The 61176-nt window shown below is 37.4% G+C and overlaps 7 protein-coding genes across 15 annotated transcripts; 3 read left to right on the plus strand and 4 right to left on the minus strand.

Moving 5' to 3' along the window:
* The first annotated feature begins 4279 nt into the window (after positions 1–4279).
* rpz4 (rapunzel 4) lies at positions 4280–16256 on the plus strand. Of its 3 annotated transcripts, none has more exons than XM_042424724.1 (3): positions 4280–4365; positions 13336–13399; positions 13558–16256. In XM_042424724.1, exon 3 carries the CDS (start codon positions 13584–13586, stop codon positions 14760–14762), a length of 1179 nt encoding a protein of 392 aa, XP_042280658.1. In that variant the 5' UTR covers positions 4280–4365; positions 13336–13399; positions 13558–13583; the 3' UTR covers positions 14763–16256. The 3 variants fall into 3 exon arrangements, with proteins under 3 accessions (XP_042280658.1, XP_042280656.1, XP_042280659.1); XM_042424722.1 differs by lacking the exon at positions 4280–4365 and adding an exon at positions 8933–9062; XM_042424725.1 differs by lacking the exon at positions 4280–4365 and adding an exon at positions 11346–12653.
* Positions 4484–8599, plus strand: rpz5 (rapunzel 5). Of its 2 annotated transcripts, none has more exons than XM_042424720.1 (2): positions 4484–4933; positions 5959–8599. In XM_042424720.1, the coding sequence occupies exon 2, from the start codon at positions 6028–6030 to the stop codon at positions 7207–7209; it is 1182 nt and encodes a 393-aa protein (XP_042280654.1). In that variant the 5' UTR covers positions 4484–4933; positions 5959–6027; the 3' UTR covers positions 7210–8599. The 2 variants fall into 2 exon arrangements, with proteins under 2 accessions (XP_042280654.1, XP_042280655.1); XM_042424721.1 differs by lacking the exon at positions 4484–4933 and adding an exon at positions 4984–5188.
* A 9040-nt stretch (positions 16257–25296) lies between the features above and the next one.
* LOC121906178 lies at positions 25297–30785 on the minus strand. 3 transcript variants are annotated; one of them, XM_042424892.1, is made up of 7 exons: positions 30588–30785; positions 29116–29322; positions 28900–29010; positions 27767–27823; positions 27455–27598; positions 26500–26616; positions 25297–25889 (listed from the first exon to the last, which is right to left on the minus strand). In XM_042424892.1, the coding sequence occupies exons 2-7, from the start codon at positions 29284–29286 to the stop codon at positions 25833–25835; spliced, it is 657 nt and encodes a 218-aa protein (XP_042280826.1). In that variant the 5' UTR covers positions 29287–29322; positions 30588–30785; the 3' UTR covers positions 25297–25832. The 3 variants fall into 3 exon arrangements, with proteins under 3 accessions (XP_042280826.1, XP_042280824.1, XP_042280825.1); XM_042424890.1 differs by having other exon boundaries at positions 25297–25892; positions 30588–30784; XM_042424891.1 differs by lacking the exon at positions 30588–30785 and adding an exon at positions 30243–30273 and having other exon boundaries at positions 25297–25892.
* A 248-nt stretch (positions 30786–31033) lies between these two features.
* LOC121906193 lies at positions 31034–35180 on the minus strand. 2 transcript variants are annotated; one of them, XM_042424909.1, is made up of 7 exons: positions 35116–35180; positions 33995–34188; positions 33144–33254; positions 32828–32884; positions 32508–32678; positions 31744–31860; positions 31034–31424 (listed from the first exon to the last, which is right to left on the minus strand). In XM_042424909.1, the coding sequence occupies exons 2-7, from the start codon at positions 34163–34165 to the stop codon at positions 31356–31358; spliced, it is 696 nt and encodes a 231-aa protein (XP_042280843.1). In that variant the 5' UTR covers positions 34166–34188; positions 35116–35180; the 3' UTR covers positions 31034–31355. The 2 variants fall into 2 exon arrangements, with proteins under 2 accessions (XP_042280843.1, XP_042280842.1); XM_042424908.1 differs by having other exon boundaries at positions 31034–31427.
* A 6275-nt stretch (positions 35181–41455) lies between these two features.
* LOC121905781 lies at positions 41456–48119 on the minus strand. Its single transcript, XM_042424292.1, has 7 exons — positions 47982–48119; positions 45361–45555; positions 44836–44952; positions 43696–43752; positions 43194–43409; positions 42677–42799; positions 41456–42184 (listed from the first exon to the last, which is right to left on the minus strand). The coding sequence occupies exons 2-7, from the start codon at positions 45535–45537 to the stop codon at positions 42122–42124; spliced, it is 753 nt and encodes a 250-aa protein (XP_042280226.1). The 5' UTR covers positions 45538–45555; positions 47982–48119; the 3' UTR covers positions 41456–42121.
* Positions 48120–48745: 626 nt separating this feature from the next.
* On the minus strand, positions 48746–55720 carry LOC121905780 (1-phosphatidylinositol phosphodiesterase-like). 3 transcript variants are annotated; one of them, XM_042424289.1, is made up of 5 exons: positions 55681–55720; positions 54485–54599; positions 50270–50371; positions 50040–50113; positions 48746–49926 (listed from the first exon to the last, which is right to left on the minus strand). In XM_042424289.1, the coding sequence occupies exons 4-5, from the start codon at positions 50090–50092 to the stop codon at positions 49080–49082; spliced, it is 900 nt and encodes a 299-aa protein (XP_042280223.1). In that variant the 5' UTR covers positions 50093–50113; positions 50270–50371; positions 54485–54599; positions 55681–55720; the 3' UTR covers positions 48746–49079. The 3 variants fall into 3 exon arrangements, with proteins under 3 accessions (XP_042280223.1, XP_042280225.1, XP_042280224.1); XM_042424291.1 differs by lacking the exon at positions 55681–55720 and adding an exon at positions 54671–54812; XM_042424290.1 differs by lacking the exons at positions 54485–54599; positions 55681–55720 and having other exon boundaries at positions 50270–53337.
* On the plus strand, positions 54939–60314 carry lamtor2 (late endosomal/lysosomal adaptor, MAPK and MTOR activator 2). Its single transcript, XM_042424293.1, has 4 exons — positions 54939–55140; positions 56986–57148; positions 57245–57334; positions 59738–60314. Exons 1-4 carry the CDS (start codon positions 55073–55075, stop codon positions 59792–59794), a joined length of 378 nt encoding a protein of 125 aa, XP_042280227.1. The 5' UTR covers positions 54939–55072; the 3' UTR covers positions 59795–60314.
* Positions 60315–61176: the final 862 nt, after the last annotated feature.

A 61176-nucleotide genomic window follows, 5' to 3' on the forward strand; every position in this document is an offset into this window, starting at 1 on the left:
CTTACGCAGATGACACACAACTCTGCATAACAGTGTCACCACATGATTACAGTCCCCTACTTTTACTGAATAAGTACATTGAACAAATCTATGAGAGGATGTGCCAGAATTTTCTACAACTAAACTCAGAAAATCTGAAATAATTGTTTTTGAAAGATTAAAAGAAGAAAGATTAAAAGCCAGTGCTCACCTTGACTCCATGACACTAAAACCTACAAATCAAGCCAGAAATCCTGTTGTAGTTATGGACTTGGACCTACATTTCAACAGCCATGTAAAGACAATTACAAAATCTGCCTACTACCACCTTAAAAACATAACAAGAATTAAAGGATTTTTATCTAAACAAGATACAGAAAAAAATAGTTCATGTGTTTATTTTCAGCAGGCTAGACTATTGTAATGGTGTCTTTACAGGTCTTAGCAAAAAAATCAATCAGACCGCTGCAGCTTATTCAGAATGATGCTACCAGAGTCCTCACTGACACCAAGAAAGTGGAGCACATTACAGCGGTCCTTAAATCACTGCACTGGCTAACTTGTCTTCTTTTTCTCTTTTACTAGCAGAGATGGGCTTCTATAAATTACTCGTGTAATACTGTATCTGTCTATAATTGTCAACTGTTTGAAAACAATGACTCTGGCAAGAAAATATACACTTCAGTTCACTTCACTTTTAAAAGAATAGTAATGTGAGTAAATTCATGGGGGAAATTGTGAGTTTTTGTGAGTTTTGTCTTTTTCTTTTCCCTCAGAAGTGCCCTCTTATTCATACCCAAGTCAGGTTGAGGTAAAAACAAAATGGTTTTTTTTCAGTTCACAGAGCTGAAATATGTTTCCGTTTACAATGAACAAAGACTTGTTCAATGTTGCACACGATAAGCAATGAATTATCAGCAAAAAGGAACTAATAGCGGTTCCTTCACTTTATTTTCCATGAGACCACCCGTGAAATGAACTAAGGAAGTACTTTCCCTCTGTCCCCGCTGTCCCTTGACTGCTACAAACCAAGTAATGCTTAAGTCTGTCACCGTGTACTTCCTGTTCTCTGTGACCTGGAAACATCTGGAGAGGGGTGGGGGAAAGCCAATGTTACTCAGAAAGAAAACACCACCTTCAAACCAAAACCAGAGAGCTTCCTGTTAAACCGTAACAGGAAATTGTTGGTGGCAATGGTAACTGCTGGTTGTAACATTACCACAATGTGAGCATTTGACATGGCTGATATGTTCATCTTCAAGAAGAGTAAGAGCAACAAGACCAAAAATAAAATCATAAAATATTCACAACTGCAGTCTTCTTCTTGCTGTAAAAACATTTTTATGTGGACATGTACATTTTGGAGTAACATTAATCTTGCCTATGAGATTACAAAAAATATACCTACACACAGCACTGATGTTATCTCAGTAGTTTACTAAACAATGTTTACACCTCAGCAGGTCTTCATATCTGTTTCAATTACATCAAACACTTGTGAACACATCCCTTCCTGCCATTCAAACCAATGCAGTTTTGAGAGAAATGTTAATGAGTGATAATCTGGGCACAAACCAACTTTCTGTTTGTTGTCTGGGGCCTCCGGCAATATCCAACAATCAATCATGCATTAAACCATGGAAACACATTCATTTTGACAGTTCAGCTGTATTCAAAGGACCTTTAAGTACTGCCCACATTTATTTTCCCATGGGAGTTGGCCAAATCCAGCATGACTGGTTATGAAATCCTACCTTTTCCACTTACAACTTTCTATTTATGAAGCAATCCTTGGATACACTGATGTAATTCTGAGGCGTGGATGAATAGAACATGAAAGCAAATGTCTGTTAGCAGCTCGTTATTGCCAAACATCTCATCTTTTTCTTTTTTGTGTGACTGCAGCATCTTGATCATTGACTACTTTGGATAGTGTGCTTACAATTGAGATGGTTTACAAAACTTATTACCGTATGTACAAAGCACAATAAATTGGCAGTGAATGTAACTTTCCTGGTCTCAGAAGGTCCTAAACATTTTCAACTCTTCAAAGCTTTGTCACAATTAAGTCTAGTGTGTCAGGCTTAGCATCTTTATCTTCTATTGTGTTGTTCTCTATCTGCATCTCTTTGCATATGTTCTCTCTTTTCTTAGTATATGATATACAATTTTACAAATCTCCTCTTATGTATAAGTGCATTCTCTTGTCTCACAGTTTCTGCAATTGACATTTTCAAACACCCACCCTTTCCAGAAAATGCTGCATACATTCAGCCATGAGATGAGCAACTGGGGTCTTTTCCTGTGAGCTGAAGAGACATCTTGTGGTGAGGAGGAAACACTAGCCACTAGCCAAGGTCAAAAAGATAAAAGGTGGTCAATAGCCTCCTTGGACAAGGAAGTAATTTATCATTTCAGCTTCCAGACACAAACAACAAAGACAGCACAACTCTGTGAGTGGATTACTTGATTAGTCTTACAACATCAATGAAAAAGTAATTAAACGCCTCTTTTCATCATTTGTAATAGAAGTAAGACTTGTGATGCAGCTACAACACTATCAATAACTTGATTGATCAGATAAATTACTTTTCTCCTTCCTGTTTTGTTCATTTAAATATAAATCAGCAGCAATATATAAAAGTCACACTTACTTTATATCCATCTTATCATTCAAAAATTGGCACAATTTTTCTATGAGGGCTCGAAATATTGGTAATGTTTGTGTAGTTCACTAATAGTGCATCAAAACATGGACATGAAAAAACAAAATCGTGCTGAGTAAAGACAGACAAAATAGCAGGTAGATGCACTCAAAGCTTTCTGCTCTTCTTTCCACAGCTGGCTATCATTACCTCACATATTTTACCTATGTTTCCACCTGGTGAGCCTGAAACCACAAAACAACAAAGGCATTGCTTTTCTACAGATTCAACACTTTCCACTGATATCAGAGCCAGAGCATTTTTTTAAGTAGGCTGTGTGCTGTTTGTTCACTTTCAAACTTCAAAGGTTGGTGCCCTATGTGTGTATGGGTTTTGCAGATAATTTTCTGCCAGTGTAAAAGAGCTTCAGTTCTATAGAAAGATCTGTTTGGAAAACAAACACACAGCTCAACAGCCATAGAAAGCAAGCAAGGTCTTCCAGCTGGGTGACATCATGCTCAGGCCTCGACAGTTTGTGTTTACCAGCATCATCTTGTACCACCCATCAGGCCACATACTGTTGAGTCCCTGCGAAAGCTAGTCTCCGCTTTCTGATGGTTGCAAGCAAGTAAAGTGTGAGATCTGACAGTGGGATGACACAGGAAAAAGGCGGTGGCGGACATGCTCTGCCCAGCTGACCAGCATCAATTTGCTGCGGACGTCCCTCCCTGCTCTTCCTGTTCCAGCCTCTTTATGATCCATAAACAGCATAGTCGACAGTGACATCGGTCTGTGTGTGTTACGCTCTGCTTTATAAAGCACAAAGGCCATGAGTGAGCTCTGACTTTCATGGTGTGCACTCAGAAACACAGACTGTCTTTCACTGGACGGCACTGTGACAGACTGATTCTGAAAGTGCTGCCCCTGCAGGGCAAATGTCATCTCACTTTGCAATGCTTGAATACAGTGACCAATAGCTTTCCATCACTAATTATCAGATTCAGAGTGAAGTAGGTCAGCATCTACCAAATCCTCTCAAAAGGCTTGTTCTCTTTGGAAAACTAACCTGTATGACTAACCAACAATTTGGAGACTAACTGTGCTGTGAATCTGAACTTGTTGCAAACAGAATGAGCTGAATTCGGCTTTCAAGTGTGCACAGTCTCACACAAGTTGGAGGAACCAGTGTAGTAGCCATGGCAACCTTGTTCGAGCCACAACAAGAAGGGTTTTGTCCTGATGGGCTGCTTTGCTGAACCCTACTGTGACTGGTCTCTTTTTTATTCTCTTTCTCACTGTTTATACTCTCTGTGTGCACTCCTCTTTCACTTTCTATTATCTGTCTCACACGTATAAACACATGCAAACATACACACACACACAAACAGGCACACACCAGTCCTCTTTTATTTAAATTTTTCCCAGGGTGCATGGTGTACAGGATGTTATCTATGTCAGTGCCGGCCCCTCATCCGTCTGAGTGGGTTTCTGAGGAATGCTGGAACGGGATGGAGGAGTTCCAAAGGGGGAGTGACGAGATAGAGAGAGAGAGAGAGAGAGAGAGAGACAGAAACTAGGAGAGAGAGAGAGAGAGAGAGAGAGAGAGAGACAGAGAGAGAGAGAGAGAGAGAGAGAGAGAGAGAGAGAGAGTATATATACATCCCAAGGAGCCTGGTGCTCACAGGCACAGCTGGACTACTGGATAACTGGACTGTAGCCCACTGGATATTTACCTAGAACGGTAAGTTCTTCTTATTTTCTGCTCTAATTCTTCTTTTCTGCATCTCCATCATTAACTTCACTACTTTACCATCATTTTTTAAGTTTTTTTTAAAAAAAATAAAATATAACAGAAGAAAGAAAGAAAGAAAGAAGGAAAGAAAGTAAGAAAGAAAGAAAGAAAGAAAGAAAAACACAATATTTCATTTTATTTGCTCAGTTTTTCTGACCATTATTGGAGCTGACCTGTATTAAGACCTTTGGGGAACTGTTTTTTTTTGAAGTCCTCGATCTTTTAGAGGTAAAATGTTTTTTTCAGCAGAAAAATGGCCTGCCAGAGGTAGAGATGAGTCGTTTGGCGGATGTGGTCTTGTTGAGGATTTGCGTATGTGGTCTCTATTAAAGCTCTTGAGCTCTGTAGCAAAGCATATCACATTGAAAGAGGAGAGCAGTGTTTGAGGTACTGTGTGGGACTCGCCTTTTTTCCCTTTCACAAAAATTTATTTCACCTTAAAAGAAGACCAACTTTTTTTAAATTGTTGTTTTACAAGGGAAGATATTTCCAAGCACAAAACCAACATAATAACCCAGTAAGTATTTTCCTTTCTTTTATTTTTTTTTCTACTGTAGATAAGAATGGAATTTAATTCTGTTATGTAATTACAAATTCAAATTTTGAATTGTGCACTTTTTTTGTTATTTTCATCACCTGGTTCACATAGAAATGTGGAAAAAATTGTAAAAGACACTGATGGCATGTGACTGAATAAAGTAAATCTAATTAGTGCAGTGATAGGAAAGGCTGTAAAATGACACCACTGATCTCATCACTGCAGCAATTATTGGTGAGCCCTTGTTCTGTACTTACATATAAACCCATATTTATCTCTTTTTCATGCCAAACCTTCAAAAAACATGATATTTGTGTGTGTTTGGTTTTAATTACATTATAGGCAGTAATGAGGAGGGAACTGTGATTGCATTATTAAACAAGTGGATTGGTGGGGATTTTTTTCTCTCAGACCTGGGTGTGCCTTTTTTTCTGAACTGGATATGGGCTCCAGGGGAGCTTGGTCATGTCTCTTGAGTATTTTACATAGAAAACTGTGCTGTCATTAGGAAAGTAAATCCCCCTTTTTTCACATATTGTGAACATCTGTGTTTGCTTTGGGTCTTGGCTATTGTTAGAGCGGTAAAAAACTAACATCCCAGTGGGCCAGTACTGCAATGTTGCACAATACGACATGTCATAATTCATGAGTACACATTCTATGTTTGATATTTATTCTGAATTGCCATCATGTGTGCGTCGTTTGTGTACTTTCTTGAGCTTTTTGGATATGTGTCAATGCCACCAAGGCTTAAAACAAGTCCCTGTCATTTACTGAGGCACTGAGGGTGTGGCATGAAACTGGATGCCTACATGTTCTGACATGACCTGCCATTTCCTTTATTGTAATAGGGTTTTGTTTGTCAGGGAAATTTCCTGTGAGAAAAAATGACTTTATGTCAGCTGATTCAAAATGTGACTGAAAAAAGAAATGAAATTTCTGAAATGTCATAAAATCACATGGTAATGAACTTTACAAGGGTTTCATTTTTCTTCTTCTTTCAGGTACCAGCAAAGTCTCTGACTGTGGAAAAAACACATTTGATTAGTTAGTGTGAATTAGATAAAATAAAGATGAACAAAGTGGCAGATTGGCTCGTGCAGAACAGGGACAAGATTGAGAAAGGTGTGGAGATCATGGGGCAAGCTTCTGAAGTGCTTGCCTCCACTGTGGGCCAACTTCACCCTGTCTTGGAGGCTGTGTTCGTGGCTTCAGCCGAGATACTCAGCAACCCAGAGAGCAAAGAGGCTCGCTACATGCAGCAGCAGTTTGAAATGGTCAACCAGAAACTTGAGGGGATCCAAGATGAGATTGATAAAATTGCTCTGGAGCTGCAGAGGACGACGATGAACAAGCAGAACTTTGATCGAGAGGCGCAGATGCTCAGCCAGTATGAAAAGTTTCAGGACTTTGTCAACGCCAAGCCAAAGTTCAAGGAGAAGAAGATGGAGAAGTTCCTCAGCCATTACGAGAACACTGATGGCGACTTGAACTTGGATGCCCTCTACAATGCTGTCACTGGGGAGAATACCTCAGGAGACCCAATGCTGGAAACAGTAGTCACCACAGAGGAGAGAAGCAGAAGGAAAGTTGAGGATTTCTGCGCCCGGCTGAAGAAGCTCTTTGTGGTGGGCATTATCGCTGTCATGGGCCATGCTGCCCTCAAGGAAGGAGTTGTCGGGGAGGAGATGGTCAAGAAGTGGCAAGACCGAATGGAGGATGTGGAGAAACGAATGAAAGCAGCTGTGGATGACTGTGCAGAGAATTTTGCAGATCAAGCCAAGCTGGACATGGAGCACCTGCTTCAGGAGAATCCCGGCACAGTCAGCACTGACTTCGCCAAATCCCTTCTGGATTCACTCGTTAAGAAATACGACTGGGTGAACTGGTCCGTAAGGGCTTTCAGCGAAAAGGAGCGCATTTTCTTTTTCAACTGGTTGGCAGGAAAGAAGTACCATGGAAGTGGTGGAGCCAACTGGTTTGACATTTTGACCAAGAACAAGATCAAAGTGGTGATCTCTTTCTGCATTGACCCCAAGCCCATTAACAAGAGTCAGATCCAGGAGCAGATTGAGCAGCAGAAGCTGAAGGGGGACATGATGGAAGTGGCTCTGTCTTTGAACAAGAGCTTCCCCAACTGCCTGGTCCATGCTGTCAGCCATTACAAGGAGGTGGTGGAGACCAACAACTTTCACGCGGATTGTTATTACTATGGGAAACACAAAAGAGCCTACCTCTGTATTCACCCCGAGTAGGCTCAAAGAATAATACAAAGTGTAGCTGCATATGGGAAGATACGATCTTCAGATAAGTCAATGAATGTCTTCACCAAATCCTGGAAATGCTTTTATAGAAATATAGAAAATTATTCATAAATATTGTCTGTGTTGATGCATAATCTGCTCTGTCTGGGTTCTGATTTGTGAATTATTGTCTAACTTGTACTGATTTTTATTCTTTTATTGTATCTTTCCTCTGTTGATATCATGCAGCAGCTTGAGGATGAGCCATACATACATCTCTCCATGCCAGCTTCAACTTACTGTTATGAAACATATAATGATTTTGTCCCCAATTGGACATTACTAGAGTTGGGCGATATGACGATCAAGAGATGATATCAATGTGTCGGTCACCAGAGATTTTGCCCTGCAGAGGTACCCTTTCCCTATCTCTTAAATATCTCTGGGTGTATCGGACGAATGTATGCAATGTTGTTAATCTAAAAGCATGACTGATTTATCAAATTGATTTTAATGTGATCTTTGCATTAATGTGAGGATGTACCTTGATTTGTCCATTTGGACTGGAAACATTTTTTGGTTATTTTGAGTTTCACAGCTCATTGTGGACTATTGAAAGCTCTAGAACAAGCGAGTAAGTGGACCTTGAGTTGATGCTACGCATTTAAATGAATACTTTTTGGGACATACGCTTATTTGCTTTCTTGGCAAGATTGATACCACTCTCATGTCTTGTACGGTAAATATGAAGCTACAGCCTGGAGATGGTTAGCGTAGCTTAGTACAAAGACTGGAAACAGGGGGGAACAGCTAGCCTAGCTCTGTCTGTCTCATAGCACCCCCAAAACTCAGTGTAAAAGTGTAAAAACAACAATTTTACAGTATTTCACACTCTGGGTTTGAAGGGACTAAACAAACTAGATTTAAGGTGTTAATAAGTGAGTTTCAGAGGTGCTGGTTGACCAATTTTGTTTACCGTTGGACAGTACCAGGCTAGCTGTTTCTCCATTGCATTCAGTTTTTATGCTAAGCTAAGCTAACCATCTGCTGCCTCTAACTCCATATTTAAAGGAGATATGAGAGTGGTATCAATCGTCTCATCTAACTCTCTGCAAGAAAGTGAATAAGCTTAATTCCCAAAAGTTATTCCTTTAAGTCAACATGGATCAGAAGACCTGAGGTACTTAGAATAATGGAAAGCTGCTGATGAGGACTGTGTGATATGATCAAAAGCTCCAGAACAAGTGATTAATTGGACTTTGAGTTGAAATTGTTTTGTCACTTTGTTATTTTTTCCATTGATAGTTTCTAAATTGTTTTTCCAGCACATGTACTTTCTATATACAACATATTGTATATATATTAAAATAAATTACATACTATAGAAGATTTTTTTCTTATCTCTCCTTCATAAAAATGTGTATAAAAAAATCTTCACTCAGATACTTATGCATATTTTACTTTAATTTGTAATAAACAACAAAATATGAATGTTTTTGTCATCATTGGTCATCATTAGGCTTATTCAAAAGCATTTTTTGAGTCAAAAACTTTTACAGTCAATGAGAATTATGACTAAGCGAAGAGGCATAATCGTCTGCTGACTGTATTTTTACTCAGAACAAATTCAAATAATCCTCTGCAACAGGTATAATGCTTTAATAACATGGCATTGTTTATCAAATGGGTGGAGGTTGATCTGTAACAACCTATTATGTTCATAACTTTTCTTCCACCACCCAAGTTTTTTTTTTTTTCTTTCTGTCTGACTGGGTGTGCCCCTGATCTGTAACATGAGAGCCACAAGACCAATAGGAAGTCAAACAGTCTGCAAGTTAGTATATTTCTTCCGCAAACTCTTTAAGGTGAGTTCATTTCTGTTCAAATTATGTTTCATACAGGACAGGCACATTTAGATTAACTGCGTGGTAATGATAGCACACTGTAGAAGGAAATGATCGATTCAACCTCAACGACTTGACTCAAGTCTCTCGTTACATAATCGAGCATTTTTCCTCCTTGACGCAGCGTAATAGTGTTTAATATTAAGTGCGCTTTCATATTTTGTTAACGCAGCTTCATTTAATAAAGTGAAGTGGGCGATTAGACGAATCTGCACATTTTAATGCAGACAAAACAAAAACTCTACTTTTATGGGCGTTGGTTGCCAACTCTGGTGCCACCGCTTCACTTTTTCCAGGAAGTGTACAACTTTTTAAAGGCGCGTTACCCACTTGTTTTGCGTTGAAACAAAAACCTAATCTGTGGTGTTAACCTGCGATGTTTGTTTGGCTCTCTGTCCTTCGGCTGTAAAATGATACAATTAGAGCCCTTGTACACGGACTGATCAATACATTTTCCATTAAGAGGGCACATTAACAGATCGCTTGTTTTTCTCTCAGTGGCTAGACTGAGTGGTCAGCTGTGAGAGGGAGGGTTTTGGTTATCTCTCCAGTCAGAGGAAGCTCTGGCATTAACATAAATGAAACCAGCTTTTCAGAGCCATTCTCTCTTTTCGGTTTGAAAAGAGTGTGTTTTCAGTGTGTAGATGCTGTTTTGCAATCACTAGCCAACACTTCATGAAACTGTATATCAGCAGTGATGGAAGATGTATTCAGATCCTTTACTTAAGTAAAAATACCAATACCATAATGTCAAAATACTCCATTACTGTACAAGTAAAGGTCCTGCATTTAAAATGTTACATAACTAATATTACAAAAGTATTATCAACAAAATGCAAAAAGTGCACACTTTGACTGGCATAGTATTATTATATATTGCATTATTAGATTGTTACTGATGCATCTAAAGTATGCGTAAACAGCATTTTACTGTTGTAGCTGGTTGAGATGGACCAAGTTTTTAGGTGGTTTAGTCCAGTGGTTCCCAATTTAGGGGTAAGGCCCCCTCCAAAGGGTCACGACATATATCTGAGGGGCTGTGAGATGACTATAGGGGTAGGAAAGAAGACAAATCAAAGTTGATCTACTTAAATCTGTTTGTTTTGTTTTGGGTTTTTTTTTTTAACTTTTCTTAAATGTTAACATTAAAATCTTGACTGTGAAACATTGGATTATGGTCCTCAAACTGTTATTTAAATGAACCATCTGAGAAGTTTAGAGGGAAATCTGTCTTTGGTGCAACTGTGAACAACTCATAAACATCTGAAATGTGACATGGAGCCCCAACTAGACAGGCTGGGCTTTTTGTAAGGGGTCATAATCCAAAACGGCTGGAAACCACTGGTTTAATCTGTAACAGTGTATTGTGTTAAATCATTATAGGATTTTTTAATGTATAATCTTAATCTGCAAAGTAATAGCTGTCAAATAAATGGAGTAAACAGTACAATGTATCCCTCTGAAATGTATAATATTAACAGTGTAAAGTAGCATGACATGGAAATACTCAAGAGAAGTACAAGTAGCCTACCTCAATATTGTGTTTAGTTACTTTCCACCACTGTATGTTAATATGAGTCGAGTACTGAATATTAGTTGAAGTGAAAACCTGACTTTTTATGCCTGTGGGCATTCATATCACTGTTATGTGAACTGCAGATGCACCTTCAGCTCTTTGTCTTTGGAAATGTGATTTCTACAAGCACTATTATGTTCGAATTGTCTGTGTGAAGGTGCTTCACATGCACTCAGACTGCAGTTACACAACCCATGGGACCCTGAGAAAGAGAGAGAACAACAGAGGAAAAGAGGAATCACAGTTTTAACATGGTCAAATCAAATAAGATACAGCGACTGTAAAAGCTCATCCGGCTGGAATTTCTTGTACTTTGTTGTTTTTGTTCTCAAGTCATAGAAGGAAATTATTCAAATATCACAATTATAGCAGTTTTAGAGATATGTAGTTGATATTCAAAGGCTCATTTAACGGAATTGTGTGATATTTTGGGAAATACGCTGATTGACTTTCTTGCAGAAAGATGAGAAGATTGATACCACTCTCAGAAATGCGAATATGAAGCTACAGCAGAGCCAGCAGATAGTTAGCTTAGCTTAGCACAAAGACTGGCTACAGGGGGAAACAGCTAGCCTGGCTCTGTCAAAACCTGCCAACCAGCACCTGTAAACCTCTCTAATTAACATGTTACATCTCATTAGCTTAATCCATGTAAAAATAACAAGTTGGGGTTTAAAGGGGTGTAGGGGAGTCACTGCCTCCGGCCAAGAAATAGACTGGCGCATAAACCCCCAAGAAACCACAAGATGTAATTTTTACACTTTCTGGATTTTGTAAACAAACAAGATGTGTGGTTTCAGTCTTTATGCTAAGATAAGCTAGCTGTCTCCTGGTTGTAGATTCATATTTACTGTATTGACATGAAAGCGGTTTCAATCTCCTCATCTACCTCTCGCCAAGAAAATGAATATGCACATTCCCTAAAATGTTTAACTATTCCTTTAGTTGTGGACATATAAAACAGAACATATTTGGTCTAATCTGTATATAAATATTGGAAATCAGTCAGTCTAGAGATCCATTTTGTTTATAGATGTGTGCAGATGTGTCTGACAGCTGCAGAAGTGTGTGATGCATCAAGCTGAGAAATGGGTGCTGTCTTCTCACTGCAATCTTCTGCAGTCTAGCAAGATAAACCCCCTTGGGACAAACCTCAGCAGAGAAACAAATGAGCTGACAGACTATTTTCCATTGTCTTGTTGCTGTGGTAACTTGCTGAGTTTCACTGGAAAATGCACCCTTGCCCAGCAAGTTTAACCTCTTCTACTTAATCACTTCCCATGCTTGCTGCTCCAATATTGACTGGGCTGCTTCTCCTTCAGCCAAAACACTACACAATTTAAAAAAAACTGGAGTAAACAACACTGTGAAGGCCAGAAACCTCTATTAAAACATGTGAAGACATGTCCTTTATCCACAGCTGCTCCATCCACAGTGAATGTGAGACTGACTTTGTGAGGCCAGTGGATGATTGTACAGTGATTATGTACCAAAAATGTGATTACCTACATTTTCCAATTTTCTTAAAGGACATGTCTGAACATGCCCGGGAAATCAGGCCATGGTGCTCATACAGGCAGCTACGTTTCAGTTTGATTTCTCTGGCTTCTAGCTTTTGGGAGGAGTTATGTGTGTTCACAAATATCAGATGTTATTAAGGCTAGATAACATTCTTCAAGTACACTGAATGTCAGACAGGAAGAAAGGAGTTACAGACAGAGTAACAACACTTGGGCAAAACAATCTAAACTCAAATACCACTTAGAGAATAATAGCTCTTCCCAGAGCTTTCACACAGTCCTCATTCTGCGGACAGAGTTTTCTCAGTTGTCATGGAAATGGACCTGTTGTCATGCATGCTCAGTAGCTGTTATGACTTCATCACTAGTGCTTTTATGACCCCTCATCCCTTTGGCTTAAATTTAAAGGACTAGTTTGACATTTTGGGAAATACTTTTCCGGTTTCTTTCAGCAAGGTAACTGAGATCAGTACCACTCTCATATTTGTCTGTTCAGATGAAGTTGGAGCCAGCAGCCTGTTAGCTTATCATAGCATAAAGACTGGAATCAGGGGGAAACAGCTAGCCTGGCTCTGTCCAAAGGAAACAAAATCCATGTCTATTAGCACGTCTAAATATCACTATTAACACAAACATTTTTACACTTAAGGTTTGGTACAGATTAAAAAAGCAAGATATAATGGGTTGATTAGTGACCTTCAAAGGTGTTTAGCGGATTTTGTTTGAACAGAGCCCCTTGTTTCCAGTTTTTATGCAATTTCCCAAAATATCTGTCAATCTATAACCATTCCTTTATGTTGATTTTAATCTGTACTGTTGTAATTTTTGTAATTCTTGTTAGAAGCCAGACTGTGTTGTTCCATGTTGTCTTACATAACAAGTCATACTCTAATAGTGCATCGCTTGTTTAACATCTTTTCCCCTTTTTGGCTATCCTCACTATTTCCACAATGTGTTTTTTTAAAATAAAGCTGTTGATTTCCCCACAGTAAACATACACTTAACATACAAACAGTTCAACCCGTAAAGGACATCCATTACTGCTGAATTCCCTTTGCGTTGTTGACTCATTGCTAACTGGGTGTGGCCAGCAGCCAGCACTGAAGCTCACTTGGCTGTTTCTCTCTTTCCTTATCAGTTTCTGCTGTGTTGTAAGAGGAGCAAGAGAGCAGGCCGCAGTCCAACGACACTGGAACAGAGCTGTAAGTAAATCAAGAAAACACTGCGTTTTTTTCTGTCACTAAACTAAAATGGCTGATACTTCCTCCTCTTTTTTAAACCTCAGTTTGTATTGTGCTTCATTCTTAATAGTGTAGCTTAAATATCAACTCAGGAATCATTTTGTCTTTTCTCTTGTTAGAATCAGTCTGAGCAACATCAGCAAACATGGCAAACCAACTACAACAGCTTATAGCAGAGAAGAAGAATATGGTGGAGACCGTGATGGAAGTGTTTGAACAGGGAGCTGAAGTGGTGGCCAGTATCGCCGGTGACCTCTTCCCCGTTTTCTCTATCGCTGCCCCCATTGTTAAACTGGCTCTGGACAATGTGGAGAGCAAAGAGGCCGCATTCATGAAGGAGCAATTCCAGAAGGTCCGTGAGCGTCTGGAGGTGGTCTCAGAGGAGATTCAGCGGATCAACGATGAGATCAAGAAAAGCGGGGTGGATGCTGCGTATTTCTCAGTGGAGGAAAACATCACAAATCAGTTCAGGAAGTACATGGACATCCTCAACGCCAAACCTAAATTCCGGGATGTCAAGAAGAAGCTTTTCTTGGAACATTTTGCCAAGACCGGTGGTGACAAAAACCTGAACACACTCTACAACGCTGTGACGGGAGATAACTTCTCTGGGGAGTCTGTGCTCGAGATCACCCTGAACTACGAGGAGAAAAGTCGCCGGGCGATGGAGGACTTCTGCGCCAGGCTGAAGAAGCTGTTCTGCATCGGGCTCATCGCTCTGTTGGGCCACTCTGCTCTAAAGGAATATGATGGGGAGGAGGAGGAACTCCTGAAAGACTGGGGTGAGAAGATGAAGGCGGTCCAGGCTAAAATGAACGCTGTGATCGAAGACTGCATCCTCAGCTTCCCCAAACAAGCTGAGCTGGATTCCCGTCGACTGGTGAGAGACCAGTCGGAACTAAGCAACCAGCAGCTAGCTGATGCTATCATAGAGAATCTAAAGAAGAAGTATGATTGGGTGGGCTGGTCTGTGCGTATTTACAGGATCCCTTCAGGCCTGTTTGCCAACAAGAAGGATTACCACTGCGCCACAGGGAAGAGTCGCTTCCAGGTCCCTTCATCGGATGAGAAACTTAACATTGTGGTGTCCTACAGCTCCTCCCCTGAGCCTGTGGATAAGAATCACATCCAGCAGCTGATCCAGAGTCAGAAGAAAATCACAGTGGTGGGTGTTGCAGAGCTTTTGTTTGAGAAGTTGCCTGGCTCCTGTGTGGTCCACACAGTCAAAACCAGCAAAGACCTAGCCTGCTCCTGGAGCTTCACCGATGAGCTTCACTACTGGGAGGAGCACAAAAACTTCTACGTCTGCGTTCACTCTGCTTGAAGAGTCAGATGCTCAAAAAGTCTATATGTATAGGCAACTTCATATTTGCACAAATAATATCACCACTGCTGCCTATCTGCTTCCCTCAAGCAGTGAAATATTTCACAATATGTGCCTTAACTGAGTTGGCCTCTTTTTCTCATGCTTGCTGCAGGTTTCCTGCAGACATGAAGGGCATCCACAAGAAACCAACACAAATTATATTATTTTACTAACAGTAATGTCTTTTCTGATCTCCTGCAGCTGTGATTTCCTTAGTTCTCAGTACAGACAAAAGTGCTCACCTCTTGGTTTAGGCTGCATTATATTCTCTTTTTGTTACGAAATTGGTTGATTTTGAAATGTAATGATCTCCAAGCTGACTGTTAGCAAGAAATTCTAGCATAACATCTTCAACTTTATTTTCTTCTGACTTTATAAATTTCAGGAGGAAGCGGTTGATTTGTTACAAGGTGGACGTGTCGGGAAATTTGTTGATTTATAGAATCCAGCTGTCTAGCAGAGATTATGCTTCTCTGGTAGTGATAAGCAGTGACCTCACCCTGTTGAGGACGTGTACACCAAAGTCATGACAGAAAAGGTCTCCAGACATTTACAGAGACTGAAACAGAAGCTTTAAAGCCTTCATTTTGACTTATTTTCTTGTATTCATCTGATACAAAATAGTAAACCCTGTTACTGGCTGTTGTACAGTATGAACAGCATGTAGCTCATACATGGTGCAAGCTTCAGTGCAGCTCACAGGGCTGAAAGTGAAGAATGGCACCGATAAAACTTTATACACACCCTGCCATGAATATGCAGAGGTGTGGTGACGGCAACACTTTGTTTACATACAGATAGATGCCTAGCATAGCTGTTCTTGTGTCACAGCTGTGCCTGTGCTGTTGTGCAACACAAACTGGAATCTTACATCCACTCAAAACCCTGAACTTCATTTATTTTGTTTTTTTCATGTATTTGTATGTATTTTTGTTTTGTTTTGTTTTGGTCATGTATTTGGGATCTTTTTACGATGAGATTTTGATCAAAATTTGCATAATCTGACCGTGACGTAGTACAAGGTGTTTGGAGGTAGATTGACACTATGTTGTGAGAACAAAAATATATCATGGAGGCACTGCAGAACAATTCCTTACTCTTGTATGTCACTGACATGTTTTGATGGGGTTTTTTTAAAAATATTTTGTGTGATATTGTAAAGCACTGTAGTCTGTAATGTGTGTTTCTTCTTTGTGTCTTGTTTATATGTTATTGCCTGGGTTTTGACTTACTAATAAAAAAAATTGAACATTTTATCATATGACCAAAGTATTCCCCATATTTACTGTACAATTATTGATGGAAATGTTTATGTTGCACAACTGTTATATGTTATTTGCATATCCACACAACATATTTGATGGGTTATCGGTGTCTCTGATTCAAAATACTCTTGGTACACCAAAGAAATGAATGTAGAGAAACTTTTAAATAAACTCAACCATGTATCATCTTTTGTTTGTTTTTTGGATTATTTATTATGGTTTTGTGGTGCGCTGTTAAAGTAAAATGAGACTAAAACTGCAGGAATTTAAATCCATATAAGCTGCTATTAACTAACATAAAACATCTGATTACTAATTCCAGCACATATGACAGATATTGTTGCTAATATTTGTGGTTACTCTTTGAAAACATTTATATATCTACAGTAAATGTTTGCCATGCATGCATCATACAAACACATTTTTATCTTTTTCTTTAGTATTTTATTGACTCTTGAAGGAAAAACATACACATTTGTTTGTCAGCATCAGCAACAGAGCTGAGTTGGAGTTGCTCAAAGACACTTCAGAGACTTCGGGACCTGCTGGTTGTAGGACGCCTTTTTCCAGGTTAGCTCACCATGTTCCCAGTAAGCAGTATTGTACTGTATTCACACACATCACACCACACCAGCTGAAATCAAATGTCATATGTACTGTGCAGATAAACAGCTCAGACTTGAATGAGTACTGTATCACATTCCTCTCCAGTTATGTGCCATTGAGCCAAGTGTTTACTTTAACAACAAAATTCCGCTAGAGAATTTTTACAGCTTAAACAAAAAAGCAAAAGGATATTATGGGTTAGCTAGTTTGGAAACACCCACAGCGCTCTATAATTATGTGGTCGTGGCTATTCTATCTTCGGCACATAAGGACTCATGTCCCTGCTGTACATTACAGTGGCAGGTCAAGAATGAACAAGTGCAAAGAAAAACAAGTGGGTCAAAGATTTCTGTCCAATCATGTTTTTACTGAGTTTTTTTTTGGATTGGACACAAGCGGAAGGGAATTCTGAGTTAGTAAAAGTCATTCACACTCTTAATCAACACTGTTTAATAAATATTTGATATATAAATCTCGATTCAAAACATAATGTTTAGATTTGAATAAGTTAAATTTTTAATCAGAGGAGAAGTGTCTGAAATTACAAGGTACCCATAGTGAGATTTGATCATTTAACCTCTCTAAAGGCCAACACAGTGAACTCAAACTACATATGACCTCTGACCTTTTATGATGACATGAAAACAAAAAACAAATAAATCTAAAAAAAAGGTTGGGAACCTCTGTTCAAGTGCCACAGTCTACTCTGTCTCTGCATCTACATGTTTAAAGTCCCTTAATTTATTCATACAGCTATTTATCACAAGCAAGCATCATCTAAAGACTCTAAAGGGATTAAAAATACAAACATAGGGGAAAAGAAAAGACAAGAAAAGAAAAACCTTACTGCACTGTGAACTCTCCTGAAATTCCTTGAAAGAAAATACAGTAGGTGCAGAACAATAATATGTGCAACATGGAGTTATAGTTTATATGACAAGAGAAAGAGAAAGGTAAAAGAAGAGATGGGACATTGGCCAGTGCCAGCATTTGGAAACATATTAGGAAATTCTGTCATAACATCGGAAACTGCTTCATACATTTAGGGAGCTCTTTTGATGTCATGAAAAATACTCCAATTACCAAACATGGCTTAGAGAGGAGACAGACCTTGTAGTCTGGATACCTGTTTGCCAATGGAACAAAAACTGAGACAGAAGGAATTTCAACTTTTCCTTTGCATCTTAATGAACCAAATCTCTCAGTTTCCAGTTCTTTCCAAATTTCCACTGGCAAGTGACCCAGTTACATCGATGCTCAGTGAGCTGAGGCACACACACTGCTTCATCAGCAATTTTGAGAAAAATGCTTACGGGCAATGAAAACAGTAACATCAACACTGCAGAGCACTTTTATAGAATACTTTGGATCATTTTTAAAGCTTTCAGTAACTGCTTTTTTAGCCATTTGTTGGCAGTAGAAACAAGCGGTGAACACAACACTGATGTTTTATCATCTTTTAAAGTGAAACCAAGCAGTTCACACATCTAGCAGACACAGGGCAACATTATCATTCATTTGAAGTCATGTTTCTGTCCACCTGATGAATGTCCAATATTCATTCTCCTTTTAGCTCAGATCTGGTCTCCACTAACTCCTGAGGGACATATTTAAATGCTCAAATGTGTTTGCCAGCTGGTGGCTAACTTTGTCTGTCCAATAGTGTACTGTGGGTTTTAGAGGGGTTTTTTTTTTAAAACAGATGCCTGCTGCAGCTGAAAATGACAGGAGCAGTGAGAGTGAATCAAAACAGCAAAACAATGAGCTGAAAGTCGCTATAAAGCTCTGTAGAGCAAAGTTAGGTGATATTTCTCTGTAGGTTCATCACTACAAGTGACACAGTTCACATGACCTCTAGATATTTGATCCATGAGTGTTAGAAAAACACTGATTATAGCTGCTTTGTTTATGTGTATGTAACAACATCCTGGAATGTGGTGGGAATGCCTGATAAACAGAGAATAAATAAAGTATTCAGAGGAGCTGAGGGGCTGGCTGGAACACAAGAAAGGACATATATCAGTTTATTATCATCTTCTGTCTAGTGATTATGAAGGATGAAGGACATTCTTTGCAGGTGGACACCATGAACTATTGTACTGAACATAGCGACCAGCTGAGGCTGCTTATCACACACACTTAACAGCTAGGATGACATTAATTTTTATGTGAGAAAGAAGGGTTTTTAATAGCTTCTGTGATTTGCTTTTATGTTTTTTACTTTTTATTTGTGTGTATATATTTATATTATGTTTTGGATAATATAGATGTGAGCACTGAAATTTCCATGACTTTCCACCTTGACCTTGACCTCGACCTTGATCTCAAATGAATGGCATTGGAGGCAATGGGATCCATAGAGTGAATAACGCATGACACCGAGACTTTGACTTGTACAAAAGAACCAAGAAATAATATAAGTGAACATAAAGATAGATTTTAGGAAAAAAATCACTACTACAATACTTAACACTGCACATGAGCTAATGATGCTAAATAATCCATATTTATCCAAATTTTTGCAACAACAAAATTGGGAATCTAAATAAGACTTCAGTATTGGAAATATAATGATATACCAGAAGTATTAAATGTGTTCAGTGTCAAAGGGTTTTGGTACTGCAGCTCCGTGTGGAGCTGTGTGGAAAGGCTACAGGCCAATATCTGTCTACGCCCGGGTGGGTTAAAGGGGCTGCTCACATTAAACCGTTGAATAGGCGAAGTGATGCTTTTAATCAGACCAGAATTACTCTTCCATGAATATGATTTGGCCACACAGCCCTGCATTGAGCCCGGCCCATCAGGTGACCTCAGGAACGCAGAAAAACATCACGTGGCAACGAAAAGATTCGTCCGCCTTGCAGGAATACATTGTATTACCACCCATCACCTCAGTACAACCCTCAGCTCTGACTTAATTCAGTCTCAGTGGAAATAGCAGTCATTTTGGTTAAAAAAAAAAAAAAAAAAAGCACACATATTTTCATCAGATGGTGCAGGTTCCAGTGATTTGCTGGCTGCTCACTGATGGGAGGAGCTAAAGTCCTGAGACACATATTGTGCTCAGAGCTCTGAATGCAGCTCTGCATGCAGCTCACTTCAGTATTATGAAACGAATATATTGGGTTTCTGTCATGAATCATTTGATGCTGAGCTAAGTGAAGGCTTCAAAGAAAACCCAATGAAGTTAGTCAGTTACTAATAATCTTCCACGCAGGGTCGAGTCCTTGATCCCTCTTTAAAGGACTTCATTGTGGGACAGCTACTGTAGCCTACATCCAAATCCAAATTTAGTTATTTTTAATCACTTTCAGTGAAGTGTTGTAGCAGTATAAGGTTTAGGGATGATTATTTTCACAAATGATTTTTCTTGTTACGATGTGTAATTGTTTTATTGGTCGTTCTTAAAGGGGACGTATCATGCACATTTCCAGGTCTTTATTTATATTCTGGAGCTTATCTTATACTGGCCATTTATGCAGCTTCTCAGTTCAGCCTCTGTCTGAAACAGGCTGTTTTAGCCCCCCCCCCCCCCTCAGTGAGCCCACTCTTTTCTGATTGGTTAGCGTCCGGAAGCTGCTCCCTGGCAGATTCCCGGCAGTTCCAGAGGCTACGCAAACAAAGAGTAGTAGTCGGATTTCACTTCTTTTTATCTCGTTCTTTACACAAAATATAAACTCAACTACATCCGTACATGTTCGAGCCCAAATCCAATCAGAAATATGCAAGTGGACAACACGCACAACCCGCTGAACAATGTTAGCAACAAAGGCTATGGAATGGACAGCTGTCTGTGGGCATGCGCAATCTGATGCCAGTTCGATATGGAAGTAGGGGTAACTGGCTTTTGACTCGAAGGCATCATTTTTACGTACGTTCACCTCAATATGTTATGTCCCCTTTAATAATGTAGTGTAAAATAAATCAGCTGATCTATGACAGGCCTTGAATGACACTGACAAGGGGGATATCCCTCTCACTATGAATAACCAAAAACCACTATATAAAGATTTCCAAAGTTTGTCTATTATCTGAGAAATGTTCCCCTCTGTGGAGATATTCCTAAAATAAACTAAAAAAAAAAAGATGTCAGAAAAACAGCCTAATGAGACTTATCACAATAACCAACTGAGCACAGCTGGCCCTGCTTGTGAGAGTTTACTGTTGTGTAATTCATCTCTCCTGGACACTTACTGTGTTTCTCATTAGCTGCTGTTGTATTGATGTCGCTCAACAGTGGAAAAGTGGAGTATTTGAGACGTTGAGCTTTTTAGTGTATAATGCTACTGATAAAAAACAAAAACAAAGACTTTGCTTCTGTGTGTGCCGGATGGATCACATGGTACCAGTCATTTGTTCTTCTTTCGATTGATTGTCACTTAAAGCAGCTCTAATTATTATTTTTATATCAACAGTGGATCAAATGACAGCATGTAACGTGAAAGGAGCTGATTGTAGTGACTCACCTCAGCTCCCCTGAGCATTTTAATATTTTTCAGCTCATTTCTTTTGGTTTGTAGGTAGTAATGTGTCAATGTTGAGCTGACCCCAAAACCAAAGAAGTCTGTTCCACTGAGTAAGCTGCGAAAGAATTTGTGGGGGAGAAAAAAAATGCAAACTTGTTGACTTTTTGTATCTCTGTCATCATGTTTTCACTCAGCACCTTTTGGTCCCCTTCTTCACCCCTGTTATTGCGATCCTGTGTCCTCCCTCCTTACATACCAACATCCAGGCAAGACCCAACAAGTTTATGTGGCACTGCTACCACACTATGCGCCAAAGAAACTTCTCTACAATGGAGCTTTAGTGATGGTATCACAGTTATTGTTTTCAAAATGTAACCTGAGGCTTCTTTCTGATCCTTTGCTCAAACAAACAATGACACCAGCACAAACTATCCAAACCCTCAAGTCACCATATCCACCCTCTTCAGTTTTTAAAATAACTCCTGACTGGTTTCTCTCTCATTGCACAGCAAATTAAAAGGTTTGGCGCTGTAACTCTGGCGTGGTTTGATTTTCTTAAACAACTGTATACTAAAAAATCAAACAATATCCTCTTGAACACCTACTCAACTGTTCTGATGAGGTACACATGTGACCACCTGGGTAGCTGCAGTATTTTTTTAACCTAGTTTATTTAACCAGAGAAGTATCACTGAGAGCAATATTCTCCTCTGTTACATTCATACACCTTTGAAAAAGCATGTGAATTATTCACATGTGGATCATAATTTCACGTGTGAAAAATTCCTATAATACGCACAAGGTTTTTATACATTTAATGTGATTAATTCACATGATACCAGCGCATGATATGAAGATATTTCATAAATGTAAGAAATCACATGTAAAAATATGAAACAGCATTTCTCATGTGATAAATTCCTATATATGCATTAATGTTTTTTAGACAGTTAACATATAAAATACCATGTCATATGTCACATGTAAAGATCATATTTAATGCATGAAAAAATTAGTTTCACATGTACTTTTTTGGAAGGGTGTTGAGGGGTTAAGGGTGTTGCTCAAGGGCACCTTTTATACAATATATGGTAGTAATGAAGGAGGAGCAAACACTGTTCCACTTTACCTCATGGAGATTTGTCCCTCTGATCCAGGGTTTAAATCAGCAACCCCCCATTCAGGTCTGCTTCAGGTCAACACTTCTCAAAAGTCAGAAGCAACTCATGCTCAGTAACATTTTCCTGCTAAAGAAGGTCAAATCAGTAACTTTTTTTGTCCATGATAACAATATTCAGGATATACTGTATAATGTAAGAGTTCAACTTTTATTTATTGTACAGTTTATTGTACATGTAGCTGTTGCCTAGACCTGTCAGACAATTTGTATGTAATATCAGCTTCTAATTCTGTGTTTCTGTGTTGAATTTTGCCACAGGGAGCTGCACCTCTGAATACAGGTTATGTGGATGTCTTACACCTCAACGTTCAAGATTGATAATACATGAAAAACACAGACATACCTGTGGCTGTGCCTTAAGCCACTCTGCGTATTTGTAACTACATTGTGCAAAGGAATTCAACATGAATCAACAAGTACATTTGAGGCACCTGACGCACCTAATTTTAATGAGAACAGAATATTGTAGGCAGCACAAAAATAAGACAGGTGCCTCTGTCATGTTTAGATATTTATTGGTCTACAGCTTTCAAGAAAAAATACTTGTTCTGATAAATCTGACTCATACTTGGCAGGAGGGTTTATGCCTCTATTTATTGCTGCAAAGAATCAGGAATAGTGTCTTTTAAAAGACAGTTGGACTGACCAAAGCAAAACATCAAATCAATTCCATGTCACATGAATGTGGTAGTTGGACACATTACATTATTTTAGGGTGATTAAAATGCCATTTAAGTAATTTGTTTTGATGATAGTTGTTAGTTTGAATCATAGTTCAAATCACATTTGCAGAGCACTTTCCCTGAATACCTGAATTATTGATGAACCTCTGTCAAAGTGTTTGATGAAATTGTTAATTAGAACTGGGCCCTTTATAATGGGTAAGAATGTTAAGGTTTAGGTCCAAATTGCACAGACTGAAACAACTAAATTCACCTATTACAAAACAAAAACTACAGCTACAGTAGCCTCAGACTCACTTACATGGCCAGCTAAACTCTGAATAACTTGTAAATTACAGTCTTCTATCATATTGGTGAAATAAAATTATTAAATTAAACCAGTTTAATGCTTGTTGAAACTGATGCACGGTCAATGTCAAGTACATTATGTGCATCAGGTTGGCGGTCAAATTGGTATAAATAGAAATAAGGGTTAAGAAATTTGAAACTGTTGGACATTGATAATATGCAAGTCAGTCTGGTCCACTTCATCTGCATCAGACAACTAATCTTTCTCTCAGCCATAACAAACTGATACCAACTGTTTAAATACAGACTGTTTTTGTTTGAACTCTCATTTCTCAAGATAATATGACACTGTGTTGTTAACATTCCTGTCATTTTTCCAAAGTTCATCACCAAAGTTTAAAGGGTGAAAATCTGGAAAGGTCCCCTTAAGAAGATTTCAGGCTTTTTGTGCTTAGCTGTCACAAATACTTTATCTACATTTATTCGTTTTCAGGGATTAAAACCTCAATCATCAATATTATTCAAACCAATATTCATACTGCATACAGTTGAACTCATATTTGTTCAATGTTCCTGTAAATTTCTTTTCCCTTCTCAAAAAAATCAAATAGTGAAAATGACAAATAAGTAAAAGCCCACAGTTCAGCAGGTAATGTATGTGTATTTAAGGGAGAGACCACCACCTAGTGGCAAACAGGCTCATCACAGGCTGGAGAAATAAATGAAAATTAAATCCTTACATAACCAGAAAAGTCTTCATTTAGACATGCATGTCACAACTGGCTGAGGGAATGTGACAAGAAGAGTCGATGCAACATATTTCATTTAAAGCAGATCAACAAGATCAGCAACATCAGCAATAAAAGCAGTGCTGTATGTGCTGTTAAACGGTGCAAAATGAAAAAAAGATGATGATGCCAGCTAAAGGTAGAGAGAGAGAGACAAAGCCCATGGGCTAGTTTCTATAGTCAAAAAGCTGATGTGAACTAAATCAGCTGATAACCCTTCCCTTTCAGTCAACTGTCTCCTAAATTTCATATTTATGTTTTTCTCAGTAGAAAATAGTCCCTAATAAAAAAAGAGATGACAAGAAAATGAATGAAATGACTGAAAAGAGCTAAACTTATCATCCAAAATGGAGGAACAGTAGTGAGCTTGCGGCTTGTTTAGTCTCCAAAGACTCCGAAGACTCAATGAGCTGACGGGATGCACCGAGGGTCAAAACAGTATGACTCGTGAGGACTTTAGTGCTCATACACAAAGAGCATTAATAAATAGTTAATTATAGTTAAGTAATGCTTATTAAGCATTTTTATGCATTTATGAAGTTTTACTTAAGTGACATATTTTTTCAACTTTACAATAAGGGTCACATAGAGCATTCATTAATGGGCAATTATGGTTAAGTAATGCTTGTACATTATAACATGCACAATAATTCATAGGTTAGGCTATAAGTTAAGGAACGTCTACATGAAAATAAAGGATGAAGCAAACCTCTATATGAAGACCATGGAGTGTGTCCACTAATCTCAACCTTAACCAAAAATAAGTCATAAGTTGGAGGATGGAAAAGTAAGTGGACAATCATTAGCCTTAAATAAACATTAATAAAAACAGTTTTCTCTTGATGAAATGGCTTAACTGTGAACTTCATGACATACATATTAATTAACATCTTTATCAACCAGTTACTAATATTAGTTAGTACCTTAATTAACATGTAAACCTTTAATAAATGTTAACAAGAGACATTTGTTAAGTTACTTGATGCTTATTAATGTATTAACTAACTGTAAGTTAATGCTTATTAGTGTATTAAATAGTGTTAATAGCATATTTATAAACTATTGAATAATGTGTAAATTAATAACTTAGTTAACATGAACACCATTAGTAGATGATTACTAGACACATTACTTAATTGTTAAGTACCTGTTAGTTAATGCTTATTACTGTATTTACTAGTGTTAATTAATGTACCACATTGTCAAGTGTTGCCAAAATCTTTATTCATGGAAGTTAACCATAAAACATCACTTACAAGCTGATAGAAAAATACATAAAACACTTGCAATCACACTGTAAAAGTCACTGGAGTAGAGCTGCAATTTACAATTATTTCATTTATCGATTAATCTACCGATTATTTTCTCAGTTAATTGTTTTGTCTATAAAATTTAGAATTTCTTAGAGCCCGAAGGTGACATATCTTCAAATGTCTTGTTTTGTCTGATCATCAGTCCAAAATCTAAAGATATTCAGTTTTCTATCATGTATGACACATAAAAGCTTCAAATCCTCACATCTAGGAGCAGCAACCAGCAAATATTGCCGATTAACTTTCTGACGATCGACCGATCGACCAATCGACTAATCATTGCAGCTCTACACCAAAGCAATTTTTAAACCCACACTGGTAACACAAAATGTTTGTAATATAATGTGCTTTTGGGTTATTTTCTCCTAATACAAGAAATGATTACAATGACGTGCTGCTTCTTCATATTTGTGCATCCATGTGTTTGGTTGAAATGATTTTAAGCACCAGGACTGCTCAAGAGGACTTGCTTCAGTTCCTCAACATCTTCGTCACCCTGCTGACACAGAAATAAGTGATCTTTCATACAGCAAAATCATGACAAAGTTGACTTTTATTTTTTTGTCATTTCACAATATGTAAGTTATTATCCTGACCGTGTTGCCAAAGAAAAAACATTGAAGGCCTTCTTTTATGAGTGTGTATCTCGTAATTCTGACCTACTAACTCATAATTACAAAAAAAAGTTCCATATTTAGTGAAGAAACATTTAGTAATTACTTAATTATGAGGTTAGTTTGCTTTTACTTCCTCCGGGTTTGAGACACTTAATGTCACTGAGTAATGTGGATGGTATTATTATTACTATGTCAACATTGTGTAGGTATCTAAAGCCCTTGGGACTGTTTGGAACACCTTTTGTGTCGTAATTATGAGATATTTTCCTGTAATTATGAGATGATAAATTCTAATTATTAATTACTCCAATTTTTTGGAGAATGCAATGCATGTAATTTCTCTTTTTCTACACCAGAAATTGAGCTGCTATCACTTTTAGTTCAACTTTAATTACTACTAGTACTGCTACTGATGTTGGTACCATATGACAACCAGCTTCCCACCAGTTTGTGTAAATTGTGAACTTGTGTGTTTGTCTTGGTTCATACCTCTTCCTTCTTCCAGTTGATTAAAGCTTTGATGCCCAGAACAACAAAGGTAAAGCTGACAGACAGCTGTAGAGCAGCCAGGGTGATTATCACAGCGTCAATGTAACTCAATAGACGCTGTTGGGAAAAGAAGTTTATTCATGAATCCTTTCTTCATAAAAAAAAAACATTTGCTAGACATTTAGTGTCCAGACCAAACACACAGCACTGCTTTCCAATTTGAACATTCTTTCTGTTTCCAATATAAATACGCTATATGTATAGTTACTACAATTACTGCCTGTTTCATTTAAAGCTGCACTAATTGATATAAATTATGTAAACAATGGATTAATTGACTATGAGTAATGTGAAAGGGGTTGTAGTGTTGAGAGATAATTATCACACAGCTTGTTTTATGTTTTGATGACCTTGAACACTTTTTTTGGTTGTTTTGCTCATTTTTCAACAAAAAGACTCTGTAACACTTCCTGCCCAAACAGCAGGCAGATAAAGTTGGCGACTAGCTGGTGAACATAGAGGAGTATTTAGGAGCTAAAAAGTTCTTTCAGTAATTAGTGGAGACAAAAACAGGAGCTAATAGCAGAGTGAATAAGGACTTTTATTCATCACATGTACAGAACTATGACCCCAATGAATTATGTCTTATTATTGTTCTGATTTTTAATCTCACTGTCACAATTCATTTTTGTATCCATATAAATACTAACTGTATGACTAACTAATTAAAATAACATTTTGTCAATTCAAAATATTCAAAAAATTCACTTCTAAACGTACTAAGCATGATTTTTTAACCAGTTCTTTTTTTTTTTTGAGCAACAGAGACTCATGCACTGTGGAAGTGCCAGTGCCAGAAAAGCCAGTTTCAAATCAGATTGTGAGGTATTATAAGGCAATAATGCTATATACTGTATAATTGTGCTTTGAAGTATAATTTTTGAAGTATGCTTACCTGGGTCACAAAACTACTAGAATCATACGGGTCGTACCAGTACAACTGGGCCTTATAGTGTTGGTCAAGGTCTATGGCATACAGAGTAATGCCAACAATGGCAAAGATTGCACCAACAATGTTCATAAACACGGTGAAGCCCACCTGAGAAGAAAAAAAAAATCCTTCAATTTAAACATCAATCCAAACAGTATTTGATAGTGACTTGTATGTCTCCTACGACACATTATTCTATAGACAGTGTTGTGCCACAGTGAAGGTTTTTACACATTTCCTTCAATCAGTGAGTGGAGTTTGGAGGACTTTACTTACCAAGCAGGGAGAAGGGACGTGTCCGGCCAAAATGGACATGATTCCAACCGCGGTGAACTTGAGAGGACAGAACAAAGCTCATGTCCGTAAAAACCAGGCATCAAATATTCAGGTCTTTTTTATTAACAAGGTAATGCAAAACCATTCATATTGCCATGTGTAATTTCTTATAAAACACTATCTAGTGTCACTCAACAGCATCATTTTTTTAGGAAATCCTCTGGTCATAAAAGAAATCCCCCTTCTTTGAATTTCCAGCAAGCTGTAAACCAAAAAGTGTACCGCTGCCCTCACAGACAAGGCTTAGCTATTTATCCTATATTTTTGAATACAGGCCAGTTGCATGGAGAAATCTTAAGATTGCTCTACTAATAGGTTCAAAATTAATTTCCGATGCAAAGATAGACTTGAAAGAGAAAGCCGACAGACCCAGATCGGACAACTCCCTAAATAACTGTTGCCTTTCACTTCTGTATTTATTACATAAGAAAATAACATGTTGGACTGTTTCCAAATGTTTGACTATGACTTTCAAGTAGCTGGCTGGACCACAATGCCCCAGTCTCAGATGAGTAAGAATAACATCATCCCTTCCTCCAGAGTTTATCATCCACCTTTTACTTTTCACAAATGACTGCAGAGAGAAATAATGCCTGATATTAGCTTATCACAAATATATTGGTATCGGGATTTGGCACATATGTCAGCCATTTCCAGTTATAAACTCTAAATATCGATATTGGTATCTCCTTTAAAAATTATTTTTTGTTTAAAATTTGTTATGCTGTTGAATTGTACTGCAAGGTGTATATACTAGGAGGTGTTTCGAATATTTAGTCCACTCGACTCTACCCTAGTCTAGAAACATCTCTTAGTATAAAACAGTAATTAAACAGTATAACAAACTCCTTTAAGTTGAATCAACACCACTCTAAAACAATTTAAACAAAAACCTCACATTATTACCTCTATGAGTGTGGGATTTATTGCAGGGATGCTGTATGTGACCCCATTAATTTTGGTAAAGCATAACATGAGGGGAAAAATTTCTGTCTTTTTACATTGTTCAGTTTTAATTAATTGATGTAGATATGTTGCCATAGTAACGTAGAAAAAAAACAATATTATTTTACCACAGCACCCAGCCAGTAAGCAGCACCTAAGCTATTCACATCCAGAGGATTAGTGAACAGTTGTCCTGAAGCCAGTGTAATGATCATCAGGCCCACCATGATCTGTATAGTCTGTAAAACAATTAAACACAATTAAATCTCATTTTCTTAATACTACATCTATATGAATTATGTTTTAGTATTTGCTGATTTGCATGTGTTTTCTTTATTTCTTACCCCAAGAACTGCTGTAACACAGGTCTTCATCAGCCCCTTGTACACTGAGCAACACACTGGACTGCAGCAGAAAGCCCCCAGGATTTGGCATAGTGGTGGAAACACGCTCTTACTGTTAGCCGTTATGGTGACCACAGTCACCCCCTTGTCTTTGGCAACAATTACAGACATCCTTTACATTCCAAGTGGCACACACACACCGGCAACCTGAAATGGAGTTTTGTTTTTTGGGTTTTGTTCTGACAGGAAAACAAAGATATTTTTGGTCATAATCAAAATTAAAAGTCCAAATTCAGAATTAAAAGAGAATAATATAGAAAAAGAAAAAGAAAAAATAAATTGAAAAAACAAATTCAAAATGTAAAATGATCATTTGAAAATATAAAGTAACAATGAAAATAGTGAAATTTAAAATACAAAAGCTTAAATGGAAATAATTAAATTGAAAGCTTGGCCTGATTATTCCTAGTAGTGACGTAAAATAATTATCTTTTTAATTTTTATCTCTTTAAATTTTCTAGTTGGACTATTAATTTTAATTATGACCAAAAATATCCTCCATATCCAGCAGTTAAGTATAACTTAAAGGATTTTAACATAATTGAACATTGGTGGAAAAACCATAGACACAAGTTATTATTCAGAGTATTTTACAATTCTTAAAACATGTCTGGAGGGAATCTTTATCTTTCTCATTGAAATGGCTACTTTGGGGACTAACATCATCACACATGAACACAGTTGGGCTCATTGAATCCACAAGAGTCTCAGCTTTCCAGTCATATGAAATTTATGCAATTCCAAGACTGTTTAGGAACCCCAGGATGCAGAAATATTCAAATACACCATTTTTAGAGTAGGTGAAAATAAAAGATTTATACTGTATGCAAAAAACTGCATGGGATTAGCATGAAGTGGGCATGTCTTTAAGGGGAGACTCGTGGGTACCAATGGAACCCATTTTCATTCAGAAATATTGAATTTTTTCCATTGCCAAAATTTAGTCTAAATTTGGAGTGTTATTTGGCCCCTTTCTCAACAAGTTAGAATGACATGGTGTCAATGGATGCCTTAGGTCGTCTAGTTTCATACAATACCAGTATATTCATTCCAGCCTTAGAACTGACCTAGATACAACGACTGAAAGACTGTAATGTCAGCCGAAAGCGCAGACACCCCCGCAGGTTAAAAAGCTTGGAGCGAAGGAAGTTTCCGAGAAAGTGCGCACGTCCTGTTTTTGCCTACCCAGCTTTTTATTATCATCATAAGCCACCACAATAATATGCAAAGGATGAATCAGGGTTTGTCATCAACAAACACATACAAACAACAATCTGTTCAAAAATCTTTTAAATTAAATTCTAGTTGGCATTTATCTCTCAGAAAGTAAAAATATGATCAATCACTCAGCACGTTGTTTCCTTGTAACGTTTACATGATTAGACCTGTGTTTGTTTGTCTAAAGACCTCACCTGTTTCTGCTCCGATACTGACTCTCTTCAGCTGCAACACAGTCAATAGCAGCAACACAAGTATTTCCTGCCATCTGTTTGATTTTCTCAGTATATCTCAGCGCCACAAATCCATGACGTGTTAATTTATCGGAATAAATGCGTCATCTCCAGTAATTTATAGAGTTGTGAAATGACTGTTCTTGTCTACTTGTAATAATTAAATAATGTCTATGAATGTCTAAGAGTTTACTGTATTGCCACACCTTTTACTTATAATCTACTCTGTGTAATCTATTTTTTTTATGACTGTGTTTCATTTGTCATTTTGCCCGATTAATACCAGGGTCAAAACGTTGCCTTTTTCAGTCAAATAAAGTTTTGCAGAGCTAAAATCCAGTGTGCTGACACACTTCTTGTTTCCTTTTTTGAATCTGTTTGGTGTTTTTGGTGTCTGTCCAGCATCTAGCCTAAACATTGCACACAACTACCTTTCTAAGTGTTTGTTTGTTTGGAAATGAAATATCCAAAAGAAAAAATGTTTTTATTCATGGAAGTTTACTTGAAAACATCACTCACAGGCATTAAAACACTTGCAATCACACTACAAAAGTCTCAGGAATACATTTTTTGCTACACAACCCCAAACTGGTAATACAGAAAGTGGAAATTTTGTCTTTGTAATACAATGTGCTTTTGATTATTTTCAGCTAATATATGTAAAAGACTGATTACAGTGATGTGATGCTTATTCGTTCTCATGCACCCATGTCTTTTGTTGAACTGATTTTAAGCACCAGGACTTGTCATGAGGACTTCCTTAAACTCAGGCTGGAGAACCTCAACATCTTCATCACCCTGCTGACAAAGTGTGACAAAGTCAAGTTTCAAAACAACATGACAAAGTTCAGAATTTTACAGTTTGACTCTTGACTGAATTTATATTTGTTATACCTTATGATAGTGTTACTCTGATTATACTAACACTTCAAATAGTAAACAACTTGTACAACCATCACCATTACTGATTACTGATACCACTATTGTCACTTGCATTGGTTGGTAGTCTACAAGGAATAATACTACAACTAATATTTTACTTTACTTCACTTTTCTCACCCACATACCCTCCAGTATGTGTGGATTGTGGATTTGTGTGTTTTGTCTTGGTTCATACCTCTTCCTTCTTCCTATTGACCAAAGCCTTGATGCCCAGAACAACAAAGCTAATGTTGACACACAGCTGGAGAACACCCAGAACAATTGACGTAATGTCGATGCCTGTCAACAAATCCTGAGAGACGGAAAAAAAAACGTAAAAATATAACATTGTGATAAGTTCACTTTAAAATGTAATTATGAATTGGTACAAATAAACAGACCAATACACTGATTCTTGTGCAACTTGGATAATAATGATTCTACTGTATGATTGTGTTTAACTTACAGGACATGGCTGGCGATTTTCCATATTTTTCCTGTTGTCAACAAATCCTATGTGCAGCCATGAGGCACACTCATGAGAAAACTATAGAAAATCCTGGTGATAAATTATATTTTCTTTTTATTGTTCACAAATCCCATGAAAAGAACAAAACCAACAAATGGCTGACATGTTTCCTCATTAGCATAAACATGCAATTGTAGTTTATTTTGAGTCAATCCCTCATACACCGCTCTGCTGTTGATACAAGAGCACCAAATGTTCAGTATATTAATGTGCAGCTGAAAATAGTCCCCGACAAATACACAATTACTCTTTAAAAATGAAACTATTTATTTGTGACCTGTTTATAAAGATCTTCAGTGCAGGAACCAGTGGGCTTAGCACTGAGTGCCACAGACAGGGTGTGGACAAAAGATGGATTCATATCATGGAATTTGTTGACGATGAGAAAAAAATGGAATAGCACCAGCCTTATCCTTCATAAGTTTGCTTACTTGGGCATAGAACGCCACTCTTCTGCAGGCGTCATTGTCATTACCAGCATTGTACCAGGAGCGGTCACATAAATTGAGTACAGAGGAATTTGCCAGGTCTCTTCCGTACAGCACAATGTGAATAATGGCAGAGATCAATCCGATGATGTTCATAAACACGGTGAAGCCCATCTGAGAGGAAAGAGTCCCTCATTTAAATTCAAATAGCTTTTGACAGTGTTTTGTTTGTAACCTAAGACAGATGACACATTATTCTTTTGACAGTGTTCTGCCAAATGATAGGTTTTTACACTTTTTCCTCAATTTTAGTCTTTACTTACCAAGCAAAGATTGGGGTACTGGCCAGCTAAAATCGTCATGATTCCAACTGCGATGAACTGAAGAGAGGACATCAATCTCATCAGTGAAATTATAGCTTAGAATACTATTTTAATCATAACAAATAAAAATATATGTAAAAGCAGTATCACACACTACACAATTCGACATGGTTTAAAGTCTTCCCTGCATTTCTAAAGGTTTTGGTAATTGTTTCAGTTTCGTAAAGAATTGCAAAAACATTGCTGCATTTGCAAAACAAGAGACATTACAGTAGTATGCTGTCATAGTAATATTAACATAACAATATCCTTTTACCACTCCACTCAGCCAGTAAACACCTCCCCGACTGGCAAAATCCTCAGGACCTGTGCTTATTCGTCCTGGTCCAAGTCCAGTGCTGAATAGGCCCACCATGATCTGTATAGTCTGTAAAAGATTCAAATCAATAAAAGCCTCATTGTCCATTTATTGGTCTTATTGACAATAATGAATTGATCTTACTTTCAAGTACTGTGTGTGTATCAAAAGCCTGATCTTATTCCTCCGTGCTGTAAACCTTGATTGTTGTCTAAAAACTATTAAAAAACTATCAGTGAGCCACACCGCTGCACTGGGTCACATGTTCCTTCCATAGTCCCGGACAGTAGGTTGTTATACAGTGCTAGCTTGTTGTGCTACATATCACAACCTCTTGACTTTATACTATAGCTATTTACAATGTACAATGTCATACAAAGTCAAGAGGTTATGAAACTAGTGTAGCTCTGTAAATGGAACCACATTCCCACACATGCACAATGGCATCTGACTTACACGGAACTACTCTCCAGAGACCGAAAACATGATCACTGTCTTTGGAGCTGTTTCTATACAAACTATGGTGACCATAATCTTTTGCACCAAGAAACATGTCCCCCAATGCAACAGTGTGAGTCAGTAAAGTGTTTATAATATTTTTTGGACAACAACGGAGGTCTACAGCACAGAGAAATAAGATATATCAGGCTTTTGATACACACATAATACTTACTAGTATAGGATGAGTTCAATGTTGGTTTGACTCTGCACATGAGATTTGTTTACATTGAGTAAAATATAGAAAATCGCCAGCCTTATCCTTTACAGATAATACTGTATGTGAATATATACATTTCAATTTCTCTCACCCCAAGAGCGGCTGTAACACTCGTCTGCAGCCGTGCCTTGTACACCGAGCAGCACCTGCGTCTGTAGCAAAGAATCTTCAAGATTTGACAGAGCGTTGGCCACATGCTCCTACTGTCCGCCGCTACAGTGACCACAGTCACTTTCTTGTCTTTGACGACAGTAACAGTCATCCTTCACGGTGCTGATGCCTCACCTGCAATATGCGACATGGAGATTTTTTTTTAGATTGTTCCCTCAATCAGATGATTGATTTTCTGTATTTTGTTAATGACGAAAACAATAATATGTGTAGGGCTCATTCTGACTATGAAAAAAAAAAAGCCAAGCCAGACAAGTCCAGCTCTTTCAATTGTGGTAGCTTGTTACTGGCAGAAGAAATGCTTCCAGTTTTTTTTCTGTTTTTTTAAAGATAAAGCTCCTGAGTCTCTGGTATTTTGTGTGTGTGTGTTGAACAATGGTTCAGTGAAAGAAATATCTTAAGTAAACAGTGAGTCACTGGTATAAAGAACACTTTTTAACCCAAATATGCACCTGGAGAGCCATGTTCCATGTATTGCTCCTCAATAATGCCTATGAGCTTTGTAATTTACTAACTCTAGATGCTCCAGAGGCAAAGCAGAATATTATTTGCTTCAGTTTTGCTTAATAAGTTTCATGAGACTCACTCACATTCACAACTACATTAACCAGCACTTGACACGTGTGAGAAGGTCTTCTTCCAGTTCACCCAGTAAGACATTAATCACTATCTAAAAAATAAGTTTGAGGTTAACAAACAGGTTGTGTCTTTTGGACGGAGGAAGATCAGTGCCCCGGTAAGGGTCTGCACTTCCATGTGTTTGCCATCTCAATTCTCAAATCCTAACACAAAACAAGGGATGTCATAAAATTCACCAAAATGAAGAATTAGTCTTGAATGTCACCCATCAACACACACACAACTGTTCAAAATTACACAAACTATACAAACACAAAGTTAAATAATCCCTTCTCCATAATCATCTTATTTATCTGTTGTAGTCTGTAAAACATAATTATAATTTAAAATATCACCCAGTTTAAAGTTAATGTTATCATGCATTATAGTGTGTGTTTTTTGTGTTTGGTTTAGAGTCCTTACCTGTGTCTGGTTCAGTGCTACAGACTCCCTGGAACTGTGATAGTCTGATTTGTGTGAGTTCAAGCAGCAGCAACAAAAAATTATACTTCCTGTTTGATTTCTTCACAATAAAGGCGTCATTTCCACAAAACTGTCTTTTTCCCAACAAAAAAATAAATAAATAACAGTGGCACATATTAGATAGTTAGAGCCTTTAAAAGTAATAATAACACAGTGTAAGTATACATAGAAGTAATCTGCAGTAAAACTTTATTTTACTTTGCGGCCGTGTCCAGGATCAAAATGAGGTGCTACAGTTCTGCCCTCTGATATATTGGCACAAGTTGAGAAAACTTAACATTTAATATCTCTAATAATGACAATAAAATTCAGCAATCTGTGCAATATTGTTGGTTGTTATGGTTCTGCTCCAGTCTGACTCCTTAGCTGCCATTATTCACCAGTCCACCAGAGACCCTCAGCTTTTCCTCCCCTGTCCTTCCTGTGTTGTCCTCTAACATTGCCATAGATTCCCTTTGTGCTTATTGATCTGTTCTCTATCGATATTCATGGATAGATTGAGGGGGAATCTGTAGGGTGACAGATGGTGGATGTTCTGTAAATATCTAACATGCTAAAATGAATCAGACTTTCAGCTTTTGTTGCTCCTTATGTTGGTTTCACTTTTATATTTGAAAATTTAAAATGTTAGTGTGACATATTGAAGAGAGGAGTTTGTTTCTGAGTTTTCGGTCCCGCCCTGCATCAGTCTCGTTAGCCCTGTCCTGCTCCCTGTGTCTTCCCCAGCCTATCAGCTCCTTTCCTGATCTCTTGCTCTACCTGCATCTCATCCCCTCATCAGTTAAGTTTGTATTTATCTCCTGGTTTTCAGTTTAGTTTGATTCTGTATTGTTCAGTTCAGTTTTGCTTTGCCTGCGCTCCTGAGTTCTGTTCCTGAATTGAGTAAATAAAGATGTTATTCTTCAGCTTTGCTCTGCCTGCAGTCTCCTGCATTTGAGTCCACCTGCTCTGCTACTCCACATAACAGTAATTTGTTCAATATAAATGTTCTCTCTCTGTACTTTTAAACTGAGGAATGACACTTCTGCACAACAGAAAATTAGATACCAAAATACTTTAACACTTTTAAAATTGCATGCTTTGTTTTAAAGGTGACAAAGCAAAACTTGATATCTTGCACCTGGAGCACATCTTTGAATTTAACCTGAACAGCTTCAGTGACTGTTGATTGTTTCTCAGTTTTTTTTTTATGTTCAAAGCTTTTAAACAAACCTTTCTCCACGTTACCTTTTTTGTGTTCATTGGTTCAGTGAACTTGAACTCACTTCATCAGTGTACCAGAGGGGCCTGTGGCTCTCTTCTTAACAGAAAGCATTGCAATGTGCATCCTGCTTCTAATCAATCATAATATATCCACATTAGGTTATAAATTAAAGTTAGAAAATGGCAAAATCAGTATAAGAACCATTTTACATACTTAATGAAAGCTGTTTAGAACATACTACGGACACAGTTGTGTTTTATGTACATTTAGAAGTCATTCAGAAATACCCATCTTTACAAATTCAGACATTAATTGTTTGAGTTTTATATTCTTTTTATTCCGTTTTGACAATATGAAAACAGACAGTAAGTAAAACAGACAGATCATCAAAGGAACCATCATAGCTTTAATTACATAGTTTGAGCAGTTTGTGTTTAAGCTCATTAGATGATTTTTGAGACTTCACACTTTAGGATTTTGAACATGTGGTTTGTACATCCACCATGTTGATGGGGATCACTTCTTCAATTTAACTTGAACAACTATGAAAGCTGAGTTGAGTTTGGTGCTTTAAACAGTCAGTACACCAAAATAATAATAATAAAAAAACACACACACAAAAAAACACATCTTCAGATTCCCCAGTTGGTATCCAGCCATACACATAGTTCTGGTTTTAACATATTTCACCTCTTTCTACAGTTTAGGTGAACTGAATTTCATTTGTGAAAAATTCAATTTGAAAAACAACAAATCTATGTTAAAACATAATTCACCTGAAGATAGGAAAAATTACAAACATACACACACAAAAGAGTGGCAAAAAATGTCAGTCTTTGTAATATAAAGTTGTTTTGATTACTTTCAGAAAGTGAATGTAAAAGTATAAGTATAACAGTGACGTGTTGCTTATTTATCATCAATAATCCATTGAGCTGAAATCATTTTAAGCACCAGGACTGGTCAGGAGGACTTCTTTCAACTCTGCCTGATGACCTTCAACATATTTGCCATCCTGTTGACACAAAACAAAGGTAACTTTCATCAAAACAGGACAACATTAATCATTCTACACTGTGACTCTTTACTCCAGAAATGCAGCTGCTACAACTTTTATCTCCTACAACTACAGTACATTATTTCTTCTGCTCCTACTGTTGCTACTACAGCTGCAATTACTGCTCATAGTACTTTGCTTCACCTTTCTGAATCCAGCTATCCTCTAATTCATGTGGGCTGAGCACTTGTGTACATTGCTGTGGTTCATACCTCTTCCTCCTTCATCTCATTGCACAGAGTCTTGATGCCCAGAATAGAAAACCAAACGCTGACAAACAGCTGAAGAACAGCGAAGGCAATCAGTTTAATGTCCATGGATCTCAACAAACTCTGATGGATATGAAATAAAAACATTTTTAATTTAATAACTCAAATATGTTTAAACTAATATTTAAATTAATTTCCAGTGTAATGTAAGTATGCATGATTTAATCAGCACAAAATGCTACAATGCAGAGATGCTTACAATGTGGAACTGCCAAAGTCATTTCAAATTAAATTGTCAAGTTGGACAATAATTAATTTTAGGACTTTAGTTCAGAACTTTAGACTGTAAAACATCATACAGAAACTTAAATATGTAATTTTATGTAAGTTGTATTGATTTCAAGTTAATTCAACTTAAAATGTCAAGTTTTCACTTAGAAACATGAGTTCACTTGACTTGAAGTCATTTGACTTGAAATGAATACTGCTGAGAGTTCACACAACTCACTTAATTGGTTATGAAGAGCATACACTGAGAGTTAAAACTGGACTTAGTATAGTAATGAAAACAATGCAAACCATAATGACAGTTAGTATTGAATTTATTCACTGTCATGATACAAACTAAAAACTGACTTTAGCAATTCCAACATCAGCAGTGACACAAGTTCTTAGTGACAAATGAAAAACTGTCTCTTAAAACTTAGAAAATGGAAAGCAAATCTGACTGTGAACTTTTTTTCAGTGTGATTGAATAGTCATTGTTTCAACTCAATATCTTAAGTCTATTGAACTTGTTATATCTAGCTGTGTTAAGTTAACTGAGTTTGTTTTACATTGTCAAAACACATTAGACAACTTTGAACTAATTCTTCAACAGAAGTTCAGGTAACTCATATTTTTTAAGGCAGCAGGGAAATACATTTTTAAGTTCAAATGTATTACAGTGTAGATGTATGCTTACCTCGGCATAGAGTGCCACACCTCTGCAGTTGTCGCCATAAGGACCAACATTGTACCTTCTGCGGTCACACATCCAGAGGGGGGAGGCATTGCCCAGGTCGATGGCATACAGCACAATGCCAGTAATGGCAAATATAGCTCCAGCAATGTTCATAAACACAGTGAAGCCCACCTGAGAGGAAAGATTCCTTCAATTAAAAGATCAATTCAGATGGTATTTGATAGTGTTTTGCATTTCAACTAAGATAGAAGACACAATATTCTATTGACAGTACACTGCACATTTCCTTCAATTAGTCAATGGGGTTTGGAGGACTTAACTTACCAAGCAGGAAGAAGGGAACTGTCCGGCCAAAATTGACATGATTCCCGTTACAATGAACTGATGAGAGGTCAGCAGAAAGCTCACATTAGAGAGCAAAAAAATATTGCATTTGTTTACGAGTAATATTGCTGAGGACTGTTCTCTCAGTTTTGTCATTCAAGTGACAAAATGTAAGTGTTGCTTGAACGTATTATTGTTTCAGGGAAACCTTTTACAATCATTACATTTGTATGGAACTCACATATTTATCAGCTGTGTTACCAAAACTTTTACAAATGCAATAACATTATTACAATATTATTTTACCACAGCACCCAGCCAGTAAGCAGCTCCCAAGCTGGTCAAATCCCCAGGATTCATGCTTGTTCGTCCTGGCCCAAGACCAATGTTGAACAGGCCCACCATGATCTGCATAGTCTGTAAACAATTCAAAGCAAATCTCTTTATCTTAACATTTTAAGACCACCAGTTAACAGCTGTATGTGAATACATTTATTCCAGTTTCTCACCCCAATAACTGTAGTGAGACCGGTCTGCATCAGCACCTTGTACACCGAGCGGCAAAGAGCCTTCAGGATTTGGCACAGTGGTGGAAACATGCTCTTACTGGCAGCCTTGTCTTTGATGAGCTATGAACATCTGTCACAGTCCTGCACACACACCTGAAACATGAAATGCCGATTTCTCCGTTTTTGTAGAGATTGATTCAACAAAGAGAATGTGTCTCCTTCGTCCCCTTGAGTTGTGGTATTCTTGACTCAAGGTTGAAGCCCACATTTTCTGTTGCGTATGTGTGTGTGTGAGGGGTGTGTGTTTGTAGAGGAGAATGGGTCAGTGTATGAATGTCTTAAAGTCTCAGCACCAGCCAAAGTAAACAATGAGTCTTAGGTATCGATCAACATCCCTATCAAATCCAAATATGCAGGTGTATTACAGCCCTGGTTATGTTATCTGTCAGTAAGATTGTACTTATTGTCCATCACAGCAACCCCCCCCCCCCCAAAAAAAAAACCCAAAACACATTGCTTGAAGTTCTTTATTTAACCCCTTCAGTACATACTGTTCGTATTCTGACTCTTCACAGTATCCCGTCATAATAAGCCTCTATTCCACATTTCTGAACTTCAATCTTTACCTTATTAGTCATTAATACACTGATGATTTCAGAGAGCAGAGAGTGTATTCTTAAGGTTTTACACTATTTGTTTATGGAGAAAAAACATTCACATTCACACTATTTTATAGCCCTATACAGTAGAACATAACAGCCATAATGATTTCAATGAGTTTTATTGAATGTGAAGAATGCAACAACATTTTTCAGTGGTGTTTTTAAAAGAAAAATAAATACAAGTCATATTTAACCTTGAACACCCTCTATGTACAAAAATGTGTGTCAGCTGAACAAAAATTTTTTTTTTAAAAAGTTGAAATATTTATATTCTGGGTCTCTTTGGGACAAGTCATAAAATTTCAAGCTAAACAGAAGATGTTTAGGGTGTTTTTCTTGCTCTCAAATGTAAAAACAGGTCAAATTTGACTTGAGCATTATTTAAGCGTTAACTCTTAAAATATGCTGCAGAGGCTTCAATTGGCAAAGTGAGTTTTAGTTTTATGTCTGAATAATAAGTTTTCCCTGCAAGATGTCACTTCTAAAAATCTGTTTATTTTATGAGAGAATTAAAATCCTAAAGAGCATTCACGACTGCATTAAACAGTAATTTAAGTATTTGTCACCTAATAAGGTTTGTGACATTAAAATGAATGTATCTATTGAATCTTTTGCAAATACAAAACCTCTTGTCATATTAAGGATGGGTTATTGTTTAGTCTCATTTTAGAGAAATGGTTCTTGGCTTGTGTTTGTCATCCTTTAAACTTCTCTCTCTCTCTCTCTCTCTCTCTCTCTGGCAGACAGTAGAAACATTATAACATAACTAACTCAAACTTGTCTAACTTTACCATGAAAAACATCCAGTTCAGAGCTCACTCAACATCTGGTCTCCCTGTAAATTTCAAGTTATTGTGAGTCATATGTTTGTTCATTCAGAAAACTCACCTGGTAGTAATTTGAGGCTGCGACTGCTACAGTCTGGTTCTTCTGCCATCGGCCTCAGTTTGTTCTGCAGCAACAAAACCTGTTACTTCCCATTAACTGTTCAAGTTCTTCAGAATAAAAGCACCATTTCCATGAAAAAACCAGTAGGGACTAATGAGCAGAGCCAGAAGAAGCTGTCAGTTCCTTGTATTCATGTAAAATTAGCAATGTCACATTGGATAAATTACAAGTGAAAGACAGGTGGTAAAGAGCACTCTATATTATAAGACATAATAAGAAAACAGGATAAAGTCTTTGCCTCTGAAATGCAGCGGAAAAGCACAAATTGGAAAAAGTCAACACTTACAAGTTCAACACTTATCGTCAAATAACTGTAAAAAAAAACCTTTAGTTATTCTAGCAAATGACACCCAACATTTGAAACATCAATCAGAGATGACAAATTTAACATCATTTGCCTTGCTGTAGATGATTTATACTCATTTATTTGCACTTGAAACAGTCAAACCAACAACGAAAAAGTGCAAACATGTCAAGCAGGGAAAGTGAAACAGGTTATTGTCCTCTACATGCTGCTGTTTTGTCTGTTGACAGTTTTAGCTACTGCTGAAGAAACTGATGACTTTGTACAATTTCCTAGTTGAAACTTTTCATCTCAATAAACTGATATATTTGACCATTTCCAGGCCACAATTCTTTCTCTTTGATAAAATGATTAAAACCTCTTTCTGTAATACAGGTTCTCGGATTTATAGCAAAACATTTTTTTTATTTAACTTTTTGGCTAGAAATAGCATTTGGAAGAGTAATACTCTGATATTTTAAACTATGGCAAGTTGACAAAGTGTTACACACATCATACAGAAAATCATAATCAATGGAAACAGTTTGAAAAACAGCAGCAGAGACTGAAATGGAGAGCAGTACATACAATTCAGTGCAGATTATGATCAAAAATACTCTAAAATATAAGCACATAGAGAAGTTTGGCAGGGACCGTTCCGGCCAATTGTGTGTAAATCATTGATTACAGTTACAGTATACACAGTCAGTGGTATAAATGCACAGTATTACAGTCCTAACTGACATGATAAAGTGATTTATCAAAGGAGGCTGCAGGGTTGCTCATTTAGGCTGCAGGGTTAGTGGTGACCTCCAGAAGTGGTTTGTAGTACTCTGGGTCACCGGTGCTCTAAAAGAAAGAAAAAAGAAGTAAAGCATATAAAAAGGACACACTCAAGTCTTTAAGAACACAGTCATGAATTGTACAGCTCTACCGTTCTCATACACAAGGGAATCATTTTAACTTTAGTGTACATTTTTTGTAGACCACTTTTTTCTTTTGAATTTGGCCACATCCTAAACTTCACAATATTAAAAAAATAAATTACAACTTGGCAGCAAACCGTAAACAAATTTTGTTTTTAAAAAAAAGTCTCTATGTCTCTATTAACAGATACAACTGTTTTGCCTGGCAATTAATTCTTAAAGAAATGTTTTGACATTTTGGGAGATTTTGACCAGAGGTTCATAACCTTAAATCCTTGTTCACACATATAGAGTCAAACAAGAAAAAGTGTAAAAACAAAAAATAAAAAGAAAGGAAAAAAAAGAGCATGTAGGTTCATCCAACCTTTTCTGGGCAAACAGGTTTAAGAATAAAATATAATTTTGCATACTCTACCTTGTTTTCTCCCTTTTGACGGCTCCTCACAGCCTTGATCCCCAGGACAACAGAGCTGATGACAAGGCAGAGCTCCAGGGCTGACAAGACAATCAGCACAGCATTGATACTTCTCAGAAGCATCTGGTGGGACACAAAGACCAGCATTACCTTTAATACAATTTGTAGAATTTGTTCTTACTTGATACATTTCCTAATTGGGCTTTATTTAGGCCTGCAACTAATTATCTGTTACGTATTTTTTTCAGTTAAATTGGTAAATCATTTTGTCCATAAAATTTCAGAAATAAAAGAATGATAGCACATGTTTTACTTATTATTGGTTTCTTTTGTTTGTTTTGTTGTTGTATTCTGATTTTAAGGGATTCTTCATATAGACTTGTTATAAGTCTGGAGATGATAATCATGATTTGATCAATTTTAAGACCTGTGAGGTAATCAAGGCCCTCCTTTTTCTGTCCATCAGTTATACAACTAGATTGCATTTTGACTGCTGAGATGACTCTTCCACACTTACAAGAATCAGAGCTTTTCCCTCCAAGCATCTGTCCTTCATGAACCCCTCAGATGGACTTGCCGTCGTAGTTCTACTGCCATACCAGTTATAATAACTGTCACGTCTACACATCTCCCAGAAGCTCCACTCCACATTTGCCATATTGATGCAGTAGAGTACAATGGCTGTAATAGCAAAAGCAACTCCTGCCAGATTCAGGATCACGTTGATGATGACCTAAAGTAAAAGACTTGTCAGTTTATGTGCAACATTTAGATGGAACCAAATACAAAACCACTTCAGGGAATAAACAGCATACAGTACAATCAACAAACTTGGGGCAAGATTTTTAACCTGTATTCTGTTCTCTCCAATGAAAATATATACTGTAGTCATGTGAGACAATGTGGGAGTGTATATTCATTTTATTTGTCTTGAAATAAAACAAGAAAAAGAAACAACAATAAAATAAAAGAAGTTCTTTTAAGATAACATGAGGATGTTATAAACTTGAAATACTCACCAGACATAGACTGGGGCACTTCTCAGACAAAATGCACATGATGCCAAATAGAATAAACTATAAAAAAAAAAGACAAAAGAACAAAAATCTTTAATCTCCACTCTTCCACACAAACCCTAAATGAAAATTCACATGAGACATAGCAACTGGTACTTATTCATTTCATCTGAGAACTACGACCTAAAGAAATCCAATAACAAAACACATCTGGCTTTAGATCAGGAAGTGTTCTCCAGAGTGCAAGAAGCCTGAATACTCTGCTATTCAGTGCATAGGCAAGAACATCTAGAACTTTAGCTAAATGCTAAATGACAATGTTAACACACTGATGTTTAGCAGGTACAATGTGTACCCTGTTCATTATATTAGTTTAGGGTGTTTGCATGCTAACAGTTGCTAATCTGGCCCTAGATGAAAAGTCAGGGGTTTACCAAAGTCAATCATATTTTTTGTCAGAGAACTATGAATATCTTTGCAAAATTTTGAGCCAATCCATCAAGCTATTTCACTGAATATGTGCAAAAAGAATGAGTGAGCAGGTAACCATAATCATTAAAATTCATTCTCTGAAAACCTGCTTAAATGGAGTGTGGGCAGGGTATGAAGTGGCAAAAGCGGTAAGGCAACTCATAATAAAACATCAGTAGGTAGTGGAGATGCTGAGATTCTTTTTTTCACATCTGGGTTGGGTCAGACAGTATAGCATCTTTACCACTTGGATTCAGTGGCATCAAGTCATGTGAAATATGCATTTATTGGTATTGTTTATGCTGGTATATGTGGTATTTTGTTTACTTGCCACAAAGAGCCTTCGATTTGAGCTGGAAAAAGCACCATGTGCTATATTATGTGCCAAATTGGAGTAGAGTGGAAACAATGCCCAACCAGAGCGTACTCAATGATTCTGTTTGTGATTTTTATGGATTTCATGGCATTTTACATTTCAGAGTGAGATCAGAGTGTGTCCTGTACAAGAACGCCATCAGGTGGATCCCCTTGGAATCAACTGAACAGCCCCAGCTAAGTTGTATTTGTCCTCACTCTAGCTTTGGGAGAGACTTGTCCAAGAAGATTCTGTTGGATTTTATACCACAAAAGAACATATTTTGGTGGGAAGCAATCCAGCATTAGCTTGCTTACCAATCCTCCGAGCCAAAAAGGAAAGACGCTATCCATAATCCACCAAGGGCCACCACGACTGATTAAGAGGATGGCTCCAAGGCCAATGTTGAGCAACCCAACCATAATCTGCAGAGCCTGTGAAGGAGGAAACATAGTGTGAACGACAAACATTTGTATAACTGCAGTTTCCAGGTGTCACTGTTGGTGTCAGAACATACTGTTGTGTTGGACCACTTTCTCTCATTGGTTCATGGTGTTTCCTAAATTTAGTTTTCCCACATAAATACAACAGCACAGTGCTTAGACATTGATATGCAGACAAAATTGCAGAATGTAATGTGATTAAGACATATTAGAGTGCAGCGCAATAAATTTGGGTTAACAGTCAAATGATTCCCCCAAAACATTAAACAATGTCTTACTCAAAGATGAAATCAAAATTCAAAAGGGAAAGAAAACTGCTTTGCAAAATAAGTGTAGCATATATTAGCTTTGAAGCTGAAGTTGACAGAGAAACCTAAAACACGGAAGATTGTAACTCACCCCCAGTACTGACTGAGAGGTTTTCTGGATCTTCCTCAGGTGCTGAGACACAGTGCAGCAGACGGGGCTGTAGCAAAGGGCCTTGAGGATTTGGCACAGAGGTGGCCAAGCACTTTTGGGGTCAGAGGTCAAAGTCATCACAGTGACCCCATCAGCCTTTGTCATGGTTATGGACATCCTGCTCGCTCCTGGAGACTGAAAGAGACCAGAGAATATATAAACTTTAAATTTGCTGAATCAGGTTAACGGGTTGCTGATTTAGCAAATCGTAAAGTACAGAATCCTCCTCAAATCTGACCAAGCTTCCACATTTTACCAATCTGAAAAGTTCACTACTCCCTGATCCACTGTTTCATATAAGCTATTGACTTTCTCCATTTTGCTCTTATGCAGCCACAGATGTGTGAAATGGACATTTTGGTAGTGAATCTGAGGGTGATTTGCAGATAAACTCCAAACCCTTCACTGTATGTCGAGCTCGGCTTTCAACTGTTGCAACTAGGGCTGTTAAACTTAACATGTACAACAAAGTTTCCTCAATGTGTAAACTTATTTTAAGTAGTGTGACTGTCAAACATTTTTATGATGGAGAGTATTGGTTGTGTGCATTATAAACTGCAGACATAGCGTTCAAAGTAACCAGGCAAGAACAATCTAATGACGCGTGATTTCAAGTTGCATTATAGGAATTTTAGGATACAGTCTTTTGTAGAGATTTATCCACACTAGGAACAAAAAGTCAGGATATTTCCATCTCTGCTGCTTTGATTTTGAATAGGCTATTCTTTTTTTAAAATCTGTCTCTTGTGAGTCCTACAACTTTATGGAAGTTTAATACTAAATTGTTGTGAGGCTCTCTTTAAGGGAGAGCAGCACCGGCTGGTGGGTTTTTAATAAAATGATTCCTAAAGTTAGTTGTTGGAGCACAGACTGTACATGGAAATTGCAGGATACAAATCATGAGGATGAGGAGTCAAGCCTGTGCAGCTAAAGGACAGGTTCACAGTTTTTCAAGTCTGTCTCAAACCAACAGGCAGGTTCCCACATGAACACTGAAAGAGGTTTTTCTCGCTTTAATCAAGCAAAGACAAGCATTGTGTTTATTACTATTACACCATACTATTACATTTAAATTTACGTTGGCATAACAATTTGTATGTTGTGCAGCCAGAGCCATTTGGAAAAGAAGCTCAATATTATCAGCTCCCCAGTCTGTCAACATCAACAAATAAGCTGACCACAGTCCAGCTGACACAACTGTACTGGTCATATCACTTGACTGGAGTCATGTTGCAATAAGCAAACTGAAGTAACTAACTAGGGAATATCCTAAGTTCCTCTTCCTAAAATGTTTAGTAGTATAGCCCTGAATCTGTATCACAGCCCGGTAACCGTTTCAGACATCAGTATTAAGAGTTCGTTAAAGATCTAGTGGGTAGGATTTAGTTGCATCTAGCAGTGAGGTTCCCCCCCTCCCAAAGCATGTATGATAACCTATGGTGGCCATGAAACTCACAAAAAATGCAAAAGGCCCTCTCTTGAGCCAGTTTTCGGTTTGTCCGTTGTGGGCTGCTGTAGAAACATGGCGGTGCAACATGGTGGGCTCCGTGAAGGAGGACCCGCTCTCTATATAGATGTAAAGGGCTCATTCTAAGGTAACGAAAACACAATAATTTTTTTAAGGTGATTGTACACCAATTAAAATACTTACATACTTATGAATAGTATATTTCTGCCGAGTCCGTTCAGCCAGATGCCACTAAATTCTACACATTGCACAATTTGACAATATGAAGGAAGCAACCTAACAGATGGAGAAAAATTGATGTCTGGCTGGTCTAAAGTAGCAGAAATATATGCCTCAGCCAGACCATATACACTGCTTTTAAAGTGCAACAGCATTGCTATCATTACCAGATGTGTTGTAATATCTACAAAGTAACGCCATAAATGTTTAGTGTGCCAGCATTAAAAGCGGACTTCGCAACCCTGAGTGCTGGTTGCTATGCTGCATTGCGCTCAGTATTGCCGCCGGTGACCGGAAGATATTAGTGGGGCGTGAAAGCTCATTATTGACACTGGAAACAATAATTTGACACAAACATCTTCACTCAGGATCGACTTCAGCGATTTTTTTTTTCGTCAAATATTAGTCTACGCTGCAGCATATGTATTACAGTAATATATAGCTTCCAGACACCATTGGCAGCGCTGAGCGGCCTTCCAGCCGGTGAAAGAGGAAGAAATAATGCGTCACCAAGTGGCTCATACCTTAGTTGTCGTGATTTCAATATTTCAATATATCACCCGCACTTCGTCGGTGTTAGTTGTGTTTTTATTGTTTTAAACCTGCCTGAAATACACGTTTTCTGTCCTGATAGGTTGCTAAAAACGTTCAACTACCTTCTGGCGAGTTCGAAGTTACAATATTGAACCAGTCGCAAACTAAATGACAAGTAAGATTAAAGCAATTAACACAATCAAATTTAACGAGCGCTCAATCCCTCGAATGGGTTTGTTCACTAAACCAGTAGTACAGGACCATATAGGCTACACAGCAAGAACTGACTACAGTTTTAACAGGTTGCTTTAAAAATGGATTAAACAGAAAATATACTTACTTGTTTGTGTCTGTTGAAATAGTGGCAAATCCCCCAACGACTGAGCTAAACCTAAACAACTCCAGCTGTTTGTGTTGCTGTTCGGGAAATGAGAGCAGAGCGTCAACCTGTTACGAGAAGAACCTCCCCTCATCTGGAAGTATTAACCCTTTGCTGATCAGTCACGTAAACACAGAGACAATAGTGAACTCTACTGTGAGCTATTCTCACAACGTTAAACAGAGAAATGCTGGGCTGTAGCAAGGAATTCCCCTCATAACCTAAGAATCTTTTTTGATTAGCCTCCAAAAAAGTTTGATTATTTTAAATTCGTTTTCATCGATATGTTTCCATCATGCACACTTTTTTTGCATTTAACTGTTCATTTAGGCCTATATTTTCTGTAAATTTTTATCTCATACATGATTATCAATAGGCTGTTTTAAGAACTTTCCCACACTGCCTGGAAAATACTGCAAGTGCAGATATACTTAATTCCCATTATTTTAATTTATTCATTTATATTTTCTGTCTAAAAATAGTAAATGGTAAGATCTGGCCACAGATGGTGCTGTAATTATGATCCGTTGTTATAGATTAAACTACCCAACAGCATATAAAGTAGTTAAAATAAGATCAGCCTTGACTAGCTACAACATTAATATGCTTTTTGCACATCAATAATGATCTAATAATCTGGCATACTGTATATTAAAGCAACCCGCTGCTTAATGAGTACTTTTACTTTTGATACTGTACTTTAAGTACAATTTTACATTGTTGTATTGCTACTTTTACATAAGTAAAATATTTGAATACTTCTTCCAACTCTGTATTATAATGTAGCAGCATCATGTTGCATACAATCACTTAGATGCAACAACAATTAGCAATACAGGCTTCAGATTAATGAGGATGCAGTAAAATAAATAATAGTTAGGATCAGAAAATGTTACGCAACTTTTCTTCCAAGATTGCACAAGATTGACAAAGAGAGGTTCAGTTTTTTCATTTCTGCTTTATTAGAGTGTGTACAGTACATTGTGATGGGAAAGATAAATGAATGATTTTATAGTAATGCATCAGATTTAAGACACACTGTGTATGGCTACCAAACCTCTACCATGAGTTCAAATTGATAACAGTTTGAATGAGATCAAAGCCAGGGAAGTCCATGGCAATGACACCAAAGCATGGTCTGGGCTGATTGGGGTAAAACTGCCTCAGGTATTGATTGAGCCATGGGTTCACCTTTTCAGCCACTCTTCTTGGAGTCAGAAACATTCCCCAGAAGGTACCAAAGCCAGTGCCGCTAGTGTAAGTCATGACAGCGTTATCACCTCCACAAGCTTCAATGGCTTGGCTCAGCTGTTTGATTATTGTCTTGTCTTTATTTTCAACATCAGTAACCTTGCTGCTACCTTTGCCATTTGTTTCTATGAGGGGAATTCCTAATGTGAAGGTGCTTTTCTGCAAAAAGACAATTTTCCCCCTGACCTGACCCATAGTTGGCATGCCAGAGTTCACCCAGACATGTTGATCATTGCCAATCAGACTCTGGACCATTCGATTGACCATGTCCTTCTCAAAAGACTCAGATCGCACTCTAATGAGCACAGCCTCAGTATTATACTCAGACAGGAAGGCTCTGACAGTGTCTAGGACCTCCTTGAGTGTAGTGCGCTGGTACATCACCCCGTGCATGACATAGAGGGTGTCACCAAGTTCAAACACTTTGAGATCAAGGAAACGAATGCCAGCTCTCAACTGATTCTTCAGGGAAAAGGCCTGGCATTTGGCTAATGGGCCTCCGTGCAGGGCCAGGCTGTCATGGGTGCCAGGAATAGTGATGAGAGATAGGGTGCGGAAATTCTGAATGCTCGCCATCCATGGAATATTGTAGGAGCCCGGGAGTATGAGGTTGCCATTGTCATTGAAGAAAAGGTTTTGGCCATGGCATAAAACACTGTTGATTCAGAACAAGATTTTGTGATGTTACAGTAACTCCAATGCCAACAAGTTGAAGCCTAAAAACTATAGTCTTGTATTTTACTTGCAAAACTTTAATATTATACTTACATGACAGAAAGCACAATATGGTGGAAAAGCAGACACTTGTTACCAGCCTTCATTCTTGTAGAAATATGAGCAATCTAGTAAATGATAAATTGTAGGACAAAAATTATGCATTTATCACACAAAATCATTATTAATAGAAGACATGCATGGATAAATTACTAATTAAATATCCAAGGATAGGCAGGCATACTCTCGTGGTAGCTAAAATGTACCAATTTTTCCTACCATACCTTGCAGCCAGGATGATTTCACAGCAAACCACTCAGATGGTCAGGGCATGGAGAGCTCCACAAGAGATCCAAAACTTATATTGCTTGGTTATCTGAAAATTTCTAGGTGTGGATCACATGATATGAGTCAAACTGATTGCTCTTGATGCAGAACAATAAACATGTTCGTACAGATTGTGGTTTGTTTCCAGTGTGTTTGACAAGGTGGGTCCTTTCACTGAAAAAAAATAGAGTCCGATTACATTTGATTACTTAATTATGCTGATGGCATGTAACTTAGGAATTATCTCGAATACATACAGCCACACCAGTGCAATAAAAAAAAAAAAGATTAAACTGTGCCATCAGTTAACAACTAAACAAAACCTAATCAACAATGAAAAAGGGCAGAGCTGCATGAATTGTAAAAAAAGATTAGGCTAAACGTACTGAATGTCAGCTAGAAACATGGTTGGGTAGAAATAAGTTTAATATATATTTAAATAGAAAGTGAGAATTATCCAAAGGGGTGGATAGAAACCAGAGGATCTGCAATCTTTGTTACTACAACCATCTGGGAGATGAGTTTCATATTTTGTTTGTATGAATGAATTATACAGAAAAGTACTTGCCAAAGTACTATTTAAATCGCCTATGTATCCTTAAATTATTTTTATTATTACAGTCAGATAGGCTTCAAGGTGTTTGTAGGTTAGATGCTTTCCTGAAGAACGTTCTGCCTCTGTTGAAGTAATTTTCCTTTTATTTCATTGCAACTGGGTACCATTGTTCTGTTATGGTTGTATATTTTGTTTGTACTCCATGCCATGTAGGCTAATCATGGTCCTGAGTCAATAAATCAAATCAGAAATTATAGTAACTCATTATAGATTTCAAAATTGACTCCATGAGATACAACAATAACAGAAAATGGGTAAGGCAGTACCATACCAAAATAACAAGGAAATTACTTAATTTTCTCCGTGATAGAGGACTTTATTCCACAATTTACATCTGTTGTTTAACTAATGAGCGACGGATGACAGCAACACTTAAACATAGCGTCAGTTCTGCTAGGAAAGAATTGCAGCACTGATCACACTTGGGATGCCACTAACTAAGCTGATGCTACATGCGTGGTGAATTGACATAGGTTGAGTCGGCTGAGCGCTGTTGTGCTGACGCTATTCCTGAACTCCTGGGGTGTATTGGTAACAAACTGTCATATCTCACAGAAGTACCAGGTTCAAATCCTGGCATGAGTGTCTAGCTTTACAACACTGTCCTCACCAATGTTACTACCCTAATGTGCTGTAAAAGTAGCCAACCAGTTACAATCACAACCACAGCTAATGTTATAGTCATAGCAGTAGCCATATAGCTACAACAATAGTCATTAGCCTCTGTAATAGTTACAGCCATAGTCACAGCCACCATAGCCACTGCCATGGCAAGGGACCCTTTTCACAGCAGACATTTTAGTTTCACAAAGCAGGAAAAGCACAGGTTTGACTGATAACATGAACGATGGCTCCATTCCATTAATTAATTAACAGTAAGCCATGTCAGTGAGTACAGTCCCAGTGAGCACAGTGCCAGAGTCCTAGAAATGGCTCACCTAAATGCAATTCAGACATCATTAATATTATTAATCCTACTTGTGCTTTTCCTGCTTTGACAAGTCAAAATGTCTGCTGTGTAAAGGGTCTATAGTTACAGCAACGGAAATGGTTTGTAACCAAAGCAAAGGACATGCCCATTTGTGCTATTGTCACAGCCAGTGGCTATGGCTACAGTCAGAGCTCAGCTTTCCTCAATAGTTGAACATATCTCTGTGACAGGGTGGAGTGCTGTTGACCAACATTACTTTGCAAATCTAGGTGTTGATAATGAACACCCACGCTTTTATACTAATCTGTGAAACTATTTGCTGATATTTACACTTGTGCAAAACAATCGCCTTAAAAATGACATATACCTTGACAGAAGGTTTCAGCTACAACGCCCACCCTTGGAATTTACTTTTCCAGGAAATCACCGAGTTACCGAATTTGATTTCCAGCTGACTAACAGTGTAAAAGTAAATGAACCTGAACACATTTGGATTGTTTGTCCTAAACTATGAAATGGTCTCTCTCTGATGATCCTGTGATTAATTGTTGTTATGAATAACTCATTAGAAAATTATGCTTACTGATAAAAACAAAACATTATTGCGTGTTTTCATTTGAGTCCTGCAATATATTTTTAAATGATCCGTGAAAAGTATTGCTTTATGTCCACTTATATAACAAGACAATTTTGCATTTTTGCTATCAAAGTGTTGTTTTTCAATCCAATACATTTTTTGCAATATTTATTGTCTCTTCTAAGTATGTGTAAATATTTTACAGTGCGGTTTGGAAGGTGTATTATGTTAAATTCAATCCTTGATTAGAATTTCTAAATGACCTCGCAGTGTGTTTTGCCTCAAGGCAGCAAAATAGAGTAGAGAAACAGAGAAGAGGTTAGTAAGGTCTGACAAGTATTGGCTATTATCACTCCGCAGAAATCAAAACAACTGGATTTAATGTCTTGGGTGTTATTTGTACAGTTCTATGCAGTGGAGAAAGAATCGAAATTAAGTAAATGTAGCAATACCTGCCTTTTAAACAGAAAAATAGCACATAATTCTTAACTTTTAAATGTTAAAAGTATAATTACTTATTTGTTGCCTTTCCTCCTTTCAAAGAGTCATTTTTTTTATGTCTAATGCAGGCATTAAGGTGTTCAAGCAGGGCTAGAATAGTTGATACTACAAACATCAAGTGTAAAAATCTTGTGAATTTTATGCATAAAATTTTAGAATGCAAATAAATGGCTATGGATGTTAGATGAATGCAATGGGGTACAAATGAAGTGCCTCTGGACAGAAAGTGTAAAGTCTCACAAAAATTGAAATACTCATGTATGGTTCCACAGTGAAAAGTACTGCAATACACACCCGAGTGTAGTAACTGTCTTGAGTGATTTTACTTGGTATGTAGTAGGGCTGCAACTAATGATTATTTTCATCATCAATTAATCTGTCGATTATTTCCTCGATTACTTGATTAGTTGTTTGGTTCATAAAATGTCAGAAGATGGTGAAAAATGTTAATCACTGTTTCCCAAAGCCAAAGATGACGTCTTTAAATGTCTTATTTGTCCCAAACTGTCCACAACCCAAATATATTCAGTTTACTATCATAGATGACTAAAGAAAAAAGTAAGTATTCACATTTGAGAAGCTGGGATCAGAGACTTTGGACATTTTTCTCTTGAAAAATGACTCAAAACGATTCGTTGATGATCAAAATAGTGATTGTTTACTAGTTGGCAACAAATCAAGTAATCGACTAATTGTTGCAGCTCTATTTGGTATAATTTAGTTAAAAATTGTAAATACGTAAAAAAAAATGAGAATGAAATATTTTTGTTTCATATCTTTAGCATGAATTGATGCCTACAATAAAAGAACATCAGATCATTTATCCGTTTACATATTTGAGATGATGCAATTGTAGAGAAAAGCTACAGATTCATGTTCTGCATTAATGTCACTGCAATCATTTGCATCTCACAGTTGGCAGGATATAGTAGATGAGATGTATGAAACCAAGCTCATGTGTTTCTGAGGTTACAGCATTGGCATGTGATCAGACCTTCTCCAGCTTGATTGACTGTGCCCTCTCTCCACCCTGTCATGGTCAACACAGCTGATTAATTTGACATTTGTGGTCATGAAAGTGCCCTTTAACCACTGGAAGTGTTTTTAATGCTCCTTAATTAAGTCAGCAAGGTCGATGACACAGGGCCAGCTCCTTGTTTAATGAAATATTGTTCTGCATTTAGATTTGGGCATTTTTTACCACTTTATCACAGCAGATCAGTTTCAAATATTACATGGGAGGAATGGGAAAAACAAGATGCAGCCATAAAGTGAACATGTTAGGCAAAGAAATGCAGGTGACAGGTGCGTATTTAAAACTTTGTGATATATGAAAGTTTGTGCAGATTCAAAATATTCAAAATATGAATCACATTTATGTGGAGGAATAGGAAGGAATAATTAAAAGCAGCATCACTAAAGAATGGCAGCGGAGTTGGGATACAGCAAACACAGGACAACATGTTTATGCAGTACAGGGAGAAGTGGGCACAGTGAGGTCAGTTAAAAGGAGCACCAAAGTTAATATCTTAACAAGACTGACACACCAGAATTAATAAAACACTGCACTTATCAGGCAAACATCCCTCAGGTTTATGTGAGCACTGTCAAGGTACATCAATGGAGCCTGTGACTTGTCACTGCCAAAAATACTCTTGAGACCTAGAAACAAAAGAGGGAAATAAGCTTAGAGTGGAACAACTGAGTCAAAAAAGCAGAAAAAATGTGTTTACCATTGAGTTAGGGAGTCTATTCCACTACTTGAGAGAAACTGGGCTGATCAAAAGAATATTGTTTTATGAAATCTAGATTTGTTTCTTTCTTTTCTTGTTTTGTTTGTTTAAGGATGTAGAAAACTGTGATCCACACTCCAATATAGTGGGTGGCGGTAATGCATCTTAACGCTGGTTCCTACCCGCCATTAAAAACCGTAAAAAAAGAGTAGGAAGAAGAAGATGACTACAGTTCCTACAATGCATTGCGAAGGCACCCGGAAATAGAAGAAAACATCACAATCAGCTGACTGGACTTGTATGTTGATGAATAGTTTTGAGACAGTTTAAAGTCAGTTGTTTACTCACTGAAAATATTGAGTAAATATTTTTGCATTATCTTACGTTAGTGAATAGTTAGCTATGTTACGACCGAAGGCATTAACGCAGGTTCTCAGCCAAGCGAACACCAACGGAGTCCAAAGCACACTGTGAGTACAGTAAGCTAGCTGCATGCTAGCGAAATGTTACTTTTAAGGGTAGAAGCTTAACTATGGTTAACGACTATAACGTTACATTTAAGGGGAGTAACGGTTATAACGGCGGAATTTATACACTGATATACACTATGAATAATTTTGTGACTATAGAGTAAGACAGTAACACTTCTCCAGAATGCTCTGCGACAAATAGGCTAACATTAGTAATATCAACCTTTTTGATAATACCTTACTAATAAAATGTGGAAAGTAACTAGCTTATGTACGTTTACTCAAGTAACGTTACTGTACGATTTTGAGGTACTTGTACTTTATTTGAGTATTTCCGTTTGATGCTACGTTAACTTTCTCTCCACTACATTTCAGAGGGAAATAATGTATTTTCTACTCCACTACATTTATTTGACAGCTTTAGTTACTTTTCAGATGAAGATTTGACATAATGGATGATATAACAAGCTTTTTAAAATACAACACATCGTTAAAGATGAAACCAGTGGTTTCCAACCTTTTTGTCTTTTGACGTCTTACCATAAGCAGTGTGTAGTCGGGGTCACATTTCAGATGTCTATGAGATGTTAACAGTTGCACCAAATAGTGATTTTTCCCTCTAAACTTCTCACATGCTTTCATTTCAATAAATGTTCAAATGATCCCATATTTCACCAAAAATCAAAGATTAGAGAAAAAGTCTTAAAAAATGAAAACAGATTTGTGTATCAGAACTTTGTTGTTTCTCCTTCCCTCTCCCATTAATCATCTCACGACCCCTCAGATTTATCTGGTGACTCTTGAGGAGCCCGACCCCTAGGTTGGGAACCACTGACTAAACTAGCTAACTGTATATAAAGTAGCTCAAACTAGCTCCACCTCCAGCAGCTACAACAGTAACATGCTGCTCTCACACCGATGCTTCAGTATTAATAATCTAATGATGTCATATATAATAATATATCAGTCAGAAGGACCAAACCAATACTTTTACTACACTTTAAGTACATTTTCCACCACTGCTGGACTAAGCTAATTCTTGAATTCTCTGCAATTATTGTCATCATCGATTAAGCGTTACATGCATAAAATTTCAAAAAATGCAGATATTTTTCCTCTGCTTGTTTTATCCATATCTCATATGTAATTTAATATCATATATGACAAATACATGCATCAAATCTTCACTTTTGAGAAGCTGAAAGCAGTGAGGTTTGGGTATTTTTGCTTGAAAAATCCCATAAAAAATGCTGTAAATCAGATTAATTATCAAAATTGTCTTCTTTCTTTTCAGCTCTTTTGAAATTATAATGTCTAAATGCAGTAATGTACGTATGGATTTTGGTGGGTCTTGTCTTGTCAAGTGAATTTGAACTATTCGTGCATTTTTACAGATGCTTTCTTTCTTTTTTCTTTGTATAAAATTGGTCAAGGTGGCATTCAAATGGTCTTAAAAGGCTTAAATATAGTCTCATTAAACTAGAAAGCAGCTGGGATGAACTGTGACTATGACTTGATCCTTTTAAGAAATGAGCAAAAAGGGCAAACAAGCAACATGATTCATAACAATTACTGTACTATTTACTGTACTATACACTACAATTCACCGTAGAGGAGCATTTCTACTTTGTACACAGTTTGAACAGTTTAATATACTTAATATACTGTATTTACTATGATTAGATTTGTAACCTTGCATTCATGTGGTTTACCCCTTCACTGCATGTGTTGCCCTTGTTGTAGATATTGCTAATAATGTTATGCTGCTTCATAGAATGTAGTGTAAAATCCTTTCACATGTTAATATGCTGGATACTGAAACATGCAACTTTACATTTTCACCAGCTTACTGAATAATGAAGGTTCACTGCTGGCTTACTCTGGGTATGGGGACACTGACGCACGGGTTACAGCCGCCATCGCTAGCAACATCTGGGCAGCCTATGACAAGAATGGCCACCAAGCTTTCAATGAAGACAAACTCAAATTTATCCTCATGGATTGTATGGTAAGAATTTAACTATATATTTAGTTATGCATGATGAGATGATATTAAAACACCTGACATTGGGGCACTTTATCATTCTCTTGTTTTCTCACTCAGGAGGGAAGAGTGGCCATTACACGTGTAGCCAACCTACTACTGTGTATGTACGCCAAAGAGACTGTGGGCTTTGGAATGCTTAAAGCGAAGGTGAGAGTTTTAACACAACAGCTGGTGCTGACCAAGCTCATGTGTTTTTGAAGCTACAGCAGTAGCGTGTGATCGGACCTTCTGCAGCTTGATTGATTGTCCCCGCTCTCTCCCTCTATCATGGGCAACACAGCCGATTAATTTGACATTTGCGGTCATAAAAGTGGCACCTTTAACCACTGGAAGGGTTTTTAATGCACCTTAATTCAGTCAGCAAGGTTGGCGGCACAGTTCCAGCTCCTTGTTTTATGAAATATTGTTCTGCATTTAGATTTTTTTAACACTTTATTACAGCAGATCAGTTTTAAAACTTACATGGGAATAATGGGGGAAAAACAAGATGCAGCCACAAGTGAACGTGTTAGGCAAAGACATGCAGGTGACAGGTGCATATTTCAGTTTGCAAGCCACAAACACCCCACGTAGATCAATGCACGCGATGTCTTTTTCCATCTTTTGATATGGTAGAATGATTGGTAACATTTCTGCAACATGGATTCTAATGACATTTGTTCATGAGAATGCACAGAGCCGGTTTCAGACTTTGAGGAAATCTTCAGAATTTAACCTGCTTATCTTTTATTTTCAAACTTGGCAGAATGTCTAATATATATACACATATTGACTCTTAGTGAATCTGTAAGTAGGTAAACACTGAATTTAGTTGTCCAGGAAACCCCCAGCATTAAAATTCCTGTTGCCTTCAATACTTTATATCAGATATTACAGTCAGACAAAACAGCTTTGTCAAAGTTTGAATGATGGAAATTAAAATATGATGATGGAGGTTTCACGTTTACACATCACACTTGTGTAATTTGTATAATGGATCACAATTAGCTTCCGAACTAGTTGTGATGTCACAAATTATGCTTAACCACAGATTTTCAATCAGCACGGAGAAACGTTCTCCTTTCCACAGATGAATGTGAAAAACTCTGCACATACATCATTCTGCACAGTGAAGCTCAAGCATCCAACTGAAGGAACAACAAGTGAAAAACATTTTTGAGTGGAGGGGGACTTCAAAGGAATAGTTAGACATTTTGAGATATACAGTATACGCTTAGATGAGAAGATGACATCACTCTCAGAAATGAGAGTTATAATAAATCTGTCTGTCTAAGGCTGCAGCCAGTAGCTGGTTAGATTAGCTTAGCGTAAAGACTGGAAGCAGGGGGAAACAGCTAGCCTTGGATCTGTCCAAAGGTAAAAAAACAAAAAAACAATCCACCTACCAGCAGGCAGGCTGTAGCCTTACACATGAGAGTGGTATTGATTTTCTCATTTAACTTGAATAAGGGTAATTACCAAAATGTCAAACTATGCCTTTAACATGGAAAAAAAAGGATGAAACTTCACCAGCAGCAACAGAGGAGAACAAACATAATTCAGTACTGGAGAGGTCCTAACAGTGTGTGCTGTAGCGCCTCAAAAGTATGTGCAGGTTTTCATTCCATCCATCAATTGACAGATAGCTCAGAGAAACTAATCAGTAAAATCAGAGTCTGTAGTGTTTGCTTGGAATGTGAGCCCGACCCTTCACATACATCGACACATTGTTGAAGAGCACTGCAAGAATGAGTTTATTTCATGCCAACAGTCATTTTGTCAGAGTATGTATTGCTACTGGATATTTAATTTTGTTTATGTACTATTACATAGAATTTCATGATCAAGTAATTAAAGGATAGGTTCACAATGAGGCTTCAGCAGTCTGAGTTGACTTGAGTCATATCAAGTGGATATCTGCCACATTTACAGTCTTTTTAGCATAAAATCCCCTCTTTGTGTGCCCTTGGACAGTGTTCCCATGTTGAGCTGTGGTGTAAGTATAGTAACAAAAAGAGGGACTTTAGCACTAAAAAGACTGAACATTGAAAGACGTCAACTTGATTTTAATCATTTGGACGGCTGAAGCTTCATATTCTGATTGCTTCAGATAAACTTTGAAATACATTTTTGCACAGAAGGAGGACAAAACAGTTTTGTCAAAGTTTGAATGATAGTCTGAAAAAGTAGCGGGTTCACACCTGCAGTTTCTTGATGTGGTAGATTTCAGTTTGAAAATGTGTGTTGTTTAGAAGCATCACCACAGATACAGTGTACCGGCTCGATCCCGAATAGTTTAGCATTCAGCGTTCTTTGAAAATGACTCGAGGACTCACAGCTGCATTAGAAACTAGTACCAACGCTTTGCAAAGATGTTTCCTTTAAAACACAAACATTTTAAACATTTATTTTAAAAGGTTTTGCTACATTTTTGCAGCATTAAAGGGACCTGATCGTCCAGCAGACAGTCTACAATGAGACACAATACATGAGGGCAATGCTTCAACCATTCCAGCATTACCCCTCACTCTGAATACAGCTTTTGTTAATGCACCGTTATTGTGTTTACAGGCAGAAGCCCTGGTGCAGTACCTGGAGGAACCATTAACCCAAGTGGCCGCATCGTAGGGAAAATGTGATCGAAGTTCTGCCTGTTGTTTCTGTCTGCCTGGAAAAGAAAGCATCTTATGATCCAGGTCATTCATGGACTATTGTAACATTCTGTTTGTTCACAAAGTGTACATGCATATATCTGAGTGAGTGAGTGAATGTTTGTGTGTGTGTGTGGGGGGGTGGGTGGGTGGGGGGTCAGTGTATTTATAATCATGGTATTGAAACTAATCAATTGTTTGTTTGGGTTTTGACTCTTTGCCCTCGCTTGTGAATCTGTTCATCTTATGGTCTGTCTCTTAAAATCCACGTCATTCGTCAGTAGGAAGTCTGCATGTACAGCTGCTGAAGTGACTTCATTATCAACAGGTCCCTTTTGTTGATTCACTCTAACATTTTGAATCCTATCAGGCAACTAAAATGCATATTATGACAAAGGTTCATGGAAACTTTCATAAGAATTTTTGTCTGACAAAAAAAAGCAGTGAAGATTATTTGCTATGTTTTATTTCAAAGCTGTAAAATAAAGTGGATTTATATTCACACGATCTTCATTTTTGTTTGTGCTGTGAAGCGATTGCTTGGTGTGACATGAGTGGGCGTGGAGATGGCACTTCATTTAGTTCAAATCCAATTAATGTCCAAGTAGAGCTTAGAAGAATGTCATTTTAAACAAAATGAAGCAGTTTAGATGTATTTTATATCAGTTATGTAATTTTCAAGGGTCATTAACTAATTAACTAATTGACTTTTCTGATACTTGTGAATATAAGAGGCAGGAAATCTGTATGTTTGATATTGCCCTTAATGAAAAGGAATATATTAGTTTATTTCATCATATTTAATATTTAATTCTTTGGTTAACAAGTATTCTTTTCTCTATTTATTCCAGAACATCCTTCAACTCTCAGAGATTAAATAACTATAGAATTTATGTATTTTAGCTCGTCATAAGTTGACACACTCCTTGCTTGTTCACTTGCCTTAACACAAAAAAAAATATTATCATTTGAAAAGAGCAATGATTTGAACACTAAAACACCAGATGTGTTAGATTATTGTCACTTTAAGTGCAGTTCAATCTTGCACGAGCCTCGCACAAGTTGGAGATTCAAACTAGGTTTATTAAAACAAGAATTTGTAGGTCTGTTTTGTATGTCTGTGTTAAGAGCCAAGCATGGACAACATCATAAATGAACAGCATAAATTTAAGATAAGAAGCCCACGATTCCAAATTGAAAAGAGAATTTTCTGTCGGCAACTGTCTGAGACACACAGTCGGGTTATTGCATGGCTAAAAAAAAAAAGGAGGTCAATCAATATGTTGTAATAGTGCATTAAAGGCTGAGAATGTAAAGTCTAGACTGACTATGTGCCCAGGATGTCGCCTTGCAGTTTGA

This window comes from Thunnus maccoyii, chromosome 10 (genome assembly GCF_910596095.1).
Source record: "Thunnus maccoyii chromosome 10, fThuMac1.1, whole genome shotgun sequence".
NCBI classification, from domain to species: domain Eukaryota; kingdom Metazoa; phylum Chordata; class Actinopteri; order Scombriformes; family Scombridae; genus Thunnus; species Thunnus maccoyii.

Excerpts from the sequence above, each read along its gene's own strand:
- rpz5 (XM_042424720.1), top strand. The coding sequence starts at position 6,028 with ATGAACAAAGTGGCAGATTGGCTCGTGCAGAACAGGGACAAGATTGAG.
- rpz4 (XM_042424724.1), top strand. The coding sequence starts at position 13,584 with ATGGCAAACCAACTACAACAGCTTATAGCAGAGAAGAAGAATATGGTG.
- LOC121906178 (XM_042424890.1), bottom strand. The coding sequence starts at position 29,286 with ATGTCTGTAATTGTTGCCAAAGACAAGGGGGTGACTGTGGTCACCATA. Across the intron at positions 29,011-29,115 it reads GTGTTACAGCAGTTCTTGGG|ACTATACAGATCATGGTGGG; the intron begins GTAAGAAATAAA and ends ATTGTTTTACAG. Across the intron at positions 27,824-28,899 it reads CTTACTGGCTGGGTGCTGTG|TTCACCGCGGTTGGAATCAT; the intron begins GTAAAATAATAT and ends TGTCCTCTCAAG.
- LOC121906193 (XM_042424908.1), bottom strand. The coding sequence starts at position 34,165 with ATGACTGTTACTGTCGTCAAAGACAAGAAAGTGACTGTGGTCACTGTA. Across the intron at positions 32,679-32,827 it reads AGTACCCCAATCTTTGCTTG|ATGGGCTTCACCGTGTTTAT; the intron begins GTAAGTAAAGAC and ends CTTTCCTCTCAG. Across the intron at positions 31,861-32,507 it reads GAGTGGCGTTCTATGCCCAA|GATTTGTTGACAGGCATCGA; the intron begins GTAAGCAAACTT and ends TCCGTCTCTCAG.
- LOC121905781 (XM_042424292.1), bottom strand. The coding sequence starts at position 45,537 with ATGTCCATAACCATGACAAAGGCTGATGGGGTCACTGTGATGACTTTG. Across the intron at positions 42,800-43,193 it reads AGGGAAAAGCTCTGATTCTT|ATGCTTCTGAGAAGTATCAA; the intron begins GTAAGTGTGGAA and ends GTGTCCCACCAG. Across the intron at positions 42,185-42,676 it reads GTCAAAAGGGAGAAAACAAG|AGCACCGGTGACCCAGAGTA; the intron begins GTAGAGTATGCA and ends TCTTTCTTTTAG.
- LOC121905780 (XM_042424289.1), bottom strand. The coding sequence starts at position 50,092 with ATGAAGGCTGGTAACAAGTGTCTGCTTTTCCACCATATTGTGCTTTCT. Across the intron at positions 49,927-50,039 it reads CATATTGTGCTTTCTGTCAT|TGTTTTATGCCATGGCCAAA; the intron begins GTAAGTATAATA and ends CTGAATCAACAG.
- lamtor2 (XM_042424293.1), top strand. The coding sequence starts at position 55,073 with ATGTTACGACCGAAGGCATTAACGCAGGTTCTCAGCCAAGCGAACACC. Across the intron at positions 57,149-57,244 it reads TTATCCTCATGGATTGTATG|GAGGGAAGAGTGGCCATTAC; the intron begins GTAAGAATTTAA and ends TTTCTCACTCAG. Across the intron at positions 57,335-59,737 it reads TTGGAATGCTTAAAGCGAAG|GCAGAAGCCCTGGTGCAGTA; the intron begins GTGAGAGTTTTA and ends TTGTGTTTACAG.